This window comes from Chironomus tepperi, unplaced genomic scaffold, assembly GCF_022539635.2.
Source record: "Chironomus tepperi strain 1889 unplaced genomic scaffold, CSIRO-AGI_Ctep_v1 contig_394, whole genome shotgun sequence".
Classification (NCBI taxonomy): Eukaryota; Metazoa; Arthropoda; class Insecta; order Diptera; family Chironomidae; genus Chironomus; species Chironomus tepperi.
Genome location: NW_027226516.1, coordinates 510,308 through 578,111, shown reverse-complemented (window position 1 = coordinate 578,111; position 67,804 = coordinate 510,308). Strand labels below are relative to the sequence as shown.

Genomic DNA, 67,804 nt, shown 5'->3' with positions numbered 1-67,804 from the left:
AATTAATGCTCATGAACTTGAACAATGATTTAAATGATATTTAAGCAGGAACTGCGTTCATGATGTCAAAATAGAAGTACAGACATGTGTGTGTTGGCTGCGCGAGTCTAACAATCATTAGACGAAAAAATCGTGCGTTCATGAAGATAATTTAAGACCTTGAAACTGCAATTTTTTGTACTACTCAGGCTTGTTATTCAATTATTTCATTCGTTTTTATGGCATTTTGTCTACATTGTTTGACTAATCGATGTTAATGATGATCACTTTTGGTTGACTTGGTGATGATAAATCAATGGTGTAATGTGGTTGTAGATGGGAAATTGATTTTGTTGACGGAATTGATTAATAAGCAGAATGATCGTCTATTACAATTCAAAATATGTGTATTTTGGGATCAAACTTGGCATTGAGCAGCAATTAAGGGCATTTTGAAGCAAATTTTATAACTTATTGTAACTGATAAGAAGCATGCTCATGAGTATACTCGATATAGATCATCAATCCTGAATCCACAGGATCTTCAATTTTGAACATCTATTCCGGAAAGCAGAATGCTTAAAAATGACCGATTATTCAGTTTCAGGCCATTCTGAATCATCTATGAAGATGGGTTGCATTTGATTTAGCCTTGAACTACAGTCATACTGGCCTGTGGCTGGATTTACTGCCATTTATACGCTGTGTGTTTTTGGCCTAGGGAAGCTCCATTAATTAAGGTCTTCAAAGCTAACTTTTTTGACGGTAAAAGAGCTCGTGGACGTCTAAAGAACTCTTGGAAGCAGAGCTCGACGTCGAGCCGACTCAGAAAAAAACGAGTCGACTTCGAGTCGACTTGGGTCATCTCAAAAAAAAAAACCGAATCAACTAGAGTAGACTATAAGTCGAGTACATTTGAGTCGAGTCGGGTCGTCTTCAACCATATCGACTTCGAGCTCTGCTTGGAAGGAAGCTGTCGATAGAGATAGTATTGCTCTTGGTATCGGAAATTGACAAGTGGAAGCCAGCGATAGAGCCAGCTTCAGGAGCCGACTGTAGGAGATGATGGATCACAACTGATTTGTACGGCCAGCGAAGTAAGTAAGTAAGTGCTTTCCAGGGGAAGAATTTGCTGACATAAAGTGAACAGAGTAGTGATGAAAATATGTCAGGTAAATTTGTATAAACTAAGTTACAGAGCCAGCAACCACGTCAGATGAGTAGCCTTTCGTTGTATTCTAAGCTCTGCATATGCATGAACATGATTGCAGTAAGTAAGCAAGTAATTAAAATTTTTAATTAAAAAACGTTAAAAATTTGCATTGGAATTTTCCATCAACTCTAGAACCTCTACCAACAGCACAATATCATTCCGATACAGCTTAGACATAACATTCAGAATTTCAATCATCATATCCATCACGAAAAAATAACGAATGCGCCACTATACCCCCCTCAAAAGATCAAGTTTCACTTACAAATTTTTATATATAATATTTATATATTCTCATTCTTTATAAAATCATTAAAATAGATGAAACGCTCAATATCACGCAATTCTTTGCTGATCCACACATGTACGAAATGTATATTGCATATGTATGTACATCCAAAAATGTGTTTTTTGCGTTTTTATGTCAGTATTTGAAACTAATTCACATGTTGTGTATTTTTGTTGCTGCGAGCGAAGCACTATAGTGCGTTTATATTAGTTTTCTAAAGTTTCTTTCAAGCCAGGCAAGAAAAGAACGATTGCGTTTTTTTATGAACACGAATAAAACACATGTAGCCGCAGCTCTCGTGTCTGCTGACTTGTTTTTTTTTCGATTCAGTTTCATACAAACGCACTTTTTTTAATGAAATAAAATATTCGCTTATATAGCTACTCACTATTGAGTCTAATTACTTATTTGTGCGTTTGAGAAAATGCTTATTTAAAAAATTGAGAGAAAAAAATATTGAAATTTATGAGATATGCGTCAATTGAGTTGTACATAAGAATTCTTTTTTAATTGATGTGTGCATGTGAGTTGAATTGACAAGTTTTTTGTGTATTTTATTGAAAATCATGAGTTTTTTTTTGTTTTAAAATACTTTAAAATATTTAAAAATATATTTTTTGAAATTTAAAATTTAAATTTAAAATTTTTAAAAAATTGAATTTTGAACTTATTAAAAACTAAGATTTTCGAAATTTAGTTTAAAAATTAGATTTAAAATTTTTAAAAATTTTTTTTTAAATTAATTTCTAATTTATTTCAAACTTAATTTTAAATTTTTAAAAATCAAGATTTCAAATTTTTTGAAATTTATTTTTAAAAAAATTTTTAAAATTTGATTCTAATTTTTTTAAATTTGTTTTAATTTTTTTTAAATTCTTTAAAATTTGGTTTTCCATTTTCCTTGAATTTTTAAGATTTGTGAATTTTTAAAAAATTTAAAATTTATTTAACAATTCTAAATATCATTCAAATTATTCATCGTCGTATTCCGACTATCCCAAACCTTGACTCATCTACTTAGATCTTCAAAATGTCATTCCGTCTATAAACTTACTCACTTATTGATAGTTTTGTTGATTTTGAAAAGAACCTAAAACAACATACATAAACTTCAATATCAAGTTCTCCAGATTTATGTTATCTATCCAAGACAACTATTTAAAATAAATAAATCAAAATAATATTCAAAAATAGCCTCAAGTGCTTCTAAAAACAATTTGACTAGCGATCCACTTGAACTTTAAAAAAATATATGTATATGCAAAAACTTATCATTCTTAAGCGATCTTGATTTGATCTATTTCAGAATTTCTATTTATGGTCTTATTCTTCAAAAGTCTCTTAATTTATGCACAGATTTTATTTTAATTGCGAGGAAATGATTTGAAAAAATTTTTTTTTTTTTGCATATTTTTGAAGCTCTTTTTGATTAACATAAATTTTCATGCAATGGAAGCAGTTGATTATTGTCAAAATTGGGTTTTTGAACAGCACAATCGCTAGGGCAGTGCCAATATGACTACTTTGAAGACAAAACGTCAATATGAGGTGTCCTGACATCATGATCATGATACCTAATGTGGTCCATTTTATTAGAATGAGTTAGATTAGTCAACTACCAGGAGTTGAGGATTAGCTTGGAGTTACAACGGTCGATATATTTTTGTATTTTCTATCGGTTTTTACCGATTCATTTATGTTTACCGATTTTGTCCGATTTTCTTTCTCTTTTTACTTGACTTCGTCGAGATCGGACGTGTTTTCACGAAGTAGGTTACTTCATTTTTATTTATTCACTTTTTCTTATATTTTATTCAATTTTAGAAAAATTGAATCGTTACGTTATATTTTACACAAATACATGGTTTATGGACGATATCAATTATTTGTGTTTTACTTTCCCGATCAATTTGTACTTTAGCATTTAGTGCTTTTGACACAAAAAGATGAGTCTCCATAATATTGCTGTTGAGTCTAGTCTTGATTCGCATTAAATTTGAACAAGAGCTCAAAATCAGCTTCAATTTTATATGAAACAACCATAAACGATACAAATTGACATTGATCTCTGCTTTAAGCTAACCTAACTTTTGCCGAACACCGATTTATCCCAAAAATCCAAGAAAATTCATACACTCAAACAAGACTGCATAAAAATACACAGAATAGTGTAAGATAACTCATCACTACAACCTCAAATTGTTAGATTCCGTGTCAAACGAATGATTTACTCCGAGAATATGCAAAAAAAAAAAACAGAAAAACCAGATATTAAAATACTACCAATCTAATGATCAATGCCATTCTTGCTGCACACATAATAGAAAATCCTTGAAAATCAAAGAATCAACAATAATCCTTGAATGAGTTTGTAGAACTCTCTTGTTTTTTTCTGTGTTAACCTTGCATAACACACCAAAATAATTTATTCTTTGTATTTGAAAATTAATATGATTTATAATATCAAATGCTTAACTAGTCAAAAACAGCATCAAGAAAATCTATAGCATCAAATTAATATTTAGAACAAAATATTGAGATGTAAATTTTAAACTGATAGCTGTCATAAGAAACAAGGAGAATTTATTGAAGAACATCATCCAATCTGATGGAACTGTCACATTTGTAAGGGGTCGTTTGGTTAGAATGTCTAATTTTTAATGGGACAAGGAATCATTTGTGACTGAAGTGTCACGATCTGAAGTGTCTGATTGTTTTGAAACTCTGCCAGAATTAAGCCCATATTATGTCCAATTTAGCCCAGTTACTAAGAATTTCGTCCAACCTACAGTGTCTTGATGTAGTTTAGGTGACTAATGCTGTCGTACTTCAGGTTTTAAAGCAGATTCTTTCTTAAAATCGACTTTGTGATAACATTTTCTATGAAAATTTGATCGTCTAATTGCATCCGAAGCTGTCATTTGAGAATTATTGAAAGACGAGGGAAGGAGGGAGCATATGGGAGCAGAAGGAAGCAGATGGGAGCAGAGGGGAGCAGAGGGGAGCAGAGGGGCACATGGGGGAGCAGAGGCGAGCAGAAGGGAGCAGAGGGGCAGTGGGAGAAGAAGGGGAGCAGAGGGGAGCAGAGGGAAGCAGAGGCGAGCAGAAGGGAGCAGAGGGGAGCAGAGGAGAACAGAGGCGAGCAGAAGGGAGCAGAAGCGAGGAGATGGAAGCAGATGCAGGGCAGAGGGGAGCAGAGAAGAGCAGAGGGGAGCAGATAGACAGAGGGAGAAGAAGAAGAAGAAGATGAAGAAATAGAAAAGGGGAAAGGAAGACAGAGGATAAATTGGAGGAAGAGGGCAGGGCTATGTTAGACGTCACAACCAAACAGTCCCTTACTGGATCTAATTAAAAACAATTTAATTAAATCAAGTCAATCTCTTCCCAATATTGTCATTCAATTTCTCTCCTACGACTAAGAAAGAAAAAGCAAAAAAAAGAACGCAGAATATGAAATAAGAGAAAGAATTAAACACACATTTTGCATTTTAAATAAATTTTGATTCACAATAAAAATAAAAAATAATAAGAAGAAAAAGAAGTAAAATCGCGTTTCAATCGAAAGACTTAAAAACAAGCTTTGTAAGAGGAGATACATGTATTAAAAATAAATAAGAAGAACTTTGAAACACGCACAATAATGTAATTGTGTGTAGAATCTACTTCAGCCTGTTCTTCTTTTTTGTTGCTGCTTCAAGAAATCTTCATCGAAAAAAATTGCTTATTAAGAACTTTTTTTGAAGTTCATTTCGACTTTTTTTTTTTTTGGAGGGGATTTTCTGCAAGCAAATCGAAATGGGATTTAAAAAGTTTTACGCCAAAATTGGGAAAATTTTTATCATGTTTTTTTGGTGCTGTTTGGAAAGCAATTCAATCGATTTTCAATTTTCTATCAATTGGAATCAGAATGTCCTTGTGGGTAATTTTGGGCAAATTTTTGAGGAAATTTGAGTAAATCTGAGCAAAATTGAGCAAAGTTTTGAGTAAATCTAAGCAAAATTGAGCAAAATTTTGAGTAAATCTGAGCAAATTTGAGCAGAGTTTTGAGCTAATCTGAGCAAATTTGAGCAAAGTTTTGATCAAATCTGAGCAAAATTGAGAAAAGTTTTGAGCTAATCTGAGCAAATTTGAGCAAAGTTTTGAGCTAATCTGAGCAAATTTGAGCAAAGTTTTGAGTAAATCTGAGCAAATTTGAGCAAAATTTCGAGTAAATCTGAGCAAATTTGAGCAAAGTTTTGAGTAAATCTGAGCAAATTTGAGCAAAATTTTGGGCAAATTTTTGAGTAAATCTGAGCAAAATTGAGCAAATTTTTGAGTAAATCTGAGCAAAATTGAGCAAAATTTTGAATAAATCTGAGCAGATTTAAGCAAAATTTTGAGTTAATCTGAGTAAATTTGAGCAAAGTTTTGAGTGAATTTGAGTAAATCTGAGCAAATTTTTGAATAAATTTAAACTGTCACTACCCATCCCTACCCCCAAAATTTCACATCATCACCAAACAATCCCTTAAAAAATTGACAAAAACACTCTTTACACCCAAAAAAATGTCTACCAATTCTCTCACCATGACAGTAATTGCCATATTCAAATTTCCTCATAAAAATTGCATGCGAATTAACTCATTATACTTCACAAAATGGATATACCCACACATTCATACACAACCACACGCATTCAAAATGCGTTTTGTATTCAAATTATGACTAATAACAGCTAAAATTATGCGCAGCCATTTTACAGTAAATAAGAAACGCAAAAAAAAGCATTTGCATACATAAAACACATGACAATGACATTTATGACGTCGTTTTTCATTAAACGTCTTCCGGTGTATGTGTTTAAACTTTGTATGTCGCATTATTTAAGTTTAATACATTTTTTGTTTTTTATTTTTGAGAAAAATAATTGTGGCGAAAAGTTGAATAAAATATGATTAGAACAATCCCGAATAGCTTAAATCGGTTAATTAATTGAAAATCTATTAGTTAATCAGGTCGGTATGACTCTGAGTTAGCGATGGATTCATCATGCTGGAGTCACATCGGTTTGATGCTGGATTTTGGATGAGCTAACCGATTCATTGAAAGACACAAGACATAAAAATGGCTAAAAATCAAAGCTTAGGCTGATATGCATCTGTTCTGAGACTAAATTTCATCGAATCTGGTCTGGGACAAAAGTTATGCTGGCCAGGTGTTGGATGTTCGGTCATTTATACGTCATGTGCCTTTTGAGAAGTCGATTAATCGATCCAAAATACGGTATCAAGCCGGCAAGACTCAAGAATGATGAATCCGGCAACAAGTCAGAGTCACACTGACCTGGGCCTTAATTTTAAGTTATGATGTTTGTAAATTGATGTTAAAAATTCTGATTTGAAGTATTATGTATTGGATACATTGACAAGACGTCTTTACATGTAAGCCGAAACACACATGTCATGGAAAAATCGGTAAATAGTGTCTCATAGTGTACCTCTGGCTTCCAGTTGCATTCTAAAAATGCAGCATCATGCTAGAAATACACTGAATTGAGGATACTATTTTCTGATTTTTCATGTCGTGTTATTATCGCAGAGATGTAGACTGAAAATAAGAAAGAGGGTTTTGGATTTTTTTCTCAAAAAACCTTAGGAAATTAGAGATTTTTTAAAGAGTTAGGGAGGTTTAACCCCTCAAACCCTCCTAAATACGGCCTTGGCCTTAATAATCCAAAATATAATTACTATAATGCTCAATAAAACACCAAAAAAAATTAATTTCTTTAATTTTATTTAAAACAATTTTAAACCCTCAATAATTACAAATTGTTGTTTACTATACATGATGGATATATGTGTCACACAGAAATTATGCAAACATTTTGGTCAATATTTTATTCATTCGAATTGACAATTAATTAGAATAAATTTTTAACTCAACCTAATTAAATTACATTTGCTGAAGGTTAGTGGAAATTTTTTTGCCTTACAAAACAGGCATTTTAATGCGAAAAAGTCAGCAATTGGTTGCCCCTCCACACACGTTTCCGATTTGTGCATTTACATGTGAGCGAATATGCGCTGATTTGCAACTGCACATGCACTTTCGCGTGCATTTATTCATTTTGTGCAATACAAATGCAAATCCGAACTTCATTGCAATTTTTTAATTCGCTAGCTGTTGATCGTGCCCAGTCATTTCATGTACGAACGCAGAACGAACATAAAGAGTAAAGAAAAATTCACCATTTTGCTGAAATGCTTCTCGAATCAGCCCAAAACATACATGGTTTAGCTATTTTATTATACATTCTTTTTCTGCGTTTCGCATATGTGAAGAAGAAGTCCAAATGCTGCACAAAAATGATCTTTTTTTTCGCTTAACACAGCGCAAAGTCAGAATAAATGACGAAACCTGTTTTTTGTATTTTTTGCTTACCTTCTTCTCGGTATTCTTGGCTCTTCTTATGCCTTCAGCCTCGCTATGTGTATCTATTTGAAAGTAATATAATAAAAAATAGCAAAGTAATAAAATAAAATAGGTAAGTGGGGAAGACACCGGAGGGGGTTGACTGGGGCGCATTTTATGGCGTGATTTATATGAAATTTATGAATATTTGGGAAACTTCGTCTATGATCCTGTGGAACGTAAACATGTAATAATTTTTAAATTTTGTACATCGATTTCAGGTGGGCATACATGCTGATTTAGTTAATTGTGTTTTTGAAATAAATATGATTTTTTAATTATTTTTTTAATTTAAAAATTTCCAATTTTATTTATTTAAATTAACAGTCTAAAGGTTTGTTCATAAATGATGTTCTAGTTGCTGATTTTTTTGACTGTAAATTGCGGTAATTGTTTGAGTTGCTAGGCTGAAAAGCACACAGCCTAAGAACAGTCAAAAATCCGACACCAGACCAACATAACTCCGGATCTAGGGTAGATTCGATTATATGCGGCTTCAAGATTCAATCATGTCGGTTTAAAACTGAATATTCGACCATTTCTGCGCCATGAGCTTTTCGGATAAGTGTGATATATTAGCTTAATCGAATTTAGGATATCGAGCCTTATTCATGAGATTCTGTCAGTATGATAGTAAGGTCTCTTTGACCGAGTGAATAAGCAACAGACTGGATATATGAATCACTGTTTTTTTGAGTCCATGAGTTCAATTCCTTTCATAAATCGAATCTCTCAATCGTTATTTAGAGCATTGTTAAAATGACTGGGATTCACAATATTACCTAAAGCAAACCCGAATACCAGAAGTCGACGAATTGATTCAAAATCTAGACTTAAATCGAATACAGCACCAAATTAGATTCAAATCGACCAACAAGAGATCAGATTTTTGATCAATTTGCTGAATTGTGGAATTTGAGCAGTCTGTTGCAAGCTTAGCAAAGACATTTCTTATCCGAAGGTAGAATCATTAGACATGCATAATTCCATTTTCCATAGCTCATGAGAAACTGGTTCAAAATTTGAAACAATTTTTAGATTTTCTGATAAATCAATCCCAGATCAATCAAAGCAATCCCAGAGTGAACAACTTGACATAATGTCTAGTTATTAATTAGATTTGTGATCGAGCAATGGCATTTCCTAAGCAACATTCCATAAAACTGGTCATCAGTCTGATCCCAAGTTCTAGTAACTGATGTCCGTTCCAGCAAATCCTCTTGTTGCACATAACATGATCTTGCATTAAAACTGCTTAATATTGACCATTTTGACCTAAACGAGCCCTTTTAGCAACTCAAAATATTTTTACAGCCTCCACCCAATCTGTCAAAATTCCCTCATTTATATTCCCAATATGGAAACGCACTGACAAAAAAAAATACATTCTAATGCTATGACTAAGAAAAATAGATACATCTACATGCCATAAAAATGATCTTAGAATACACATTCATCAGTGTTCTAAACCCAACTACATATATGGAGGTGGAAATGAATGCTAAATTAACTCAAAAGATGTTGATTTAAATCAATTTATTGCAATAATATTATTCAACTTAATAGACATGCTGAGTTGGATATAAAGACAAATACACATAATATATACGCACATGTGTGTGCGTTAAAAAGTAATACGATCAAAGTCACTTTTTATTCTTGTCATCTTGCTATGCTTGTTTGCTTGTGCCTGACTAAAGCCAACAAAAATTTATTATTCGATCTTTTTTTATTGTTTCATTCCATTAAAGACTGACTGAATAAAAAAAAAATGCCAAAATATCATTTCGAGCGATTGGCAATCAAGAAAAAAAAAGCAAGAGAATTAAATATGGTCTACAGGTGAAAACCAGCCTTAGCCCTTCACGCATAATGCGAATGTAAATGTAAAATAGAATTATATAAAACTATTTACAGGTAGATGCTGGTGATGAATATTAAAAGAAGTAGAAGTTTTATTCAATAGGAAATGAGTTCTTGATTGCTTTATAAAATATATAGCTTTATGTAAATTTGTGACGCATGTTTGGTTATTCCATGTAAATTTATATGCGAATGTAATCTTGTCATGTAACAAAAGATCGTTGAAGAATATCGAATGGAAATCACATCGTTTATGGTAAGAATTTATGAAGTTTTTTGTTGGAAATTTTTTGAATAAGTTAAAAAATGATGTAGTTTTGGGGACATTTTGTGTGATGTAAAAAATTGATATAAAATCCCTTTGTTCTGGAATTTTTGGTGGGAACTACAAAGGGCTGAGGTAAGAATAAATCAGAAATGAATATGTAAAGTTTTGGTTAGTCTCGACCTTCGGTGGTTTTTCAGAAATTAGCTAGTAAAATCCACAGTGCATGATTTTTTCGAATATTTCACTTTTTTTGGAAAGACACATCGTGAAAAAAAACCAAAAACTAGTGTACTCAGAACGCATTGTGACTCTTTAGTAGAATTAAGTGATACCGAGATCCACTCTATGATAGAATCACAATGGGACGGAGATACTTTGCAAGACACTATTTTCCGGGTTTTCAATGGAAAAATTCTAACATAAAATGAACATACTTATCAAATTGAGCATGCTCATAGATATACTCAATCGATATAAATCTATCCAACAGAAGGTATGCACTTGACATTTGGTAAGCTTCGGAGTCAGATTTCAACATCCATATTCTTACAATCGATATAATCGAGCCTATCCAATATTGTAAGCATAGCATGAGCATTCTTCTTGTCTGTCAGAAGTACCTTTCAGTTTTGCAGATAGGGACTGGATCTGCCTCAGATAGAGTTATTAAAATAAGAAAAACTAAGTGAAGATGATCGATTGAGATCCAAGGCCTCCATCCGATGGCGCCTAAAACTAACAAATCAATCGCTTGCTTTTTCATCTGCTAATCACTAATATAAAGTACAATTCTGTCTCTATCAACAGCCTCCTTCCAAGAATTCATTGATCATCCACGTGATCTTTTATCATCTACAAAGTCTGTAGCTTCAAAAGCTGCATGGTACAGAACAGTAATGATAGAATGTTAGCTTAAAATGCAACCAGAGAATTTATACAAACTAGATGACAGTGTCAGCAACAGAATCGGATGGAAAGCATTTAGTTGTAACCTAAATTATGCATAGAAGCATGGTTACAAAGAGGGAATGAAATTCGGATTTAGAGATCGTATTTAAGGAAGCATCTGAATGTCTTTTAATAACATGCCCAGCCAATCGAAGCTTCTTTCCTTTGTCCATTGAATCCAATCCATTTTAAAAACACATGACACTTAATAGTAATCAATTCAAAGTACATTCTAATTCAAACCCAGCAACTTATGCCATGTCTAAGTGCCAACCATCTAATTAAGGCGCTAATTTGAATCCATATAAAGCCAATCAAATACACTTAAATATAACTCGTTAATAGAAAATCAAAATATTTATATTATGCATAGATCTCAACGTGATATTACAACAGTCATAAAATGAGCAATCAAACTCGCAGTCGAGCGTTGTAAAATAAAAATTCAAGAAAAAAAAATCTGTATTTCTGTCTTTCGAAGACCTTTTTCAATGCCAAAATACTTAAAAAATGTTCATGTATGTATTTGAAAACATATGTGTGAACAGCACACAGCATATAAAAGCATGTGTGCGTATGTTCGGTGCGAATCATTATGCAATGCCCTTTTTTTCTATGGCGATCAGCTTCAATACAAGAAAAAAAATATTTTTATCAAGGGTCTGTTCACTAATTAGGTATCGCAATTAAGAAGAGGATGGGGAGGGGGTCAGAGGGGGTGCTGTGGGGGTCATATCTTAAGAAATGCAATTTTTTCACATACTTCATGGAGATTTCGGCCCGCTGAGAGGACAAGAAGGTCAAAAAAGCCCAATTTCCGGGTTACCTAACTGCTTAATGTCCCCCCAAGCAACAAACGAATTTTAAATATTTTTCTTCTCTTCTCATACAAAGTTGCAGATTTATTTTTTTGTGTATATGCTTTATTGAAATTTGTCAAGTAAACAGCATCATCAGCAGCTATGGTTTTTTTCCTTGACAGCTTCCATTAAATGCTGTCATTTGATGAATTAAATTAGCTCAATGATGATGACATTTAGATCGATATTGATTTCATATAAATACGCAGGGGTGGAGTCAGTCAGCCAGGCAGTCAGCCATTACTGCTGAACATTGAATTTATATGATTATGACCTTCAAATACTATTCAATGCAGCACAGATGAAAATGATAAATGATTATTAAAAATGCAGATTATCGATTTGGAATGCATTGAGTCAATTCCTGGTGTTTATGTTAATTTGAGCTTAGCTTCAAGGTTGAATGAATGAAGGGGAATTCTATCCTGTTTCAAATCGTTTTCTTATAAATATCGACACCTGTTTAAAGTTTTGCTAGATTATAAATTGCTTCAAAATTTTGATAACAAAATGACCTTTTCGTAAAAAATGTCCGGATCCTTGGCATATTCGAGACTGCAATTATCAAAAGTTATGAGTGATTTTATTCGCATTTTAAGCTGAAATAGAATTTTTATCTCATGAGAATTGTCACTTTTTATCTTATAAGATCAAATTTCCGACAACATCTTAAAATAGGCCAGAATATTTACTCTTTAAAATTTAAGATTTAATAATAAGTGAATCAGACTTTGATGGTTCTTAAAAGAGTTCGTGGTGGACCGAAGAACTCCTGGAAGAAAGCTGTCGATAGAGGCAGCATTGCATTTGGTATTGGCAATTGGCAAGCAGAAGTCGGCAATAAAAACAGCTTTAGGCGACATCTGAGGAAGGCCATGATTTGTTAGGCCATCGAAGTATGTAAGTAAGATAAAAAAAGGAAGAATTTTGACCTTTCAAAAACACAAATGGGCTAAAATGTGACACTAACTTGGTGTAAGATTCGGGTTCGGCTTAAATCCAGCCGAATGTCAGAGTCACGCCGACTTGAGGTACTGGTTTCTTGGTATACCACTATCAATACATTTAACCTTGCCCTTAACCTTAAGGAAAGCCTAAGATAGAGCATGATGTCGATTCATTTGGAGTCGAATTCGAGTCATTCGAGTTAATTTGATTTTTTTCAATTTATTTCGAAGTCTACTTCGAGCTCTACCCTAGGATATGCACCAAATGTAGGTTTAGGAGCAGATGTAAGTCTTGATGCCAACATTGTGATGGATTTTATGCCTCCATAGCAATTTACGCTATGTAGACCCATTTGAAAGATCCCTCAGACCTAAATATCTCAAAAATTCATCGAAGTCAAGACATCAGGAACTCACAGCAGCTGCGAAACAATTTCAAAATAAGAAGACGAACTATTAAATCCCATATAATGAAAACGTTATTTGTAAATGTCTACAAAATTTAATAGATCAACAAAATAGATCTAGTTGTTACTAACCATCCTTAACATCCTAGAAATCATAGAAAACTTGTCCATTTTAATAATTCTTAAGAAATACAGCATCACGAGTTGGATGACAAATATTTTAATTTAAAAATTTGCATTGATTAGCACATTTAGTATCCAAGACGTAAACTTGTTCTTTTTCTTAAGAAATGCTAGTTTGTTTACTATTTTTAGTTTAAATTAGCTGATGATGCATCGATGATTAGCATTTGACCGTTAATCAGACATATACCAGACCATACTTAATTCCTCCTTTGTTGAGCTTAACTTAACTTGCGCATATTTTAAGTCAAAACGTGATGAGAAAAAATGTCATAAAAAAGATCACTGCTGAATATTTTGAGTTGCTCCAAAAGAACTGCTGATTTTTATTACAAAACTCAATGACATTTCCAAATAAAAAGTTGTTGTTGTTTCTAAATGCTTTCCAGGCATTTCCTGTTCTTTATAAAAATTCATTTTATTTCTTCCTTCATTCAAATGCTCGACTCACAATCAACAATATTTGCTAAATATACGCAATCCACATACAGCCACACACAATTGTACGCACCAAAAAAATTTTCAAATTCTTCTTTTTTTATTTATTTACAACGCATATTCACATGCAAGTTCGTATTTCATGCGTTCGTTGAACGATGAAAAAGAGAGAGAAGAAACTGAACAGAAAAGTAAGAAGAAATGCCAACTGCGAAAATATTTACTCATTAAATACTCTCGATACAGCCCACGCAATTTTTTTATGCCTTTACGCACATTTTTCAAAAACTTTTTATATATTGGAAATACGCACACTTGCTGAGTATTTAATTCCACTTTTTAGTGTACTGTATTATATGATATGCAAGTGAATAATGAGCTGTAAGGTTTATTTACCTGTGCGTATTTCCATTCATGTGAATGAGAGAGAAAGAGTAAAAAAATTAATTTAAAAATTTTACAATTAAAAGTTTTCTTTTTGCTGTTCTACCTACGTGAATGGGAATACACCTTAGTATTTTAGATCGGTTGAGTTTGAGTCATGTGTGTTTACTTTAAATGGTATATCGAGTATCTTAAGGGACTTGATGAGTTCTTTGGATTTGGAGAATTTAATTTTTGTAGGATTCTTAATTGCTATCAACTTACTTACTTCGCTGGTTGCACAAATCAACTGTGAACCATGTCTACTCTTTGATGACGTCTGAAATTGGTTCTATCATTGGCTGACTGATGCAAGTTTTCAAAACCAAACATTACACTGTCTCTGTCAACAGCATCTGTTCAAATGGTCTTTGCGTTCCTTTCCATCCTTTTGCTAGCAAGCTATCCCGAATAGCACAATTCGCTTGTAAAGCACACGGCGTAAAAATGGCTGAAAATTAAATCAAATCAAACAGATTTGATCAAACTTGTCCTTTAATCAGATCATGTGCATTCAGTGTTGGTTATTGAGGTATGATGCAATTCAGATAATATGCACGAGGAGAACAGGCAACGATTAGTCGAGTAATTACTCTAGATTAGCCTAGCAATAAACTTGACATTTTATGGCAAATTAATCAAATGTCAAATTTATAACTGTAAATACAGTCGACAAATCACAGCTTATGATGCACTTGAAAGCATTATATTTGACTGCTAGGACTGGCTGAGTGAGCCGTGAGATCTCAGGAATCAGACGTCTTGATGGGCTCGGATTTGAAGCATCAGCTCCGTTATTAGTAGAAAAGACTCTAGAAAATTCTACCCGTGACTTAATAATTTTTATGACCGTTAAATGTCATCTTCTTTATCTTATCTGATCTTATCTAGAACAATGTCTCACAATCTCAGACACAATTCATATAGACTCAAAATATTCTCAAGATATTCTGATGCCTATGCAACTATGTCTCATAATTTCTTAATAATACGAAGCAAAATTCCGCAACATTGTAAGCTAAAACTCATTTAAAATTCTTGATTTATTTTCAATAATCCTATTAACGCAATGAAACGCAATAAAGCAGCGACATGCAAAGGCATCATCAGCACAAGAGAGAACAGAAAAAAAGCAGGAACAAGCATCATAAAAGGAAGCAAAAGAAGAATAGAAGACGACACTCACAGTGCCTCATAAAAAGGGGGAAAGAAGAGTTTCTTTCACGAAAGAATAAACATTATTTTTTTTTTTTTTTGAAATTTACATAAGAAAAGAACCTTGAGAAGAGAGTTTCAATGGAAATTGCCATAGTTATGGATTGTGTATATTCCATCTCATTTCTAATACATTCGCTGATGCTATTTTTTTGTTGATATTCAAGTAGGAACAAAAAAAATATATAAAATTCACTATTTCAGCAGTTTTTTGTGCGTAAAAGTTCTTTCAATCTCTTCTTATTCTTACCCATCGTCAATTTTTGGTGGATTTTGGTTTTGGTGTCTTTCGCTTATTTTTTCAAATTACTCTATTTTTTGCCTCGCTCCATTGTACACAATTTATAGTTATTATAGCTGAAAATGCAAATGTAGAGCATGAGAAAAACATTTCCTATTTATCGAAAAATCGTCTCATTCTCCTTACGATTATGAGAAATGACGATGATAGAAGTTGAGAAATTTTTTTGGAGAATTGTCAAGGAAATGGTTTGGGTTGTGAGTAGAAGGCGTATTTTTTGATGGAATTTAGACAATCATATTGCAGAATGTTTGTAACTTAATGCTTGGTTGACCTCCCATAAATGTCGTCTTTAGTTTTAATATCCAAGCTAGGCTAGACTCAGCTAGACCATGCTAGGCTCAGCTAGACTAAGCTAAGCTCAGCTAGCTAGACTAGGCTAGGCTCAGCTAGACTAGGCTAGGCTCAGCTAGACTAGGCTAGGCTCAGCTAGACTAGGCTAGGCTCAGCTAGACTAGGCTAGGCTCAGCTAGACTAGGCTAGACTAGGCTAGGCTCAGCTAGACTTGGTTAGGCTCAGCTAGACAGGGTTTAACTCAAGGCTGACTTGACTCTAGCTTGGGATTAGATTAAATGAAATACGTTCCCTTATCAGACTCACGCCGGCTTCGAGAAGGATTTTTCTACTTTTTCATTCTATTGTATTTAAGTTTATATCTGTAAAATCCAAATGCAGCGAACCACAATTGGTACCAGAAGCGCAATTTTGAGTCTAACCATTAATTCGACAACGTGCCACGTTATGGTCCTCAGGAAGCTTGGCCACCCATCAATGACATCCCAAACTATACCCACTTCCCTTCAAAACATCTTTCCAATCCTCCACCAAAAAAACATGCTAACAAAAAACAGAAAGAAATCTTTACGATTATGAAGTTCGATGTATTCAATGTTTCTTTTTATATAGTTCGACTGGTGCCTAGGAAATGAATGGATAAACTTGGCAAGAAAGAAAAAAAAGAAACTTTTCTTCTCACTCTTTCATAATCTTCTTTGTTACACATTTATTACATCATATTTGTTGGTCAAAAATTCTTGTTCATGACTTTGTATTGAGTTGTTATGGAATTAGTTGATGTTCGTAAATTTCATTAAAAGAATGAGGATGAGATGGGAGTTGACAGAACATTATTAGAGATTGCTTTGGTGGAATTGAGATGGGGGGTGGTTTGTAAGTGATGTTTAGATAGGAATTTGGACTAGTGATTGTTAAATAAGGTTCTGTGACACAATCCTATGTCATGACATGATTTCTGGTGTGTTACCTAATTTCTTAATATGTACAGGTGATCCTGGTGATCCGGGGGGTAGGAAAAAGAGGTTCTTGTAGCCAGCCGCCTCTCCTATGTAGACCAAATTCTTTAATTTTCCCAAACATCATTCCGTGTTTCTTGAGACACCGATAAGTCAACATATTAACAAAAAGTGACCTTGACGGCACCGACACAGCTGATTTCGACCCATTTTGACTGCAAAAATCGTATTGTGTTGCTAGGGACTTATTTATCGTATTGTACATGATCAGATCAATAAATTAAGACTCTAATTTAAGGGCCCTGACTGATTTCATTCTACAAACAATTCTGGCTATGTCTATTCGTACTGGAATTCGAAAAATCATTAGTAAATGACCCCATTAGTTGTTGTTTTGCAAAATATTTCAAAATTAATAAGTTTTTGAAGGGCCACAAGAATGTTGAGCTTTGTGAAAGTGCTTTATACTTGGCAAAATTAGGAATGTATAGCCCACAAATCAAAGGCTTGTTCTACAAACTTGAATAATTTTCATCAACAAATTCCATTACATCTCCTCTAATATCATCCAATTCCACCTAAATTACATCCATACAAACATCCGCAACAATTATAGCAAAATATCTCCACAAGACACAACATTAGGGCGGCTATCTGCTGTATTTTTGCCGGGACGCTGCTGTACTTTTCAACCTTGCTGCTGTGTCCCGTCAAAACCTCAAAATGTCCCGATTTTGCAAGAATTCGAAAACTCCAGTGTCCCGATATTTGGCGAAAATCCTCTGGCCACCCTCATCATAGTCAATCCATTAAAATCAGCTAATTTAGACCTCTATCGCATTTATAAACCCATAAAAATTGAATGTCTATTCCGTCTTTCAAACAAATTCTTTAAATATTAGCCCTTATTCAAAAGCACAAAAAATGAACCTTAATTAATCATCTTCAATCGACCGGTGTACTGCTTCATAATCATAATCATCATTTCTGACCTTTACAAATGGTTTAAGGAACAACAACGTTGAATCTCACAATTCACAGTGAATAAGAAACATAATAACAATTTACACCAATTTGTTCGTCTAAATTTGCCGTGTTTATTGTTTGTAACTTTGTTTTTTAGCGCATTTGTCGAAACAAAAAACACAGAAAAATGCTGTACGAAATAAAAAAAAAATCATAAATAAATACATGTACTTAGTGTAATAAAAATAATATGATTCTATATATGCGATTAAAGGGCAAATTTAAGCACTTATGTTACAAAACATCACGTTTAGTACCCGAGTGACATAACATAATGAAGGTTACGCAAATGGGGAATGCAGAAGGTGGCAACATTCTTGGAATGGGCCAAAAGAGCCCATTGACGTAAGGTCCACACCTGTGCAAGAGGTCTTCGGCTGCAACTTATAGATATGACCATCGGCCGCAACCTATAGAAGAGACTATAGGTTGTATCCGACAATTTCCAAAAGGACCCTTCGGCGGAAGACGGGAACCTCCCCAAGAGTTCACCTGCAGAAAGTTTACTGATAAACGACTTAATCCAGATTTTGCCAATTTTGGGCTTCACGGTGAAATTTTTAAGCCTTTTACCTACTAACTTTACTATTCATACAGATCAGTTGTGATCCATGACCTCCCACAGGTGTCACATAAAGCTGGGTCTATCTCTGGCTCTATCGCTGACTTCTACTTGCCAATTTCCAATGCCAAGTGCAACACTATCTCTATCAACAGCCATCTTTCAAAAGTTCTTCGGTTGTCCACGACCATATCTATATTTAGCATCGATATGGACCCTAACAGCCAAAAGACAGCAAAAGACCCCTTACAGCTTAAAGGATCCTTAATTGCCTAAAGTACCCCTAACAGCCCAAAAGAACCCCTAACAGGCTAAGAGAGTGATTTCATGGTTCAGAAAGACCACTACGGTACCTAAAAGCGGTTTCTTTGCCTGAGGACATCACAATGAGTCGGCATCCATTTGAGCTTTATAAGAGCCTCAAAAGCTCCATCGCGGCACCTTTTTCATATGTATCACTCGGAACTTTATTTTCAACAGCGTCATCAGAAGGAAATATCAACTTTTTTTTTTAATGGTAAATGTAGAAAATAATAAAGTTGTTTACTGGAAATTTCAAACTTTTTGAAACGTAACAGAATTGATAACATGGATGGTGATTCTTTTGTATGACTATAGGCCTTTGAGGTAGCTTTTGATGTGAATTGATAAGTTAATAATAAACAAAATTTCGCAGTAAATTTGTGGGTTGTTAAGGGATGTTGGTAAATAGATTTAACCATGAAGAATGGTGGATACTTACATGAAGTATTTAAAAGATTGGTTAGTGCTTAAATTGTTAAACTATTTGGATCAGTCAGATTGGACCCGATTAGATTCCAATTTTGTTATTTATGCATGGCTGAAGTTCCAAAGAAGAAGGAATCTTGGAGGAATCCATACTTACTTACTTACTGCAACCATGTTCCTATGTGGAGCTTAGGTTACAAAAGATGGCTTTCCATCTGACACTGTTTCTGGCTCTGTCACCTAGAAGAATCCATAATATAGAGTCTAAGCTTCGTGGGGTTTCCAAATGGCTGCTAAATGCAACCTTGTGGTCCAGTACAAACATTTGGACTAGAATGATGCTGACCGAAGAAAGGACTTTCATAATTGAAAATACGCTTTCGTCAGTAAATTTTCCAAACAGCACACTGAGGCTATTTTGGTTCCACATCATCAAAATTGGCTTAAACAGCCCTAACGATGCAATCAGAAGTCCTCACGATATTTCAAAAATTTGTCGATCTCTCGACAACGTGCCCTAATGACTATGATGTACTGTTTTAGATCTTAACTTGTGCAAAGCATGTAGCATAGATTAAGATTCCAAATCCTCTATTAATTCCTACTTCCACTCTGAATTGAAACATCCATGATTTATGAACAATCCATGAAATTAAAGGATGTTTCAAAATACACAAAAAGTCATAAAATTTGAATTGAAAATAAATAGTGCGCATAGAAGCTAATAAGCAACAATTTTTATAGTCTTGAATGAAAACCAATGAAACTTGTTTTCAGGAATATAAAGCAGCATATCAACTAAAGTCAAAAGCACATTAAATTCAAAAATTTATAAAAAAAACACATAAAATTCAAATTATAAAAACTTTTTGTGACATTTCTATAGCCTTGCAATTTCAATGATAAAACAGCATTTGCCATTTAATAATAGTCGCACATACAAAAAAAAATTAGATAAAAAAAGCTTTTTTTTGTGTAATTTTTTTATTGCCTCGTGCTTCCGAATTGAATTTACAGTACAGCTCAGGCAAACCAACATACATACAATATTTTCAATGTCAATCGTTTAAAATATACATTGCATAATGATGAGGTCATGGAGTCGCAATTGCGGATGAGCATGTGACTTTGTATTATTATAATGAACTAATGCCAGTTAAGTTTATCAAAAAATTTTGTGTATATGCTGCTGAAAATTAATAGTTAACGCACAAGGCTGTTATTGCATGATAATTGAATGAATCGGAAAAAGAACGTTGACTTGAAAGATTTTTGGCGCCTGTAAAAGCTCTTTCACTTTGAGTTCATTTCCTCTTTTTGAATGGATGTTGGGGAAATTTTGTCAGAATTGATGATTTTGAGTTGGAAATCGAGTTTGAATTTTTGAATTTGGATGAATTTATATTGCTGACTAGACGGGATTTCTTGGAAGGAGACTGTTGAGAGAGACAATATAACTCTTGGTATTGGCAATTGACAAAGGGCAGCAAGCGATAGATTCAGTTTTAGACGTCAACCGAAAGAGGTCATGGATCTTAAATGATAAAATTTATTTCTAGAAAATTTAGCTTTGATTCTTCTAAATGATCGGATTCCTAAAAGACTGACTTGTAAGATCCAGCAACGAGTATGGGAATAGTTCAGACCCGGAGTGCACATGGGCTTCAATTAGTCGGTCGTATGTCCAGTAACAAACTAACGAACGAATGTCACGTTATTAATTAGACTTACGACCGACTAATCGCAGCCTGTTCTACTCTTGGACGTTAGTACAAACCAAAAACTAGTAAGCTGAATTCGGCTTGACTCTCTCAACAGAACTTGACGGAACACAATTTGAACCGATGAGTAAAGATATAAATTATGCCTAAAAACTGCAAAATTGTACAATTTTTCAGATAAGTATCAGAGTATGCTTGCATTTCCTGCATTATAGATGTGAAATCATGCAATTTTCGACTATAACGTATAGTTCCTCTAGTACTGCAGGCTTGCGATTTTTCTCTGCAGTCCTGGAATTTTGGACAAACCCCAAGAATTTTGGATAGTCATTTTTGATAGCCATGTTCTGAATTGTTCACCTTTCTTCCAAATTTTCCCAACAAAAATCCATCAACTCCAAAAAATCCACACAATTTCCTCACAAGAGCTCCTTCTCAAAACAATTTTTAGTTTGTTGAATATTCATCTTAATGGTGGCGGCAGAGTAGTTTCTTGTAACGATGAGAAGACTCCTTTATTGCCACAAAAAAAAGGCTCACACAGGCAATAAACTCGGTAAAAGAAAGTCATAGAAATGAAAATAATTTGAAAAGTTTTCGACTTTTTTTTCATCTTACTAGTAAGAAACTACCCAGAATGATAATCAGCGAGAGAAGAATGATGAAAAATGTGGAAATTTCAAGCACTATAGAGCATCATAGAGAGCACATTCATTGAATTGATTGATTTTCAAAGTTGGATCATTTGCGTTAGTTTTTCTTGTGAGTTTGGATATGTGTTTTTTGTGTGTGGATAGTTGTGGGGTTGTGTGTGAAAGTTTTGGAATGAAGAATGAGTTGGAGTGTTGCAGGAATAGCTACTTAGGATTAAGATGAGTCGTTAATGGCGAGAATTTGAATAATCTGCCACATTCTATTCTTAGATTATGCCTTAATGTAAGGTTATGAGCATTTTTCCAAAGAACTCATTGAAGGAAGCAGTCGATAGAGACAATGTTGCACTTGGAATTGGGAATTGGCATGCGGTAGTCAGCAATAGAGTGGATTTTAGGCGACATCCATGGGATGGCCATGGATCACAATTGATCTGTACTAGGGATTCCAGAATTCCCGTCTTCGTGAAATTTCGGGAATCGGGAATTCCCGAGAAATTTCCCGTTTTTGGAAACTCTTATCTGTACAGTTAGCGAAGTAAATAAGTAGGTAAGATGCCACTTTGTTCAATATCCTGCTTGTAGGAATCGAATCCATCTGCTCACAAGTCAGAGATACAGAAATCCGGTCTGGTTTCTAATCACTCGGCCACAGAGGCCTTACTCATCTGTGCCAATACCTCTGACAGATTCGCCTACATATGACTCTTACTTACTTACTTCGCTGGTCGTGCAGATCAAGTGTGATCCTCAGTCGGCTCCTGAAGCTGGCTCTATCGCTGGCTACCGCTTTCCAATTACTAATTCCAAGTGTGACACTAACTCTATGTATATGACTCGATCCCCCAAATTCCACTCCCCTCGGACAGTCTACACTTAGCTCCCAATTTGCTGCATACTTTTTGACACAATTCATTCAATTCTTCAACTCATTTCCATTCAAACAAGCCATTAAGTTATGCAGCCCAAAAATATTTATACAACGCAGTCGGCAACTACTGTTTCGGTCAACAGTATTGACCCATTATCCTTGAAACGCTTAATTTTATTGTTCTGTATTATAATACAAAGCTTTTTGTGACGATCATCGCTGATTGAAAAAAAAAAGCCACTAAAATCGTTCGCACATTTTTAACACACACATGTGTGTATGCGGAATTGAATCACAGCTGGTTGTTTTTTTTTATTTCAGTACAAAAGCTGTGAACCAGCACATTTGCAACAGTCAATTTGTATTGTTGCTTAATAACTTTTTTAACAGCAATAACTTAACAAAGAATAAAAATAATCATTTGATAAAATTGAATAATGTGTGGACACCCTGGTGGATATTTTTTGTGGAATTGTCGTTAGATTGGGAGTTTTTATGGGTGGGCTAGGAACAGGTGTCTTTGCAGAGGGATTCAGGAGGCGTTCAGGAGGCGTTCAGGGGAAAAAGGTGGTTCGGTGGTCTAATCCCTCTGCCTTTTTTTGGAAAAAATTCAAAATTTGCTGGGGATTTTCATGAAAAAGTTCCAAAACCCATTCCTGCTCAATAAGCTACTGAGTGGCGTCACTGACTTTGAAATTTAATAAAGTGAGACTAGCTCAGTGGGAACTGCTCAGTAATTCTTTGGTCAACATAGCAAATGCCTTTATCGGGGCATACCATAGAAGTACCCTAGGGGTCCTGATAGGGCATATATATGTGAAGGGCATGTGTATTGTGATTTAAACCAATAGTATTGCTTATTGTAATCATGTTCCCATGTAGAGCTTAGGTAGAATGTCCATATTCAAGCGGTATAATGTGGCGGATCATTTCAATTGGTTGAAATCAGCCATCACGGTGCCAGTAAGGAAACTTCATGTTTAACCAATGTTACGGCGACAAGTTGGTGTCCTAGCAATCACGCTAAGCTGCTAGATTCAAATCTTTTCGAAAATTTAGCGGTTTTTTTTATAGTGGAAGGTGTGTTGAAATTCCAAGAAAAGCATCCGATTCGGGAAATTTCTAGGTTTATGAAATTGGCTGTTGCTAATTCTGTCACCTAGTTTATACAAATTATACTAGCTTAGGCTTGAGGTACTCCTTGAATTTGCCCTAAAATGTAAATTCATTCAAACAATTACTAAGCATTTCAGCCAAACAGTCACCCTAAGGAATGCGCCTAGGAATATTTTTACACACAACGCGATATTCATTTTTAAAATCCACCAAAAATATTATTTAATGGACAATGATTGTAAATGAAACAAAAATAATAATTTATATTAAATAATAATTCAAATTTATTTCTTCTTGTTGCTATTGTCAATTATTCAATCACGTACATGAATTAGGTAATGAAATTTTGATTGTTTCTTTTTTGTCTTGTGTGCTGCTTTTCAGCAACAAATGAAATATGAATTTGAATTCGATTATGGGATTTTGATAAGAATTTAATGTAAATGCCAAGTAAATGCAGATTTTAGATTGAAATTTTCGTGGGAAATTATGATGAGAATAAGAGAGTTTATAAAGAACTGAAATGACACGGGTAACAAATAGACGTCGTTCTTTTATTTTATCTATTATTGAACGGGTTGAGGGATCTAATGCAGAATAGGAGTAAGTGAATTTTATATAGAGTGTCTGACCACGTTTTCAATAGAATCATATATAACCTCTTGTTACGCTCCTGATCTAATGTAATTTGATACTTATTGCGCTCACATTTGGATTCACTGTTTTAAAACACGGGAAAGAGAATGTTTTTCAACTGACACTATTTAGTAGCATGCTGCTTATGACTCACTAGCGATCGGTGCGTAACCAAGAATGTGCTGATAGAAGAGCTCAAAGTCGTCTTGAATGTCATATAGAGTGATGCAAAATACGAAGCTGATCTCGAGCTCTGGTTGAAAGAGTATGGGGAGGAGAGTTTAGGCAAATTATGGAAATTTTTCCAAAAATGGGCAATGAACCCAAACACTCTTCCCCGCTGAATTCGTCTGTTACTTCCTTACTTCGCTAACAGTACAGATCAACTTTTATACATTGCTTCGCTATCAATGGGTCTCGCATTCTTGACCAACGCAACCTGTATTAACTAGAGCCTCGTTTGACTTTGTCTCACTATGTGGCTTGGTAGACGGTCTCCACCGCGTGACTGCATATGTTCCACATTCGTACACCTTACGAAGACCCAAACGTCTCTGACTAGGAAATTCATTCATACAAGAACAGTTGTATGCAACTTATTATGTGGCATGGCACATCTTAGTGGTAAGCCACGACAGAAGCTGCACTTGGCATTCAGTTCATGTCATTTGTAGCACAGCTCACAGATTGCCCACAACTGTACAAGAACAATATTCAAAATTACCCTAACAAGCAAAGAGACCCCTTTTAGGATTCGTAATGACACCATAACAGCATAATATTTACCTGTTAGGGTTAGCTGAATTCTTCGAAGACTAGCAACAAACTGCACAACAATCTAGATACAGCAAATATCAAAAATACGTCTTTTTAGCATGATTTACAACATGATAGACAACCGATGCCAATTTCACATTCAAAATAATATTAAAATATGTCTAATATTTCACATTTTTATCCGCATGATTGAGCATAAAATTGTTGTCTATTCCTCATCATTCTCACCATACAACAGCAATACATTCCCACATAAATAACATTTTTGCATGTTCTCCCTCAATTACAATTTTGTGTGCAATTGTTTTGGATATAAAAATTATTTTTTATAGATTCCGTCATTAGTCACCGAGAATTAACTGTGTACATTACAGTTCTTGGGTCAATTTTGTGTACACAAAGGAAAAATTGCATAATCCAATAAGCAATTAAAATTGCTAATTAACTCAAAATTTTATGGAATTGCTTTTTTTCAACTTCTTGGTACGCGCATTATTTCCACAGAATTTTGTGTGTGTATTTATATTTCATGAAATATTTTTTATTTTGATTGTCCTCAACGTGATATTGAACTTGATGTTATTTTTTTTACAGCACCAAAAAATATCTACACAAGCATTTCCGACTCACAAACTAGAATTTGCTTTTTTCTCGCTATTCACCCGAGTGTACAAAGAGCACGCTAAGAGCATGCTCAAATTTTCGCTGAGCACGCTAGTGTGAGCATGCTCTTTCATACAAAACCTGATGTCACTACTTTACGCTTCTGAGCACGCTCAGAGAGCATGCTCTTTTAACGTGCTCAGAGCACATCGTGAGCATGCTCTAGAATGTGGTGTGACATGAGACATTTTTTGAAAAGTATCATGTGACATAAAGTTGAGCATGCTCAGAGCATACTTAGGAGCATGCTCAATGAGCATACTCAAGAGCACACTCATTGAGTATGCTCTAGAGCGTGCTCACTAAGCATGCATAAATATGCAAAATTTAAAAAAAATTAATTAATTTTCACTTATGGAAGAAGAGAGAGAATGTACTTTTTTAATCATATAATATTAGTTCTATTAGAAAATGTGTTTGTAATAAATTCTGTTTAATTAACAATCTGAAAAAATCAAAGTTAGAAAATTTCGCTTTTACCTGGATTCGAACCTGAGACCGCTTCGTTGCTATATGAGACCATCGCCTTAACCATTACGCCACCGCTGTATTTTACCTAATAATTTATATTTGGCAAAAACCATATATAAATGTTATGTATTTTACTGATTAATTTTAAAAGTTTTTTGGTTATTTTTTTCAGTGTTTCACTGTATTTTCAGATGGATAATTTTCATAGATTTTTCAAAGATTTTCCACATTTTCTTGTTGTGCTCAGGATGTGCTCTTGAGCATGCTCAACGATGTGCTCAGGTGAGCATGTTAAAATTTCATAAACTACATTTCCACGCTGTGCTCAGGATGTGCTCTTGAGCATGCTCAACGATGTGCTCAGGTGAGCATGTTAAAATTTCATAAACCACATTTTCACGTTGTGCTCAGGATGTGCTCTAGAGCATGCTCAACGATGTGCTCAGGTGAGCATGTTAAAATTTCATAAACTACATTTCCACGCTGTGCTCAGGATGTGCTCTTGAGCATGCTCAACGATGTGCTCAGGTGAGCATGTTAAAATTTCATAAACCACATTTTCACGTTGTGCTCAGGATGTGCTCTAGAGCATGCTCAACGATGTGCTCAGGTGAGCATGTTAAAATTTCATAAACTACATTTCCACGCTGTGCTCAGGATGTGCTCTTGAGCATGCTCAACGATGTGCTCAGGTGAGCATGTTAAAATTTCATAAACCACATTTTCACGTTGTGCTCAGGATGTGCTCTAGAGCATGCTCAACGATGTGCTCAGGTGAGCATGTTAAAATTTCATAAACTACATTTCCACGCTGTGCTCAGGATGTGCTCTTGAGCATGCTCAACGATGTGCTCAGGTGAGCATGTTAAAATTTCATAAACCACATTTCCACGTTGTGCTCAAGATGTGCTCTTGAGCATGCTCAACGATGTGCTCAGGTGAGCATGCTGAAATTTCATTAACCACATTTTCTCGTTGTGCTCAGGATGTGCTCTTGAGCATGCTCAACGATGTGCTCAGGTGAGCATGATGAAATTTCATTAACCACATTTTCTCGTTGTGCTCAGGATGTGCTCTTGAGCATGCTCAACGATGTGCTCAGGCGAGCATGTTAAAATAAAATGTGTCATAATACACGAGCATGCTCAAGATATGCTCAGGAGCATGCTCAAGAGTATGCTCAGATGAGCATGCTAATATTTAAAATGCCATTTTGCATGAGCATGCTTTAGATGTGCTCAAGAGCATACTCAATAGTGTGCTCAGGTGAGCACATCAAAATTTTGATTTTGAGTATGCTCATGAGCATGCTCAGGTGAACGTGCTCACCTGAGCACGCTCAAAAAAATTTTTTATTTTTCGAGAGCACGTTCAGAGTGTGCTCATGAACGTGCTCAGTTGAGCATGCTATGGTGAGCACGTAAAACGATGAATTTGAGCATGCTCAGAAGCGTGCTCACAAAACTGAGCACGCTCTTTGTATACTCGGGTCATTCACAGAGTTCACCTTTGTTGGATACAAAAACGCAGGTTGTTATTTTGACCAAAATAGCGAAAAAGTGAAGAAAATAAAGATAGAAAAAAAACTTTTTAAAAAAAACGCTTTTACCTTAAAAAACAAAATGATCCAAAAACATAAGTGTTAAAAAATGCTCTAAAAAGGAGAAAATAAAATAAATCTACGCTTTATAAAATTTGGAAATATAAATATTTCTTGAGAAAACCAGAAATGTAACTCAAAAATTTTCCCAAAATATAGCAATGTAGTACAAGAACTCAACGACTAAAAAAGCGTGGGGCGGTCAAATCACAAACTTAAGAACTAAATTAATCTTTCGTTTACGCCCCACGCTTTTTTAGTCGTTGAGTTCTTGTACTACATTGCTATATTTTGGGAAAATTTTTGAGTTACATTTCTGGTTTTCTCAAGAAATATTTATATTTCCAAATTTTATAAAGCGTAGATTTATTTTATTTTCTCCTTTTTAGAGCATTTTTTAACACTTATGTTTTTGGATCATTTTGTTTTTTAAGGTAAAAGCGTTTTTTTTAAAAAGTTTTTTTAAGGTTTATTATTTACTTCTTTTTAGATCGCTTTGTTTTTAGTCTTAAGAATCAAGTATTTTTTCGCAAGTTTTTTTTACATCTGTTTTGGTTTTTTTAAAAAAGCGTTTTTTTTAAAAAGTCTTTTTTAATTTATTTTATTTACTTCTTTTTAGTCAAATCACTAAATAGTTTATTTTAATCGATTTTTGGAATGATTGTTGATATAGATTACAGGTGTTGTCGGACTGTTCATAGATCACAGGGGTTGTCGGATCTCGCTTCGCTCGTCCGACTGTTCATGGATCACAGGGGTATTAGTTGTGGGAAAATTTTCACGCCTTCACTCGCTTCGCTCCGTTCAGGTCGCAAAAATTTGTGAGCTTCGCTCAACCAAGTCCGAACTTCGTTCGAACTAATTAAATTCGAGCTTCGCTCGGATCACAGGCGTCGTCGGATTTCGCTTCGCTCGTCCGACTGTTCATAGATCACAGGGGTTGTCGGATCTCGCTTCGCTCGTCCGACTGTTCATGGATCATAGGGGTATTAGTTGTGGGAAAATTTTCACGCCTTCACTCGCTTCGCTCCGTTCAGGTCGCAAAAATTTGTGAGCTTCGCTCAACCAAGTCCGAACTTCGTTCGAACTAATTAAATTCGAGCTTCGCTCGGATCACAGGCGTCGTCGGATTTCGCTTCGCTCGTCCGACTGTTCATAGATCACAGGGGTTGTCGGATCTCGCTTCGCTCGTCCGACTGTTCATGGATCATAGGGGTATTAGTTGTGGGAAAATTTTCACGCCTTCACTCGCTTCGCTCCGTTCAGGTCGCAAAAATTTGTGAGCTTCGCTCAACCAAGTCCGAACTTCGTTCGAACTAATTAATTTCGAGCTTCGCTCGGATCACAGGCGTCGTCGGATTTCGCTTCGCTCGTCCGACTGTTCATAGATCACAGGGGTTGTCGGATCTCGCTTCGCTCGTCCGACTGTTCATGGATCATAGGGGTATTAGTTGTGGGAAAATTTTCACGCCTTCACTCGCTTCGCTCCGTTCAGGTCGCAAAATTTGTGAGCTTCGCTCAACCAAGTCCGAACTTCGTTCGAACTAATTAAATTCGAGCTTCGCTCGGATCACAGGCGTCGTCGGATTTCGCTTCGCTCGTCCGACTGTTCATAGATCACAGGGGTTGTCGGATCTCGCTTCGCTCGTCCGACTGTTCATGGATCACAGGGGTATTAGTTGTGGGAAAATTTTCACGCCTTCACTCGCTTCGCTCCGTTCAGGTCGCAAAATTTGTGAGCTTCGCTCAACCAAGTCCGAACTTCGTTCGAACTAATTAAATTCGAGCTTCGCTCGGATCACAGGCGTCGTCGGATTTCGCTTCGCTCGTCCGACTGTTCATAGATCACAGGGGTTGTCGGATCTCGCTTCGCTCGTCCGACTGTTCATGGATCACAGGGGTATTAGTTGTGGGAAAATTTTCACGCCTTCACTCGCTTCGCTCCGTTCAGGTCGCAAAAATATATGACCTTCGCTCAACCAAGTCCGAGCTACGTTCGAACTGCTTATGTTTGAGCTATGCTCTCCAATTCGCTTCGCTTCGTTCGCCTGACTTTTATTAGGTCACAGGAGTGTCGGACTCCACTTCGCTTCGCTTCGTTCGCCCGACAATTATTAGGTCACAGGAGTGTCGGACTCCACTTCGCTTCGCTTCGTTCGCCCGACAATTATTAGGTCACAGGAGTGTCGGACTCCACTTCGCTTCGCTTCGTTCGCCCGACTTTTATTAGGTCACAGTAGTGTCGGACTCCACTTCGCTTCGCTTCGTTCACCCGACTGCTATTAGGTCAAAGTAGTGTCGGACTCCACTTCGCTTCGCTTCGTTCGCCCGACTGCTATTAGGTCACATTAGTGTCGGACTCCACTTCGCTTCGCTTCGTTCGCCCGACTGCTATTAGGTCACCGTAGTGTCGGACTCCACTTCGCTTCGCTTCGTTCGCCCGACTGCTATTAGGTCACCGTAGTGTCGGACTCCACTTCGCTCCGCTTCGTTCGCCCGACTGTTATTAGGTCACAGCAGTGTCGGACTCCACTTCGCTTCACTGTTTATAGATCACAGAGGTATTAAATGTGCGAAAATTTTTACGACTACACTCGCTTCGCTCCATTCAGTTCGTAAAAATTTGTGAGCTTCGCTTAATCAAGTCCAGACTACGTTCGAACTATGAATTTTCGAGCTTCGCTCGAACTCGAATTCAGATCATGACGACATATTTTAGTTTATGTGAAGTCTATAGATCAACAAGTAACTTATGAAGATAAAGTTAGTGTAAGACATGAACATCGCTGGAAAGAAAAAGATTTTTGATCTCATAAAATTTTGAAATTTTCTACTAAAACCCCACAACTTACTGTCTTTTAGTCTTGTGAAGTGTAGTCAAATTTGTATTGAAACCTTACAACAGTCTTTTTTTGCAACGCAAGATCATTTACATGCAGTATAACAAGATCCAGTAACATCCAGGATCAAACACATGCAATTTAACAAGATCCAGTAACATCCAGGATCAAATACATGCAGTATAACAAGATCCAGTAACATCCAGGATCATATACATGCAGTATAACAAGTTCCAGTAACATCCAGGATCATAAACATGCAGTATATCAAGATCCAGCAACATCCAGGATCATATACATGCAGTATAACAAGATCCAGTAAGATCCAGAATCATATACATGCAGTATAACAAGATCCAGTAACATCCAGGATTATATACATGCAGTATATCAAGATCCAGTAACATCCAGGATCATATACATGCAATTTAACAAGATCCAGTAACATCCAGGATCATATACATGCAGTATATCAAGATCCAGTAACATCCAGGATTATATACATGCAGTATATCAAGATCCAGTAACATCCAGAATCATATACATGCAGTATAACAAGATCCAGTAACATCCAGGATTATATACATGCAGTATATCAAGATCCAGTAACATCCAGGATCATATACATGCAATATATCAAGATCCAGTAACACCAAGAACCATTTTTATACAATATTTCAAGATCCAATAACGATTGTTTGAGATTCAAACTGTAACGGTTTTTTGAATTTTGAATTTTTAATAGGAATATCCGTGAGAAAATTACTTATGATTTATTTTCTCTTTCAAAAATATCTTAAAAAGAGATGAATTGTACTTTAACTAATGCTTGGTATTATAAATCAATGCGCAATGAACTATAAAAACTGGTTTTCAGCTTTATTATTAGTCTAGTTCATGCAAATTAAAAATATGCATCATTAACTTTGGATTTTTTCCCATATAAAATGTTATTATATTAATTAAAGCATAATTAAGCATTTTTGTGACACAGAAATGCGAAAATATTGTATTGTCATCGGGAATACACACGTAAAAAAAATTTGAGTTCAATTAGAGCAGTAGAAGTGGTCGAAAAATCGATCGCAAGATTTGATCATGACCAACCAACCAACAGAGCAACTCCATAAAAAGCGTTTAAAAATAGTTTTGAAAGGGGTAAGTAAAAGAACTGAAATAGTGTAAATAAAACGCAGTTATTAGGCGACGAGGGTGCATTTTTCCAAAATGCTTTGAAGGGTTGACCGTCAAATGCCTATTTATTGAACACTGCTTTATACCCCTTCACCGTAATGTTTTGCATGAAAGTCTTGAAATAAAATTTGCACTCCGCAAATCCTCTTTTCTAAGCTTTACGTAATTTTCGAACGTTTCATAAAAAATACAGATTAATCCTTAAACTAGGAGATCGTATCAGACGATGAATAGACTATTCCTATCAGGACAAGTAAGTAAATTACTTATGCTGCTTTAAGATGACGTCTAGTGAAGTTCATATCGGCTTTTTACTGACTATAAAATAGATTGTAAGCCAAATCTAAGCACATAACAGAGCAGGAGGTTTAAGCTGAGTTAGGTCATCAAGAACTCGATTATATTTGGCAATGCATTTGCAAAAGTCTTCAATCACTCATTATTGAAGTTAACAAACATTCTATCAAGATCAGTGAGAGAGCAATGAGCTGTAATGATCTAATTGAGACTGTAATGAAAATTTTTAAAGTTCGTCATCTCGAGAACTGTTTTCACAATTATGAAAGATATTAAAGTCCTCCTGTCGAGTCTCAAACCAATGATCACATGGTCGGCGTTGCAATAAAGTAAAACTAATTCGCCATAAATAGTTTGACTTGCTGCCAAATAAAATTCAGTGAAATGCGTTCCATTAAGAGGGTCATGCTGGCTTAAAGACATTGGTTTTTCATGATTTACTCGCGAAGTATCATTCGGTCGTTAAATATCTTGGTATTTTATTTAGACAACATAAACTTCCAGTCTGACAAAATTAACCGACATTCTCAACATTTCTAGTTATAATTTACTCACAAGAAAATACCAAAAGAATGCCGAAAAAGAATAGAGTAGAGACTCTCTAGCCATCAAAAAAAAATCACTATATTTTTGTTTTGTTATTCTTATTGCCATTGCGCTGTGTGTGCTGCCATTGCCGTTCTGCTATTCATTTTAAAACTATGATTTATCAACGAAATGGCATATTCATTGTTAATTCTTTCTCACTCTTTCTTCAATTTCTTGTGTGTTGTGCTGTTGTGCAAAAAATCGCACGATCGTTTCGTTCAATTTTCGGTCTATCCTAGATGCTAGAACCCAGTTGATGATCTCATCGCGCATTCTACATCGCATGGTTTATTATTATTGCTTGTTTTTTTGCTCATTTAGATTTTAAAATTGAATTTTTTTTTTCTCTTTACTTCAAGTCATTTTCTTCTAGGAATTAACAAATCATGTATGCTTATTGCAGTAATTTGTGACTAGCTCAACACACAAATGTAGCACTCCTATTTAAATAATAAGAGATATTTTCTGTTCTTTATTATTTTTTTTGTGTGTGCTTCCTTTGCCTTTTACCACTTGGAAACTTTTTTTAATGGATATGGGTGACGTGATCATCGATGAGCACTGGTTATTCATTGAAGGATGATTTAATGAGATTTTATCTAAACTGATTTTACTTCTTAGATTGATGGGGAATAATTTAGAAGCATCGTTGATTAAAATTGAATGTTCTAAGGTGCTCTTAAGTTGAATTATGCTGGAGGTATCTAAACGAGATGTCAAATTTGAATATAATCTGATAAAATCTCTGAAAACGTATAAAGACTGCTGATTAGTTGGTTTTGAGCTAGTTTTCATTAATTTAGATCGACTATGAATTTGCACAAAACGAGCTTTCTTTCATTAATTCGTTTGATAGAAAATATTGTGGAATATTGTATCATATCATGTTCGCTAGGGCACCACAATGTCGTCGTTTTAACGGGAGGACGCCAATATGTTTGATGGCACCACGACGACTGATTTTAAGCAATTTTAAATGGCATATCCTAATATTCGTCACATTATGCCTCGTTTCTTCGCTCAGGATAGACAAAACTGTCAGTTTTGGAGCAGGACTTCTCTCGGAAAGCACACGGCGTATAAATGGCCAAAAATTCGAACCAAAATTTGTGTGATTCTGATACTAGAAGAGTTATGATGAAATTTTTTCTCAAGCTAGATTCAAGTCAGCCTGGAATAGAATTTTTCATCAATTTCTAATTCATGTGTTTTGCGAGTCTGTGGCTAAATGATAAACTACATTACATAAGCTTCAAAGCAGGGTCGGCACGGCTCTATTGTTAAAGCGGCACCACTGAAGTCTGGTCTGGACCAAAACTTCTCTCCAAAAATACGACATTACCAAAAAATTGTAAAGACCATGTAATTTAAACACCAATTCATTCCTTCCTCCCTCCCATCAACTCTAAAAAACCTCCCCGACCAAAAACCATAACAGCCATAATAAAAATTCCCAAAACGACACAAAATGACAAATTTTTCATCAAATTTTAATTACAATTACGCAATTGACAATTTATCTATCCATTTTCTATACTACACACCGACATTTGTTATGAAGACATAGACACTGTCTAGAATGCAATTTTCACGTATTGTTTGAATAATTTTACATGAAAAATTCATTTCAATGTCTCATCAGAGACACACCATTTCGCTGAGGTATAGATAGACATTCTCATATCAATAAAACTGAATGAGATTTTTTTGTTCACACTTTCTGGCTGTTTTCTGGTGTCAGAGGCAACCAAAAAAAAAAATGAAAAACAGCAATTAAGTTAAATTGGAAAAGATGAAAACTGGTTGATTGTTAATTTAGTTTGTGCTATATAGGAACAAAATATTTCGGTCTATATAGATAGATGTCGGAGATACAGTTTCTAATGGTATCAATGTCAATTGTAAAATGACACAAAATGTCATTAAAAATAAAGAGAATGAGATAGGAAATGAGTGAAGTTGTTATGATAAAAAAAATATTATGATTGTGCGTTTGATAGACATTTTAACATGCTTGGATACTAGTGTCTAAATTGGTTGTATTTAATGTTTGATTGGCGCCTAAGTTAATTATTACTGCACCCGAGCGACTCAAATGAAGAATATTCCGCCATGGATCTTTTGAGGCACTGCTGAACCTCTTATGTTGGCATCAACAGGGAGCCACCTATTTTTGGAAGTCAAAGGCCACTGCTCTACCATTTAGGCTCCTGATTCCATTTCACCGCTCCATATGGTATTAATAAAAGAGGCTTAGAGAAGCCCTAAAAGCTATAAGGACTTAAAATGTCAGTTCTGAACAAGCAGTGGAGTTTCGGAAGAGAAAATTGTATTTTTGGTTAGTTTTTCTAGTCATAGACACTGGAATTGATCCTAATAATTGTTTATTTTAGGGTAATTCTATCCCTTTAGGAAAACTTGGCATAATATCAAGTTCGGTGGTAAGGAACCTTACTTAATTACTTCCTTGGCTGGGACGCACGAGGGCCCATTGCCGCGCGTAGGGAATGTCTGAAGACAGCTCTATCATTCGAAACCTTCTGCCAATTCGGGATATTAAGGACTCGGGGATTAAAAGACTGGTCTAGTTAATACCTAGACTTACGGCCGACAAACGACCTTTTCCTGTAAAACGTTTCGTAAGACATGACATTAATAGGCTGTACGTCTAGATATTAGCTGTGAAGTTGTCTTCTCCGGTATAGACTGACTCAAACCATTTTTTGATTGGCACAATACTTCCGAGTGTACAAAAATTCGTCAGAACTAGTCATCAACTGGACATTAACTTGCAATCAGACCCCAGATTAACCTAACCAGACCCCAGACCTCAATAATCCCCAAAATACATCATACATTTTAAAACATACTCCCAAAAACCATATCAATCACTCTAAAAATTCATAATTTACCGAAACACACATAATTTTGTGGATGAATTACTGCTTCAAATTCATAGAAAACCCAAACCTAGTGATTCACCCAGAAACTCAAGTACTTAAACATCACATTAATATTTCTAAAATTTATTTTTTATGCAAAGAAACAATCCACAGGAACATAAAAAAAAAGCCAGCATTCATCACATCTATTTAATTTTTATTGCGTTTACAAAGTTCAACTATGTAACCATACACATTCATATTCATTTCACGGTAGTGCTTTAATTTTTCAAACATTAAAAATTTTTTAGATCATAAAAAACTAGATGTAGTAGCAAATGGGGAAGTTAGAAATAAAGTTAAGCTGATTAATGCGCATAATTGATGCTTTTGAACACACAATTTGCAAAAACGGCGTAAAGAGATAAGATATTTGGATCTTAGGTTAGTATGTTAGTTTCCACTTGATAGAAGCTATAGGCCAAGCGGTCTAGGCTTACCACCAAAGTCATGTCAGCCCGATACATTTTTCACTTTTTCATTGCAATTTCTCTTCAGGAAAACGTCTCCAACCATCTGGTTTTAATGAAGTAAGTACATTTTTGAATCCAGCCAGCAAGGGTTAAGGTCGTAGTCTTTGGATCTTATTTAAATGCCGAAATCATGGAAATTTTTGGGATTTTTTTCATGAAAAATCATAGAAAATTGAAGAATTTATGGACGAAAATTCTGTCCATAAAAACAAAATTTGATTCCCAAAACTAACTGAATGCGTCCCTAGCTTAGAGTACTACTGTGCCGCCGTGTTCTGGACATGGAGTGAAGGCGCTTTAACAACAAGAAGACAATTTGAGATAATGTGCAGTTGATGACCAGACTAGGGATCTATTTGAAGTCTATTTAATGACTAGACTTCAGGTCTAGTTGACATAATGACTAGTTATCTAGTTAATAACTTGACACAGTTGTCCATTCGGGAACGGAAGCACAATGGCTGGAATTGGCCAATTTTTAAGGTAGAAAATTAATTTTACCTCAACGTTCTGTTTTCAAACTCCCAATATCACCAAGAACCCCCCACTCAATAATTAAACATCTCCAAAAAATCACTTTAACATCCAAAGCAGACAATCTGTTTTTACATGCTCTAAAATCAACAACTTGCTAAAAAATTCCAACCTATCTAATGTTAAAGAAGAAGACAAAATGAAAAAGAAAATGTTAAGTAAATAGATTCAACATTACAAATTCTAATTACACAATTGCATTAATTTCTTTTACTACTCAGCAGCAGCAGCCAAAAAAAAAGTGAATTTTTAAGCAGGTAGATTAGATATCAAAAAAAAGCAACAAAATAGAATTTTTACACAGCATTTTGTAGCTCATAATCTATTTTTAAAGCACTACGCTTGCTTAGTTGTAAACTTGATCATAATAAAAAAATTATTCAATTTTTTTTACTTAATTCTGGCCAAACGAGCAGCACAAAAACAATCCGAAAAGTTTTTCATGCGTTTTGCAATTTAAAACTGAACAACACACACAAAATGTTAATGAAACAAAGGCAAAAAAGAAGAATTAACACTCAAATTTTGTTGTTGTTGCTGTGTGTTGTTTAACGCAGGCTGACGTGGCTAGAAACGCGTTTTGCTTCGCAATATCTGCACAATTCAAGGTCAATTCTAAACGTGTTGAATTTTGTGTGTTTTTGTTAGACATCAAACTTGGTCGATTCTGTTCTATTCAATAGAAAAATAGCAAGCAATAAATTTTGGGTTCTAGAGTCTAAAAATTATCTTTTTGTTGGCTGTTCGCATTTTCGTTGCGCATGAATCATGAGATTTTATTAGAATTGACAGGAATTTAGAGTTGCAAATTCAATTTTAATTCAACTTTAAATTGCAAAATCAGCTTTAAATTTCCCTAAATAATTATAAATCCATTAAGTTCACAGCTTAGCAACTTCATCTTACTCCATTACATCTCAAAACCTTCGCTATTTTCATCACAATATTACATAACATCCGTATATGACCCTTTACCAATTCTAAATTTTAAGATTCTAGATTCTCAAAGATTTTTGTTAAGCAGTCTCTAGATTCCACATGCGATTATATATAAAAAAGAGTCTATTGAGTGCGTCTTATAAGTAGCCTCACGACGAAGGTAACAATTAAAAGAGAACCAAAATTGAATCTCATATAGAATAAGAAAAAAAATAAAAGTTTCAAGTTGGAAGTGATTTCTGGGTAGAAGTAAACGCATGTTTTAGAAGGGCTGATAATATTGAATGAAATGTTTTCGGTAAGATGGATATGTTGTTAAAAGACCTTTTCCCTCGCAGATACTTGAATTTTGAGCAGAGTTGGCAGGACTCAGATGTGGACGCGCTTCCACTGAAGTCAGGACTCCAAAAGAAAAGTGAAGTGCGACTCCACAAATTTCGGAATTTGGAATCCGGAACTTTTGGAGTCTTCAGGACTTTTTGAGTCTTGATTTCATCAAAATCGGTGTCCGAGGATTGTCCTTAACATCAATATCCTTGCTTATTTCCATCAAAAATTTGCATTTTAAAAAAAGTCGACACAATTCCACCATTTTCGTGCATTTAGAAGCAATTTCCTGCCTGTTTCTACAAAAATCGTTATTAAGTACTGCGAGGATGCATATATGCTCAGCTAAACAAACCCAAATAGCATAAGTCGATTAATCGAGCAATAATCCGTCCCAAGGGCAGTTAGGATCTGTCTTGATGCCAGATTTTAGATCGATTAATCGATTTGTTCATTTCGGGTAAGTTTTATAAATCTGACTTTGAAGATGGCAGAAGACGGTCAAAGAATTAATGAAAGAAAGCTGTAGGAAGAGACAATATTGCACTGGGATGTAGAAAGCATAAGAAATTGACATGTGGTAACAAGCGATAGATCTAGTTTAAGGTTCCATATTTCACTATACCTAGAATTAAAACCCTAGCAAATTGAATAGTTTTTTCCCAAAAGGTTGAAGTTTGCCCCTGCCTGGAATCAGATAGATCCTGATAGATGATCTATGTTACATCATCCATGTTAGATCATCAAGCTAAATCAGATTTCTATCTTTCCTAAATCACACACTTCCCCATTAATAGACATCATGCTTACCTTTCCATCCACCACATTACAATAATTCTAAGCTAATTGTTGAATTATTCAGAATGACTAGATGAGATTGTAGAAGGATAGAGAAGTGACCATATAATGATGGTATGAAATATGAAGGCATCTATATCCACCTATGATGATGATGATTTAAAAGAATAACTAGAAAAATAAAATAATAATTATTGAGAGCTAGCTTTGCAGAAAGTTAAACATTAGTTGAACATTTAATGAGCTTCATTCTCGCATACATATTTCTGAATTGCTTATTTTTGGATGAATTATTGCAAACCAAAATGATAGAAAAGAAGAAAATGCTTTTTTTTTGCTATGTCCATTAAAATTCTCAAGTTATGAGTGTTAATTGAGAGCCGTAGAATATTTATGAAAATTTATTGTTGCTTTCTTATTCCTTCTAAACTTTTTTCTTGCATTTTAATTTCATACTGATGACGTCAGCTCTAATTTTTTAGAAAAGCCTGCTGAGAGACACTTTCTAGGAATGAAAATTGAAATTTTACAAGACCACATTTTATTGTGACTATAAGAATCCCATGAACAACAAACCTTTAGCTTATTCTAACAACCGAACAAATTCCTAATTAAATTTACCCATGAAGGTCATCACGAAAGAAAATAAATTCATTAAGGGATTAAAAATTCATAGACAAGTACATAGAGCAGTGGTGGGAAACCTGTTTTGTTTCGTCGCACATTTTTAGCAAAATGTTTTACGGCACACCATTGTCATTTTAGCATGCCGCGTGACATCAATGTGACAAAGGCATGTGATTATTACATGTGACAAGAGACAACAACATTATTGTCGCACGAACAATTTTCTTAAGGTGTGCCGTGACAGAAAATGGTCATGTGACACCAATGTGGCAACTACATGTGACATGTGACATGAAACAACCACAATATTGTGCCGAGAGCAACTTTCTAAAGGTGTACCGTGGTGAAGTGACACCAATGTGATAATGAGTTATGTGATATTAAACAACAGAATTAGTGTGTCGCGAACCACTTTTTAAAGGCGTGCTGAGACACAAAAAAGTTCACATGATACCAATATGACAGTGGCATTTGGCATGTGACAAACACATCTGACATGAGACAGAGATATTGAAGTTTCGGCAAATAATATTCTTGAGGTAAGTGGTGACTCAAATAGGGTCATGTGACACCATTGCGACAGTAGCATGTGGCATATGACAGTGAAATTTGTGTCTGTAGAGCAATTTTCTATGTGTGTGTCGTGACACAAATAAGGTCAAATGATACTAATGTGACAATGACATGTCATATACAGAGATGTGCCACGGCACAAAAAATATTATGTGACACCAATGTGTCTGTGACATTGATGTTCCGCATCACAAAAGTTGCCCACAACTGATTCATAGACTAAGTGAATCTCTATGATTTCATTTAACCTGTATGATGTTGTTCAAGGTCAGAATTGTAATAATACCATGCTTGATCTTTGTGCTAACCATTTACAAGTAGACTGAAGGGATTTATTTGATGTTAGTGAGTGCCGAAGGGCAAAAAAGAAGAAGAATATTCAATGGAATGAAAGAGAACTTGTTAGTTTGAGATGAGAATTTATTGTTTGAAAATTTATTGAAGAACATTCTTGAATTGAATATTTAGATATGAATTCTTAAGCAGCTTGACTGTTCAAAAATCGAAAGTATCAAATGGAAAAACGTGTCATTTTATTGGAAGTTTTTTTTTCTAGATAAGCTGAGTCATTTTACGGACTTGTTAAATGTATTCCTCGAATTCCTGTCTTTACGCAAAATAGCATACATCCCACGCAGACTGTGTAACTTGATACTTGAACAACATTTTCATTTATTTTCAAACCAGTCTTTTTTTTCAGCTGCGATTAAAAACTTTCATCAAGTTTTGCTTATTTTCTATTGAGCCACAGGCATTTTTGTCATTCTGATATGTTGATGTATATATTTAATTAGTATTTGAACAGTCAATCAAATGTATGATAGCTATGGTGATCAGTACCTACCGCTGACAAAACATAAGTAGAAGAAATATTGTAAGAAATTTTAGTCATTTCTAATCTATTTATGCTGTACTGTTGAATATTTGGGTCATTTGTTGATTATTACATTAGATTCTAGTAAAGGAACGATCAGAAATTGCCGTATACGTGTGACGAGAATCAACGAGAAAGCATTCGAGTCCGACTCGACTTTTCTTGAGACCGAGCCAGGGTCAATAGTGTCGATTGGCCGACACTTGTTATGGGATTGAAGATCTAAAAAGCTATACTCAGTGTTAAGTAATTTACGAACATTCTTTAACTATGATGTTCAAATTTAGATCCTGATTATTGAGTAACTTATAGTATAAGTATCCACAGAGTTCGAAGTCGAGTCGAGTCACCTTGAGTTGTCTCAAAAAAACCAATCTACTCGAGTCGACTTGAAGTCGAGTTCATTTGAGTCGATTCGAGTCGACTCAACCATATCGACTTCGAGCTCTGATAATCCATAAGTATCGTTCATACTATCTACATACCCTATTTAGATACATCCATGACTACTCCAAGGAAGGGTTCGTCTAAGAACTGCAGATGTAGGCCTGCAATTCTTGTATATTTTATGTTCATGCTTGCAGTTATGGGTTGTATCTTATATTTCATCCAAGGCTGCAGGCCTGCCAATTTTGATAAAAGGCTTTCAATTTAGGACAAACCCTCTTTTAATAGATAAATTATACCAGAGGATTTTCACAAAAAATTGGGACTTTTTAAGCAGTAAGCGAGAAAAGTGCAGTAGCGTTCTGATAAAAATATAACGACCATCATATCAGTAGATGTATATCGGGGGAGGATAATGGTAATCAAAATCGGATTTTGATCAAGGATTTTGTGAGAAAAAATCGACTATATAAAATCTTGACAAAATCAGAGTCGACTTCAAGCACTGCAAAATCCTTTGAAGATAAAATCTTCATTTTCCATCAGACTAACTTCAATTATATCAAAAAATTTATTGTTCTACATCAATTAAAACCGCGATAAACCTTCATCTCAATCTCATTATTTAATATATCCCATAAACTCCCAAGCCTTAATAATTCACCAAATATGGTCAACATCAATCATCTAGGATACAATCCCTCATAATCAATAAGTATTCTTTCTTTTTAAAATATATTTTTTGTTCAAAAATAGTCAAATCATGCATGCAAAATATGATATGTATCCTGTCAAAAAAAAAAAAAAGTTCTCTCAATAACATGAATGCCTAACTACGGGATTTCCAACAATAATCCTAATGAAATGATCGCGATAATGGAAAATAACCAGCACCAAAACGCAATAATTAGAAAACGTCATTCTAATTTATCTTTACAATTCATTCTTCGTCCCATTCACTGTATAATCCGCATGTATAAAGCTCTTATATAAGAACTAGACGAAGTAAATTCAAAACAGCACTATTCACCTTCTATAAGATATCTTCAATGTTTTATTTTTCTTCCTACTTTTAAAAAAAGTTCTTCTTTTATGCTGTTCATTAGAATATAAGAGATATACACTTCTATTCGAGAATAGAATAGAATAGATGAATATTAAAATGGCAATAGAAGGCATACAAAAAATGTTGATTTTTTGCAAGCTCTTGAATAGATTGAAGAAGAGAGAAACCGCACATATTCATCAAAATTGCCGCATTGTGAGTTGAAATTATTATTATAAACTTTTTATTCTATCCTAAAAGAAGAAATCTATTGAACATTTCAAGTGTTTGTGGATAGTTAGAAATTTTATACTGCAGACAATTTAATTCAATTTTTATTAGAGGAGATTATAAAAGGGAGGTTGAGCATGGTGGCCAAGACACTGTGTGGTTGATATGAAAATTTCACAAGAACCAATATAATTTCAAAACAGAAGTGAGGCTCCGCCGGGATCCCGTCCCCCTTCTATCATATCTTTATTCACTTCTGTTAAACGATATCAGTAACTGAATTAGTAAAGCATACTCGAATAGCACAAATACTTACTTACGTACTGGAATCATGCTCCGACTTGGAGCCTAGGTTGCTACAAAATGCTGTCCATCTGACTCTATTGCAGGCTGTATCACAAAGCTTGTACAAATTCTCTGTTTTGACATCTTAATTCTTCATAACCTTCCTACGCCATGTTGCGCTTGGAACACTTAGACGGGTTTTTCCTTGAGGATTCCAACCAAGGGCAGTATAGCAAACCTGTATCTCCCCCAGCTACAACACTATTCCATTTTCAATAGCACAAATAGCTTAATTTATCAAAAATTGGGCTCTGAGTCAGTATAGTTTTGGCTTGGTGTTGGATACAGTTTAAATCCAGTACCATGGCAGAGTCACAGTCTGATTCCCAATTTTGGACGAATTAGCCGTCTTGGGCTCATGTGTCAGCATAAGCTATGAATTGTAACTGTCTAAGTTTCGATCCTGGGTCAACTTAAGTTAAAGTTCGGAAGAAAATTCCCGTCATAAAGATTATGCCAACAAATTTGATTCCAATATGTTAAAGCCCATCATTTTGAAATACTGGATTCAAAACATACCTGCCAAGTAAACAAGCAAGAAATTCCATAATAAATAAGTCTCAATCTCCAAAGATAATAATCTCGAGTATAACAAGTTGCGTTTACTCCAAGTTTACTCAACCGTATATCTAACTATAAACTTGACTTTTGAAGAAATTACTATAATATGTCAACAGGTATGCCAAGTTGGTGTCAAGTTTAAAATTCGGCATAAAGTCGACAAATCTCAGCCTAAACCATTTGGAAATGATGAGTCCTTTATATTTTGTCATTACTGTACTTAGCACAAGTCGGGTAATCGAGTCAGAGCATCAAGTCAGCGTCACGCCGGCCTAGGGCTAGATTTTTGGTCAATTAACCGATATGTGATATTCATGTATGATTGAATAAATGCTATAAACAGCCAAAAACAGCTGTTCTTCACTAATCAGCATCCAAAATTCATGTCATCACTCAGAAAAAAACGCATCGAATTCTCCCGAAATTTCCCACAAGAGCACTAAATATGTATGTGGATTGCTATTCTAAATTCACATTTTACTGCTTACCAAATAAACAAAAAAAAATGCCAACAAAGAAGAAAATAGCAACAAAATATCGCATATATGACGATCATGATGTGGCATCAGCACAAAATGCGATGATGGAAGTATAGGCGAAGTTAATTCAACACACAGCAGAAAAAAAGTTCTTTTTATATCTACTTCTTATTCCACTTCTTGCTGCTTGCGTTTGAAAAAAAAAATAGCAAATAGAAAAAAATAGAATGTATATTGCATTAAGATTAACGACCGCTTCGCTTCTAAGGTTATTCAAGTCAAACGAATTTTTTTTTTTTCGTGTGTGCTGCGCTAATGTATTAGATATTTTTTTATTATATTTTCTTCTCTCTTGTACACTCTATTGCTGCTGTTGTTGATGCCTTTGCTCGCACTAAAGTCATGAATATTAAGAAATGAGTATATAAAAAAAATACATCCCGGCAACACAAAATAGTTTATTCACTTTTCTACATTCTAGCTTTTTTGTTTAAAAGAGCAACTTGAATGATGTGAGTGCTTTTGCAAGAATTTTAGAACCTGTTTGGAAAGGATGTGTTATAATTAATAGTTTAACGCATTTTTTGGACTCTAAAACACATTTAGACATCATCTGCAAGTCTTTATGCAGTGTTCTTACTTTGTTAACTTCAAATATCAATTAAAAGTCTTAACAGTCAAAGCTTGCATGCTTTTATGTTAAAGAATGACCGTTGGAATACCTTAGAGCGACCCTTTATCTTTGCCTATTTGAGAGGTTTTTAAACCCCGGAATCAAACTATACTGAATCCCATATCATTCCATTCCCAGTATTGAAAACCATAATCAATTGTAATCCAAAGCCTCCCTTTAATTACCTTTTAACTAGAGAATTTCTAATTGACTCTTTTACTTAGTTTGTACAAATTATGCAATTGTTCGCATTTTAAGCTGATATTCTTTCATCACTGTTCTGTGAACAAGTATCTTTCTGAACTCCTGATTTTCATTTCTCTTACGGATTCCAATCAAGTACCTGCGTAACTAACATGTGTTTTTGTCCAAGCAATGAAATGTATTTCTATCTCAGCAACGTTTATCACTGGTTATCATTTTGCAAATTTCAATACAAATCATTGCACTGTCTTTATGCTTTGAACATAGTTGACTAGACTACAGGAGTTGGACTTCACTATACTTTAAATGGATTCCAAAGTCCCCTAACAGGCAAAGAGTATGCATTCGTAGTACACCTGTTAGGTGCCTGTTAGGTGTCTGACTACAACGAACTGTAACGACTCTTTTTTTAGAGTCTGACTCCAGTGGAGTTCTGGCCAATGAAGTCGGACTTCATAATGTTGTTCTCAACTCTGAGTTTAAGCTGATTTAAGTATTGTAATAAAATGATGAAAAACAACGTTTTTGAACAGCATAAATCTTGTAGTCTATCAAAAAATCCGGATCCAAGCCGGAACACGGAGTCGCATCTTCCAGATGTCGTATTTTGGATCAATTGACCCGACTTGTTCTATTCGGCATTTTTGATCTAATCTGTGTGACTGCAAACAAACTACAATAAGAATGTATGTAAATCTCACTTACTACATAAATCAAGAAGTTCATCCTTTACATGCAAATCTAGACAATAAGATTCCATTTCATCTGTAAATTTACATTACTTGTTAATGACCCCCTAATTACATTATCTAACACGACTAAAACATTCATTAAAGGGTATCAGAAGTAGCATTAACAAGAACTAAAGTTCATGTATATGTATATCCAAAGTATATCCAAAACAACCCACCTAAGCCATAAGAATTCAACACAAAAAAAGACCAAATAATTGCATAAATATATTTCTAGCTCTATCCAACAACAGCAACAACAACAACAACGTAAAATGGCAATGAACAAAAAGCAGTGCCTATAGCAAGAGTCAATGTACCTTCAATGTCAATAAATGCGCGTAGAAGAGAAGAAAAAAAATTTTTTGTTTCCTGGTTGAACTATACAGCATAAACTTTGTTGTGTGCAGATACACAAAAAATAAGGAAGCAATAATCATTATGTTGCCTGGCTGCGGTTGCTGTTGCTTATTTTTCTGTGTATTATGCGTGAATGATATTAAAAATTTATTTATAAATTACTGCAAATGACCATAGAATGTGCTTTTAACAGATGATAATTAAGTTTTTTTTTTCTCATTAAATATTTAATTTGGTTTTAATTTATGATAGCAAATTAATTGTCATGTTTTCTTGTTAAGACATCCAATTCAGATCTTTTATGTCTTTCATTTTATTGCTTTTTTTTTTTGAAAATATTTTTTTTTTGCAATATTTAAATTAGAAAATAACTTTTTTATTGCGTTGTATGCGTTTTAATATGGAATGACATCTGATGACTAGCTTTTTTGTCAATATTTTGGAATCAGTAAACAACATGTAGCGTTTGATGCTGTGAATTAAAAAAATAATTTTATATGTATCTTTATAAACTACAAAAATTTGGATAAATTAAAATAAAATTAAGAAATGCAAAATTTTAAAGCCTCTTGTGTCTTAATTGATTATATCCTGTATACAGGTGTGTATTTAGGAAGATGCTTTGAAGATCTAACCAATCGACAGAATTAAAGGCGTATCCACTGAGCCATATCTTCTTTCCAACCCCTTTCTCCTTCCCTCAATTTTCTGGATTTCTTCAATTTGTAAGAGTTTTTTGAAGAAAATTTTAAACGCTCCTAAATTTTTTGCGTTTTATACAAATTTCAAGTATTTCCTCCCTAAAAAAAATCTGGGTATCCCGCTTGCCAAAAATGTAAAAGTCTCCGACCATGCACTGATAATAAGCTTTTAAGGCTCTATCAAAGCTCTTTTGCTAACAATAAATGAAAGCCGTCTATTTACTTACTTATTGACTTACTGGAACCGTGCCCAGACTTGGAGCCTAGGTTGCTACAAAATGCTCTCCATCTGACTCTGTTGCTGACCTCTCTATTTGGTTGCTATTAGGACTTATTAAATAGTAAATAATTAAATAGATTTTGACATCTATAAGTCTATCTTTCAGCTATTTGACAACCTATGCCACCTTGAGACGGCTTCCATTTTATTCTTAATAGAATAGAATATAATGTTGGGTTCGCTTATAGCAACGGCACTGCGATCGATGATCTGTTGTACCATCCCAAATTCTCTACAAAACGCATATGTCCTATGTTGTTAATAAAAGAGCTCAACCTAAGATTAAATCTCATTTGTATCCCTCATCCGTGCCATAAAGTCAACCATAACATTTTTCCATCAAATGAACTGATCTTATTCATTTCCTGACCAACTTTATTCAAAAACCAAACAGATTACAGTAATAATCCATCGCATAACGTCGTTTCTATTAATTAACATCTGATAAAAATGAGTTTATCACGTTTGGTTGATATCAAATGACGTTTTGATCACGTGATAGCGATGGACTTTTAAAAATGCAAATTAAGCTATTTCCTATAATATTTTTTATGACCGAAAAATTTGTAAAAATTGGTCAAAAATTAAATAAATTATTGCTAAGGAGGTTCACTTATTACGTTACACGAAAAAACGAATTTCTTGACCCTCCTCTCCCTCGTTACAAAATGTCCATGTAAAAAAAATGTTGGGTTAAGACTGTTACGAAATTATAAACCACCCCCCCCCCCCTTCCCCTCTAAAAAGTGAACGTAATAAGTGAACTGCCCCTAATCGATTTTTCGAGTAGCACACTGTAGTCACTTGGTATCGCTAGGTGGTTAGATGTGAGAGTACCTTAAAGGACGATGACGGGAGTTTTTGACTTATTTTTAAGGTAAACCGTACTATTAAGCAGATCTCGAAGTTGTCTTGGTCTCCACATAAAATTTGAATCGACATTAAGCTGTGCTTCTTTTAAAGCTTTTTAATCCGAGCGACAAAATGGGTCAAACTCAGTTTTTCGACGTAAAAATTGGTCGAAATCAGGACAACGTAGTGGTGCCCTAGAAAACTCGTTGTCATGTTCGGATATTTATACTTTTCTATGCACATCCATTAAAATTTTTAATGTAAAATATTTAAATGCTCAATAAACCTCAATAATTTCTTAAAATGATAAAAAATTTTATTATGTACAGTAATTAAATTAATTAATGATTTTATTTGATATTTTTCTATAAATTTCTAGTATAAGAAGCCTAGTTCCAATTCCAATTTAAATTTACTCCTCCAAAAAAAAATCATCATAAATATTTGAAGCATAGGAAATGAAATTTATTCTACCCAAATGTGCAAAATAAATTCCAAAATCAGTTCCAATTATGCATATACCAAAACATTTCTATATCATCTCCATTTAGCGTAGGGAACAATGGACATTAAATAAAATAGATTCTATTTGCTTCTTCTTTATTGCCATCTTCTCTGCCATTTGATGTGTGTATGAGCCGCATTAATATTCATATTTGGTCATCATATTGATCAAAAAAAGAGAATTGTGTGTACGAGAAGAAGAAAAAAATCTATGAATCTTCATTATAAACAACCTTGAATCTAGATTCATCTGTGCGAGTTGCTAATTAGTTGCGAACGAATGGAAAAAAGAGGCAAAACTATAAAGAAGTTACTTAATAGTGCGAATGAATAAAAAAAGTTTTTTTTTATTGTGTGTGTCTTTGTCCCAGCTTTTTGGATGTCTTCATTCTTCTTCTTCTTTGGTTCTGCATTTTTTCAACTCACGCAAGAAAATATATAAAGTTTTAAATATTCACACTTTTAGAATCGCATGTTGTTCGGTTCATTAGGCAGGTGGATGAAATTTACACATTGAATAATTTTTTTTTGGTTGATGGATATTTATCTGCTGATGAAAAATTTATTCAGAGGATGTGGATTTATATGAAAACACTTTTTTGAGTTTCTTGAGTGGCATTTGTATTTTGGGCTATAAAAAAACTCCATTTTTACTTACTTACACTGAAGCATCTAAGCAGTGTTAAATCTAGGATACCAATCCATGTCAAGGGCTTATTGGTTCGGTGTCTTCCTCAATGTAACGCATTGAGCAGTGTATTGTCATAACATTTTCCTTTCGAAAATCAACACCACTGTCTGCCAGTAACAATTCATGTATACCTCTGTTTTCCGATTTGAGATAATGTCTGGAATATGCTTTCTCGCTATCGGGATCAGGATATCCCGAAAATTTATCGGGACCGGGATTTCGAAAAAGCATAGTCTGGAATATCCTGTTCGAAACCTGACTGCTTTCAAGGTACTAGAGGTAAAAGTAGACTTCTCCTAAGAGCTGCCAGGAAACAATGCCTCCTTTTTTGTCAAGTATTTATTGCAAATTCTTATCGTTGTATTCTATAATTCTTACCGAACACGGTTCCAAAAATTGTATTTAGTTCACAACAGCATATTAACATGGTTAGTGAGGATCACGAGTTGTGTAAGCTGCGACTAGTTGACCATATGCCTATCAGCATGACAGTTTATGACAAACTACCCAAATTTTAAATTTAAAGCTAAACACACGGTCGACTAATCGCGGTCTTTCCTTGATCTATTGTGATTATATGTTTAGGGACCGTTCACTTTTACGTTCGCTTTTTAGGGGGAGGGTCTACGATTTTGTAACAGTCCAACTAATTTTTTTTTTTCTGTGGACATTTTGTAACAAGGGGGGAGGGGGGGTTCTAGAAATTCGTTTTTTTGCGTAACATAATGTTGCATAAAACTGTTTTTGATGTTGCTAAGGTTAAGTTGTAGCATAAAGCAAACATTGTTCCTAACTGCTATTTGGTAATTTTGCATATGAAGTGTCACTATGTCTGTTTACTGTATCTTCTTTACTTCACCTTTTTACACTTTTAAAAGCTGATTTTCTGCAAAACAAATCGTCTATGAATCAAATTTTCAAAAAAATCCACAAAAACTTACAAATTTGATTCAAAAACCCCAAAATTTCCAGTCAAAATCTCCATAACACAATTCCGTCAGTTGACTATCATGCACATGTTAATTCCACACAATAAAACACACTTCAAAAAAGTGTGGGCAATTAAAATCAAAAGACTTCCATCTACTTCTATTGTCATGACATTAATTCATAAAGCTCACAACTTGATTAATATTTTGAATGATTAATGATTTGCCATTTAACTGTTTAAATGAAACACACAAATGATTGGATTTCATCTTCATATTCAATCGTTTTGTTAAAAGAGCTTTTATAATAAATGAATAAATTATGGATTATAGTGATAGACGATTAGAATGTATAAAGTTTTGAGGCACCAAAGAATTTTTTAAGAGTTTCCTGAGCAGCTCAATGTGGCATTCGCATTTTCAGCTGTAAAATGGATCAAAATCAGTCGTTACGGCAATGTCAGGACAACTTCGCGACTTATGGTTAATACGACAACGTAGCGGTGCACTAGCTAACACATTGTGCTGTTCGGGTTTGTTATGACATCTTTTTGAGATATTTTGGGAAATGGGAAATCGAATTTTCTAAATTTAGCACAAAAGTCATTTTAGCTGTGATAAATTCTTGTGTTTTTGCATGGTATTACGAGGACGACCGAAGAATTTATGGAAGGATGTTGACAGAGATACTATTGCATTCGGTATTGGAAATTGGCAAGGGCAATCAAGCAATAGTGCAAGGATGGCCAGTGAGGAAAGTATATGGTGCAAAGATATGGCTTGATATGCAGCTATTGAAAGAGTATATTGTGTTTTGGAACATATTTTAAGGATGTATGGTGCAACTTAGTAAGTTAAATCATGTGTTTTAGTAAAAATTGGGATGAAAACTAGTTTATATGAGGAAAGGACCATATTGACACTTGAGCAAATATTAGCACTTGATCAAATTGATGAGTTTCTACTAAAAAACGAATACATATTTCCTTCTAATGCTTATTTATTTATTTAACTTCAAGCATGTTGTGATGTTTACGAGTTGATTTCTTCGTTTGTACAGGTTCCTGGACAATTCCACACAAGTATAATGCTTTGCCATGTTACTGTGTCGTGCCTGTACCATACTACATTACCACCACCAAAGAAATTTGCTCCAGAACTCTAAGCTAATGTCCTTTAATCAAAATTCTAATAAAATCTCATCCCATATACATTTAAAGTTTCTCAATTCAATTGAATCTGCAAAAAATTCGTTAGTTCCTTTAATAAACTTTCTATTAAACTTATCCACTTGCCAATTCGATAATGCCTTCACTAAAATAAAGCAGCAGCAGTATAAAAGAATAAGAAGAACCTAAAAGGATAAAAAAAATACACATCAATTGGAACAAATTAACTTCCTTCCGTGTTTCCCACACTCCACAACTTTTAAATTCAATATAGATGAGAGGAAACGAAGGAAGTAGAAAAAATTACAAAAGTCCTCGTATTATTGATCGAGGGACTTAAGCGCATTTTTGTCCCAGCGATCAGTAATTGATTATTAAGTCACTTTCAGACCTAAAAAACGTGATCTAGCATTATCCAGATCACTTCCCGATCCACAAAACAAGATCCAGTAGGATCCAGGTCACTTCCAGACCCACAAAACAAGATCCAGTAAATTCCAAGTCATCATACTAGATTTTTAAGAATTTCATCATTTAACGGATTTTCATAATTTAAACTACATAACGGTCAAAAAAAATTCAAACTATGTTCATTTAACACTGTTAAAACATCGAAAAACATTGAAGTACACTGTAAAACAATGAAAAAACGTGTTGTTGTTTTTGTTGTATGAAAATGAAAAACTGATAATTATACTATTTATGCGTTGATTTGAAACTTTTAAATGGCCGGGGCCGCAATAACTTTATGGAACTGATCTTTTAAAACCATTCCGAGCTCTCTACGATGTCTAGTTAAAAAGTTTTTATCAGCAGCCGAACAGACAAAGTGTCTTATTAAGCTACCTTTTTGAAAAAAATTTCAAAAATGCGCTAAAAAAACACCAGCAGCAGCAGAAAACAGTACATCGATTGAGTAAAAAAAGTAAAGAAACAACAAATTTAACGCAAAAAACAAATAAAAAGTCCTTTTATATCTTGCTGAAGCATGTATTTCTAATATTTTTCTTCTTTCATGCTTCCACCATACTCTCGTTCACATTAAGCAACAAATCGAATTTTATAGTTCTTCTATCCGGCATCTCCCATCCCCATTTTTTGCTATTTTATACATCCTTTCCTTTCCATTCGTTTTTTTGTGTATCGCTCATTGAAAAACTTTCTTTTTTTCTTCTATTCTTCGTCTTGCCTTTTGCTTTACTAATGAAATAGGAATGGAGGACGAGTAAGGAACAAAAAAAAAATGCGTAGAACGGATAAACAAACAACTTTCTTGGAAGAGCTTTTAAAACAAATAAAAAAAAAATATTGAAGGGGAAAAAAGCTTTTCTTTACTTTTCTTTTCAAATCATGTCAAAATGCTGAAATCAAGGCATGGAGATAGGTAAAAGTACTTCATAGTTGAGTGAAAAATAGGAAAAAAAGAGTTTTAAGTTTGGAAGGCATGGTTGGTTCTGGTTAAGGATTTGTTTAATCATTCTATGAATATAATAGAAAGAAACTAGTTCAAGGAAATCAAGCAGGTATGAGCAGGTCAAACTTCATTTTTTTCAGCTGTGGGATTAAGCCGTACACTATTATTTAAGTTCCGGAGAAATCTAGAGTATGTTGATTCTGACTAACATTGCAATTGAAAGGTAATCTCTGTAGCTCTCGTTCATATTTCTCTAGCTTCACTTCAGATTGCTAGCCCATTCCTTAATCTTAAAAAAATAAAATAAAATAAACATTAGCATTGCAGACCTTAAGGTCCATAGCTGCGCGTCTATATGCGTTTCATGGCTATTGGGAGTTTAACGAGGGAGGATTCGCCAGATCTCTCGCTCAAACCTAGACCTACAGTTTATAGTGGAATCCGAACCACTTCTTTGATGACATTACTGCCTGTAGCCTTCAAAGGGAGGCTGTGAGCCGCGTTTCCACTACATATGATTCGAAAAAGGACATGTGAAAAATTTCACATGCCGAGTCTCGAACCCATGATCGCTAGATCGGTGTTGCAATAATTATGTACCGAAGTACTAAACCATTCCGCCACCGAGCCACCTCGACTCACATTCCTTAATCTTGGGTTGCCTAAATACCAAAACATGGCTTGCCCTAACAGTCAAAGAGCATGTTTCGAGAGCTGTTTAACCTCAAATACACTATGTGATCATGCTTATGAGCGTTACATTCAGCTTACTCGGATTTTAAGAGCAAGGCCTTTGTCTGATGGCGTTGATCTAGTGCATTAAGCAGCCGAAGTATCAAAGCTTCTGATATAGGACAAATTTGGATATGGCTGGATTTGAACATACAACTTTCACCATTCTATTGACAATCCGAGCACATTAAGTTTAGGCCACCAAGGTTCTTAATTGCTTAAAATGATATTGAGAACTTATTTCATTTATTGGGGGAGCCTGGGGAGAAAGGTATGAAAACTCTGACAAAATCTCAATCCTATCCAAAATGAATTAATTTTCTATCTATTCTGTCTATTTTCTCAACTAAAAAGTTCACTTTCAAATGAATCGCAAAGGAAAAACTTTTATTTTCTTTTCTTTTCACTTTTTCCTGTTTTCTCCAAAAACTTTTTTCGCTATTGAACGAAAAAAAAATTTATTTACCTTCCTATCTTGTTCTACTTCAAAAAATTTATTTTCTAAGGCAAGCCTTTTGATTGCTTCATTCGGATTCTTTATAAAAAAACGAGAGATTGATAATGAAATGAATTTAATAGAAATTCTTTTCCGTCTCCATCGTTCCTTTCCACATTTTCTATGTGTTGTCTCACTGTATCAGATAGACTTTGTGTTGCTCTTGCTCTTCTTTTTCCTTACGTCATTGTGATATCAAATTTTCATTTTTATTTGTCTTCTTCTTCCTTTCTATCCTACTCTCAATCTCGATTCTATGTTCTACTGTCGATGCTGATACAATTTTTAGTGCATTTTTGGAAGAAATGAGGATTATTGCTTCACTTTGATCGGCTGGCTGGCTTGCTGGCTTGCTGGCTTGCTGGCTTGCTGGCTTGCTGGCTTGCTGGCTTGCTGGCTTGCTGGCTTGCTGGCTTGCTGGCTTGCTGGCTTGCTGGCTTGCTGGCTTGCTGGCTTGCTGGCTTGCTGGCTTGCTGGCTTGATGGCTTTAATGATTAAATGCTTTAATTAATAAATTTTTAATTTTCCATACAAAAAAATACGTGTTTTTAGCCCCTTGAAATTTTTTTGGACCGTTAATTTTCAAATAAAAATTGACCGTTATTTTTATAACAACATCTGATCAAATGGCAAAAATGCGCTTAAGTCCTTCGATCAATAGCACGAGGGCTTCTAACATTTTTTTACAAATAACAAAATCAATGAAAAATTCATCAATCGATTTGAGACTTGATGTTGCTGTATGTGGTAGATGTGGATGGCTAATATATCATATCATATCAATTTTTGGTTTACTTGCTACTTGTTCTAAACGAGAGAGAGAGAATGTAAAAAGAAGGAAATGTATAACATGTAGATTGATAGGGTGGTCCATGCGTTCTATTCGCCATTCTAGTCATTCCTTTATGTATATAGACATAACGGCACATATGTGTACATACAATTTTTTTTTTTTTTTTTTTTAATATTTATTTAGACATCAATTCTACCTTGCAAATTTATTGTGTATGTGATTTTTTTTGAGATGGAATGTTTTTGAAGCGATGATTGAGAGAATTGTGGATGCTGACTTGCTGAGCCTCGGATTTTTGAATTCTGAGTAAAATTCAATTGATACAAAAGTGGAGTGGAAAATATTACTTTGCAACTAGTTAGATGTTAATTGATATCTAGTTTTGGTGGTTTGAGGAAACCAAAGTCTGAATCCAAACCTGATCAAATTTCGAGACTTTCTCGTGGTTTCTACAGGTACCCCGCTAAGTACCCCGCTGGCGACATATGTATCATTTGTATCGGCATCACGTTAAAGGATAGTCTAAGTAACTCCAAAACACCTTGTCTGAAGGGTGACTGCCTTCTACAATCAGCCTAAGGATGCTAATGTCTAAAACCGACCAGTTCCATAATAAACTTGTACAAACAAAGCATCATAAGGTATTAACTAGTTCTAACAGTGTTTTGTCCACTCGGAATTAATTATAAACTAACATCCGTGGATTAACTCGAATAGCACAAGTTGGGTAATCGATCAAAAATCCTCCCTCTAATCAGGGTGACCCGGACGTGGATTTGGCTTAAACTCGGCACTAAGTCAGATTCATGGCATCCTGTTGTTGGATTTTGTATCGTATTTATGGGAAAGCAAAGGCTGAGAAAGATTGAAACCTTGTGGCATATCTCATCAAAAACAGACGTCTTAGTCAACGATCCACAAACTTAAATATGAAGTACAACTAAATCGTCTGAAATCACAAACTGTATCTTCATTCCCACAACTCCCACTCATCCTCCAAAAACCCCACTTCCCAACCTTATCCTCGCCATCTTTCATTATTCCCATTATTATAAAACACATCATAGAACACACGGTCATCAATAGAAAAACGCACACGAGGATGAAAAGGAGGATTTTTTTTTTCAGCCAGTTACCTTCCACAATGTCACAGTAACAAAAGCGAACAGAATTCAATTGAAATCAAAATCGTGTTTTTTGTGAGTTCTAAGCTGCCGTTCGAAGCCATAACAGAATGGGGGATGGGAAGGAACACAATATTATTATATATTGAAACCACCGATAAGGTAGTTGCCAGTGAAAAAAAAAAGATTTACTTTTCTCTTCATTGTTTTCATATTGGCAACGAAATTCACTGACATCGAAACAAAAAAGAATTTTGTGTACTGCAGATAGCTTTTTGTGCTTCTTTTACCTAGAGATGTGTAGAAGTGATATTGAACACATACACGGGGCAATACAGTGTGTATTTGACATGTCTAATTTCCTTTTCCTCTTCTCCATCATCATTCGAGCGCAATGAAAAGCATTCGGTTGTACGGTAAAAAAAAATATTGGAAAGATTTTATAAAGGAATTGTGAGGGGGATAAGGCGCATTTTTTGGATACTTCATATGCATTTTATGTACATAGTCTTACATCTTAACATACATTGAGTATTTTCACTTAAATGAGCATGCACATGAGTATACTCAATCATTATAATAGATCTTGTGAACATACTCAAGTGTCAAGTCATGTCAGGTAAATCTGACAGTGCGAGAGTAAGACTTCTGTGGCTGAGTGGCTAAGCTACTCTTAATCATCAAACAGAGTGCAGCAGAGAGAGTTACGGCATAACAATGAGGATAAGGTTTCTGCGACTGAGTAGATAGAGAAAAAGTCATTGAACAAGTCTGACAGTTTCATTGGAAGGATATGGTATCATATCCGATTAGTTGGTCCTACTAAATCTTTTCCTAAATAGCAATCGACGTGAATATGGTAAATATTCTCCGTCCGACTTGCATGACTCTCACCTGGATCCAAATTCGATGAAATGTAACCTCAGTCTAGTCTCACAACGGCCTAGGGAAAGATTTTTCAAATTTTCATCACCGTATACCTTTCGGGTTTGTTACCTTTGTGCTGCAGCAAGCTGGTGTACCTCGAAAAATCTCAGATTTACCACGAAATTATTTCAAAAAACCCAAAACAGAAACGAATATTTGAAAATTCTCGGATTTCAATAGACCCAAGATTACCCAGATGGGTAATCTGTGGGCAGCGGCACATAATTGTGCCAAAGTGTGCCGCGAAAAACAAAAGATTATCCACAACCAGATTAGACAATTGCAAGACAATTGCAACTGAATATACCAGAATATTGTCATTCAGACAGCACAAGACTAAAAAGTCTCCATCCCCAAAATTTCTACTTAAAAGTACAAAAAAAAAAAATTTGAAAGTAGAATGAGAGATATCAAGCCTTGATGTTTTTATTTTAGACATTTTTTTCTCATTCTCTACAGTCTCCCTTTTTCCGATATATATTTTTTTTTCACAGTTCAATGCTCAAATGCTGTTAGAGTGATTTAAAATGCTGCATAGAGAGTTTGAGGATGGAAAGGCCAGCAAAAAAAAAAAATTTTTTTTTGTTTGATCAGATCACATCATATATGGATGTATGCGGCACACACGAAAATATTTTTATTTTTTTCATCATCCCCTTTAAAAAACTCTTGCTTTAGTAGATGGACTATCTATCTATATGTGTGTATATATATCACATACTGCTGGTCGCCTTCCTTCCTTCCTTTTCCAATCGAAATCATTCCGCCACCAATATTTCACGTTTCTCTAATGTTCAAACAACTTTTTTAAAAGGCTTTATTATTTGATGAATTGAGTACAGTTGTTGGTATTATGACTGAAGTATGGGAGGTTGAAAAATTAGGAAACTAGAACCAAAGATCCTAGTTCTGATTAGGTTCATCCTCAACTGCAGGCCTGCAATCTTAGACAAACTATAAGTGATAGACGAAAACTATAATCCAGTACATCTATAAAATAGGCAATGTATACAAGAGGTTCTTAATGGGCTCTTAGAAATGGATGGTTATTGTTCCTTTGACTTTCTTAGAACGTCTTGACTTTAGTTTGACGAATTTGTCGAGTTCGAGAATTCAAGAAACCAAACTAACAACTTGTTAACTTCCAGGACTAAAATCATCCACATTTAGTGACTTATAGACCAATAGAGCAACTCAACATTATTATATAGATAGTTATGGTGTCCAGAAATTTGGACCACTATCCAGAAAAATCTGAGAAAATTTTAGGCTTCATCCAGAAACAACAGGCTTGCATTTACTGCGTTTTAGGTGAGCAGACCTGCAGTTTTTTGTTCCGAACCTGATTTTGTAAGACCTCAATGTTAAGACTCTTTCACGAGAGTCTTGTTCTCTTTTTTTGGATATCCGGATCAAGTACTGGCTAAGGACTCCAATGAAGGCGCTTTTGTGGACCTTATTAGTCCGGATACCCAATATCCTACCAGCTCTATCTTAAAGTATGTCAAAAACCACAGACCTGTAGAAATAAAAATTTCTGTCCTGTTTTTGACGAGCCCTAGAAAATTCAGACTTTCCAAAGACATTCCAGTAAATGCGTCACCTACTAAAATCAGTTCAACTCCAACTCGTTCATTCTTTTCCTCCTAATTTTTTTTTATTTCGGACGACACAGATCAATAAAACATTCTACTTTTTTTTTTCCTCTTCATCTATATATATTGTGTATACAGCATCAATTCTCCTTTGTTGTTCCACTCCTGCATCATCATGTGTACGGATAGATAACTCTCCAGCATCAATATATATCTATATATGAAAAAAAAAATTTATTTATTGTATAAAAAATGCGTACACAATCATAGGAAAAGAGTACAAGAATGTATCGGAATGGGTGGTAAAAAATTTTGGGGAGGAATGACGATGACTACGATGATGATGATGATGAGTTGAAACTGTAAAGAGGTTTTATCGATATTTTGTTGTAAAGAATATTCTTAAATAAAGTTGTAAAGTAATTTTGATTGAAATTTAGATGTTTTTAAGGATTTGGGACTATGCAGGGGTCTTGCCGTCTAGTGCTGGATTCTTGATCGATTACCCGACTTGTGCTGCTCGGATGTGTTGAATATTATAGAATTTTATGAATTAAACTACAAAATTATCACTTTTAAACACCTGGCAATGCCAAAACACAAAATATCGTCATCCAGCTGAGTTAAATTATCAATTTTTTGCAATTTTCGCATCGATACAAACTTCAAAACAGCCAACAAACAAAGGAACAGCAGCAATATGGAAATATAATAGCAACATATACAATTTTTTGTGCCATGCCGTGCACTTTGCTATTTTTATTATTAATTTAGACACAATGAGACACGCATCGGCATCGAAAAGAGAACTTCATACAAACAGCACAAAAAACATCAAAACCAGCACAAAAAAATATTGATGAGACATTTTCCTTCCGTTTTTTTAAACGTACATGTCGCTTTTTGGATGATTGAAAAATAAAAATTGAGTAAATGCGTGTGTGGATGGGAAAGAAAAGAGAGAGACGATATTGTGATATATTGACAGTTATGATGGAAGGGGATGAATGGGAATTGAGAGTTTTTGGATGATTTAAACTGGGATTTAAAAAAAATTTCATGAAATTGAGCTAAATTCTTGCTTAAAACCTTTGATCTTTTTAAGTACCTACCGTGAAATTTTATTGAGTCTTTGAGTATATTCTACTTTAATCTACTTAAATGCTCAACCCTTGGAGAATTGAGGACTTATATGGATTTGATATGGATATATTTTACTGGAATTATATAAATTTTTGTCAAGTTTTTCTAAGAAATTTTTAAAATATTTTACAATTTTCTCTCAGTTGACGTTTAAAACTTGCTATATTGTTAGCTGCCCTTTGCCAATGGCCAATACTAAGTGCAAAACTGTCTCTTTCAACAGCTTTCTTTCAAGAAGAGGCTCGGAAAGGACACGGCTTAAAATTGACGAAAATCTGATTCCAGACCGATTTAATTCTTGCGTGAGTTCATATAACATTGAATCTAGTCTTTAGTCGGAGTCACGCTGACCTGAAGCAGAAAATCCAGTTTTAGGCCAATTTAATTCTAGTTTAAGGCCGGATTTCATTGAATCTGGTCTTAAGATAGAGTCATATTGGCCTACAGTCGATAATCTGGTAGGAGGACGATTTGATTCTAGACTAATGTCGGATATCATTGAATCTGGTCCGAGGTGAGAGTCACGTTGGTCTGAATTCGGATTTTTGTCTATTTTGACTTCGTGTGCTTTCCGGAATCAAATTCAACAAGATCAGAGCTCGATACCAACTAGGATTTTGGATAGAGTTGCATGTCGGATTGACTCGATTCCATGCTGAATCCGAGTCGACATCGAGATCTGATTTTGATAAAATTGATCCCGAGAAACACATAACGTGCAAATAGACGTTCTATACCAATTCCATACAATATTCGGAGTCGATTTCGTACTCCAATTCAAAACTGCTTCATCAGCCTTCCTACTTCTTCAGAATCCACATATCAACCAAAATAAAAAGAAAAATTCAAAAGTTAATGTGGAGACATACAGATTTGTTAATTGCTTCTCTTCCATGAATCTGTCAAAGAGAAAAAAAGGAATTAAATTTCTTTTGATACAGAAGCTCAACACAGCGAGACGTCTGCCTTTTAGGCGATTATCAGCGATTCTCTTCAGGCTCTCTTTTTTAAGACATCAAAAATGTTTTTGAAGAAATTATGATATCCGCACTTGTCATGAAAGTGAAGAAGTTTGACATAATTTTAATCAATTTTGTATAGAAATTTGTTATTAACAGTATTAAATTATTTGTGTAGCTTAATCATTAAACTGATTATTAGAGAAGAAAAATAACTCGTGGCTAATTTGCAGTGATGATTTGATTGATATTTGAAGTTGTTGCTAGGCATTCACGGTTCCCCTTTCTCATTTGAAGACTTGTCGACTAAGAGAACTGTTTAGACTAGTTTAGATCCTACATTTAATTATCGTGTAGTCAATACAGCAGTTTAAATGAGGACATAGAACATAGAGAGTGCCGATAGTGACCAGAGTGACTCATAACCACTTACTGGAACCATGTTCCGACTTGGAGCGTTAGATTATTACTAAAAGGCTTCTCATCTGACTTTATTGCTGTCAAAATCATGAAAGCTTACAAAAATTGACAGTTTTACCATATAATTGACATTCCCGCATTAATCTTAAATATCATGTTGCTTTTGGAGCACTAGGACGACTTTTCCATTGTGGATTCCAACCAAGGACTGTAAAACAAGGTCGTATTTCAATCCTACTTTCGACACTTTCTCTAGTGTTTCACTTTCGAAGCGTCTGACCTATCCAGCCATACTTTTGCTTGAGTACTTCCAGATTGATTTCTTCCAGACTCATCAAAGTGACTCATTATGTCAATGAAACTTCTCGGGAACTTCAGTAGGACTTTGAATGTTTCACAACGAGAGCTCCTTTGAAGCAATAAGACTGTCTCCAGACAAGAATTGACAGTTGTCCCTTAAATAATCTCAGTGTATAAGGCCCGGATATGTCCATATCATACTCATGACTCAAGTCAGGATCACGCTTCCTCCTCTCTCATCATCTATATAGTTGAACGACCTCAATGCATGCTCCTACTCCAATTCATGCATACATCGTCATCAACACAACCAAAAAAATGACAAAAGTTCCATTCCCCAAAAGTTCAATTGCCTCGCATATGCTTCATAACAATTTCTTACATTTTCAAAGAATTATTGCTGTGCAGATTGCTGCTTCTCATTCAAATTTTAAAACGCAAAAATGGTCTAAATAGAAGAAGAACGAAGACATAAATTTTAATGGATAGTCATAAAGAAGGTAGCAGCAAGCAAGCAAAACTCAATTTAAAAAATAATATATATAGCGTACACAAATACAAATGCACGTGCAATAGAATGAAGTCCATGAAAAAAAAAATAAAATAGAAAAATTAATGATCGTGGAATGACGTGCTATGAAGGAACAAAAGAATAGGCGAAAAAATAATATAATAATAGCAAATAAGAATGAAGTTCTGATTGAAAACAAAATAAAATTGTGGATAGAGAATGAGAAATTCGCGAACTCACGAAAACTGCATCATCAGAAGCACGAGAATAGAAGTTTTTAAGAAGATTTGTCTATTTTGATTATTAATTCGTCGGGAATAGGGAATTTTAAGAAAGAAATATGAGAATTTATGCAAATTCAGACGAAATTCTTCACTAATCGGATTAGATGATTTTTTTGGAGAAATTATCTAGAATGCAGCGATGAATCAAATTAGTAGCAAGGGGTTTTCTAATGTTTAACGAGTTGTAGGTTGAAAAGCTATTGTTTTAAGAATGAATTGGATTAAAAAATTGCAAGAATTCAGATAATGCTTCAAAAAATTTATGAAAGACTATAAAAATTCGCGGATTAATTGAGTTGTTGAAATTTTAAGAGTGTTATTATTGTTAATTACAGTCTAATTACTAGAGAGTTTTTGATATGAGTTAAATTATAAGATGACACAACGAAAGCAGTTGGTAGATGAAGAGCTGAAAAAAAGATGACAAAAATCGTAGATGTGTTTGATGATCGGATAGAATTTCTACTCGATTTAATAATAATAATAAGTTTATTAATTTGAAAAGCTTTAAATTTCATCTAGATAAGTTAAAAACGGAATCTAATCGTAGGTTTCCTCCTAAATTCTCTCTTCGTTGAGAGCTTCTGGCGTTCTTTTCTTCATTGTTGAGTTAATTACTCTTATCATATTTATTTAAGTTGACCGAAACAGTCGGTTTATCGATCCAAAATCCAAGACTAGGCCAATATGACACTGGAATGGTTGCGCGTGTAAATAGAGGCATTAAGTCAGATGCTGGCCCTTGGCAAAATTTTTAATATATTATCCGATTTGTGCTATTCGGAATACCAATTCATTGTAAGGCCAGCTCATATATCAGCCAAAAATTTCCGATGACCATCACAGTACTCTGAGTTGATCAATTGCATAACTTATTTAATTGCATCGCTTCTCTTTGTGCACCAAATCTTCCCTTAGATCATATGAGACATATGAAGCTGAGTTACTGACGTATCAAATAGGATGTTTCAAGTAAAATTGACAATGTTCCCTAGCTTTTCAGAACTCGAAGTCGTCTTGGATTTTGTATGAAGTTGAAATGAATCAAGTCGACTTTTCTATACAAAGCGTGAGACGACTTCGAGCTCTTAAACTGGCTTTATTCCTGACTTCATTCCTGGCTACCACTTAAAATACAGCAGCATAATTGGCATACTAAAGCGACACAATGCGAAAATTGGGTCTAAATGTGCCTACATTATGTCACTAGATGATGAAGTTTGGGATTCCCTTAAATGCTCTTTTTCTATCCAAGATAACTGATTTTCAGTAAATTCCAAACAGTAATCAATGAAAGCTCAATAAACTATCAAGCATCTCCAAACCACCCCACAGCATAGCTCTTATTCATTCATTCAAAAAATAAAACTTTCGATAAAACTACGTTGATATAACCAAAATCCATTAAAACTTTTGATTACCCTCAATAAAATAAAAAAAGCTGACCATCGTAATGGGTTTTTTTACTTTTTTTTCTATTCATCCACTAATGCATAGACCAGAACTATAAAAAGTCATCGCAAAATAAAAAAAAGTGTACGTATATCCAAAACTTCATTCTCTTATTATTCCTATATTCGTCATCTCTCTAATCTCTTCTTTCCATTTCATAACAACAATAAATAGATGTAGTTCTGCATTTGTATTTGTGTAGATTTCGCGATATTTTTGTAGATACATACATATTTTTGCTTATTTCAAGGTTTCAAGAGGTTCTTGCACTTTGTGAATCGATGAACTTTTTGCATTTTTTTTTCCTCATTCTCTCAATTTTTTTTTCTATCGTCGTCTTTTGTTGCTTGCTTGCTAGATTCACGCGGCATGTTATTAATTTTCAAACGAAAAAAAAAAAGAATTCTCATAATTGAGTTTTGAAAGTTATGGACTTCTTCTTGTGCTGCTCAACTCTTTTTTTTTCTGGTGTACATATGAAGTTTTATAATATTTTTTTTTTCTAGTTGGATAGGCGAATGAGCAACGTGCAAAATAACATCATCGTCATCATTTAACGATTCATGTTTTTATTCTAGTCATTATACAAGAAGAGAATGAAGGTGAATAATATTTGATTGCTTTTGCAGTTTGATATATTTTTTTTTTTTTTGAGTTGATCTGAGTTGATGTATCTAGTTTCCTTGGGGGAATTCTTTGCGGATTTTCTTATAAGTTGTTGGATTAAGTTTAGATTCTTGAATTATATAAATTACTGGTAATCGGTTAATCGATTGAAAATTCGACACTAGCTCGATATGAATATGACTTGGTACCGCATCATGCTAGAGTAGCTTAATGTTTGTAACTAGATCAGCTTGATGCCGGTCTCTTAATCGGCTTGGTATCAGTCATTAAGTTTGTTTGGTGCCGTTCACAAGGTTGGCCTTGGTGGCGGTTACTAGGTCTGCATGACTCTGTCATTGTTGCGGATAGATTAAGCAAGTTACAAATGTTATTCGGGATAGAACATACAACAGTAATATTAAGTAGAATTAGTATTACAAGAAAAGAGACAAAGCCAGAGCTCGAAATTGAATTCAACAGCATTAAAATTTAAGTATACTTTGAGCTCTAGTCTAATCTCATCAGAATTCCATATTTATTCATTGCCTCGTTGTTGTTAGTCAAGTCCTTTTTTCATTCTGTTGCATTCTTTGAAGATTGAAGGTTAGAAACCATACCATTCCTATCTTGAGGTTTCCTATGCTATAGGTTTTAAATCAATCATTTAAAGGACATATCAAGACATTGAGCTCGATCGAGAACGGTGTATTTAGAGTAAACAGGGATACCACGAGACAAGTGCGTATTCAGGGGAGAATTTCGGTGTCAAGATCCTCACCTATTTTGATGCTAAGATTCTCGTAGAAAAATTACCAAAAAATTCCAAAATCCCTCATCAAAAAATTTCTGGATACGCTTTTGCTACGAAAAAGAATGCACTTGACATTTGGTCAGTATTTCGGCTTACCCAACCCCTAATATTAAGATATTCAATCGAGATGACCTTTACTTTCCCAGACTATAATCTTGTTTAATGATAAACTCATAAATTACCTGTTTAATCGCTTGATATCGCAAAACATCACAAAATACCTCGAATATTAATGATTTTCGAATTAAAATCCAAACATCATCTTCAATAAATTCCAATTTAATACTAAATAGACTTACTCTTATTCATACTTTTTCTATTATTCCACAACTATCATTTTTGTAATAATAAATCTGTCAAAAAAGCACTTGGAGGTTGTCAAAAGGTTGATCAGCTTTTTTTCTTCTCAAGAGAAAGAGCAATAAAATTCTAAACAGCGGCAGTTCTAATTTTTATTCTCGTCATGTGAATGTATACACGTATGATGGTAAGTTTTGATTGGATTTCTGCTTCTTGATATGCTTTTTGTTAATGATGATTTTGATTGAATGAAATTTTTATGATTTAATGGTGAATGTAAGTGTCCTGGTTGTTGGGATTTTGAAAATTTGTAGTGTTTTTTAGACATTCCCTATAATGTGCTTTCTCAACAAACTCCCTACAATATGGGATCGGGATTGAAATTTTTGGGATTTCCCGGGAAATAAAATTTGCAATTTTCAATCTCGATCCCGACTTTTGAAACTCTCGGGATCCCGGGATTTTTCGTGATACCCTACATTGATTGGCAAAGGTTAAGAGCAGGGTAAGCTGAGAGCACCCTTCGAGCATACTTAAGTAGTATATTTAAGTAGATCAAGCTCTTGAAAGCATGCTCTTTGCCAGTAAGCTAACAGACAATGAGCATAGTCATCTAAATGACCGTGCTCAATTTTGTGAGCATACTCATGTGCATGTCTCTTGTCTGTTCAGGTTTTGGACATTTACATTTCTCTTTATCATGCTTTGGAAGCCACATGTAGTAGAAAATGCTAAAATTTCCACTCAGGTCTACGTGACAATAGTTTGGTACCTGATTTGGTTAAATCCGAATTAGAAATGAGCGTCAGTCGGACATTTCGCACTTTATACACTGTGATTCTTTCAGATTGTCAGGAACAGAATACTATCAAATTGCATAAGTCGCTTAATCGATCCAAGATCCTGCACCAAACAAGCATGACTCAGGGATGACATGATGTAATATAAATGAAAAATTGAATCAAGTTAGAGCAACGTCAGCCTGTAGCCGAATTTTAGAGCTGTTTGGTTCCAGATATTTGTGAATTGATTTTCGAGACTAATTCAAAGTACAGTACATCAAAAGCTCCCACCCACCACAAATCGCGCCTCAAAAATCCAAGTCAGCACAATTCCACAGTTCCTCTTAAACGTTATTGATTCGTGACAACAATAATACAAAAATTAAATGACATTATTAGCTTGTATGTCGATGCGTATAAAATGACTGAATGAACCAGCAGTAGAGCGATTGAAAACAGAAGAACAAGAAGTAAGGATGTGGAGCACATATAAAAAAAAAAAACATTATCAATTGCATGTCTGACATCATGCTATCTATCTTAAGTGCTGCGTCGTGGCCATAAAAATTTGTAATTCAACATTTTTTTTGTTCAGCTATTGTTGCCATGCTTCAATACAAAAGCTATTAAACAAAACACCATAAATTTGCAACATGTTTTCTAATTCCCTTTGCGTCTCGGCATTCAAACATTTATGCCTCATTGGATTGAATGCTTTTTATGTTCATCTTTTCCACCACCAATACGCGAACACACATCACACCATCAGTACACAAATAAGTGAATTTCAAATAAGATATAGACGATTGTAGATCGAGGATAAGAACTTGATGCACAGATTCTAATGCTAAGGAACAAAAAAAGTCTCAAAATTCTTTTTTTTTATTTGCTAAGCTATAAATGTTTATGTCTTCGCACTCTATGGATATGTATTTGTTGTTGCTCATTCTCTATGGGGTGTGAGATATGAGCCGCCACTATAGACATCACATTAATGGTACTGGTTGTACTTAAAAATTATGTAAAAGGGAAACTTTATTTTTGACGATTTTTTTTTTTTTTTGCTCTCGTTGTACAATCAGGAAAATAAATCCCTTAGGGTGTTGGAATGATTTTTTGATGACCAAAATGACTGGCATGGGTTGTGCACTGAGGTATGGTTATTGCTTACAAATTGGCCTAATTTGGGTGGATTTGGTTCATTAACTGGTTGCTGAGCTCGAAATCGACACGGATTTTGTATGGAAAATTCAACTTGAGTCGACTGGACTCCTTATAAAATCCGAGTCAGCTTTCAACTCTAACTAGCTGCTTCATTTTTTAAAACAATCTAACTTTGACAATCTTTGAAACATTGTGTAAATGTCACTTAGCTTCTCGGATCGAATCAGGCTTCAATTAGTTGGTCGTACGTCTAGTTCAGTGGTGAGCAACCTTTTTGTGCAATGAACACCTCATCTCTAGAAAAATTTTAGTGACACACCTGAGAATTGTTGCGACACACAAGTTGCCCACCAATGGTCTAGTAAGATGTCAAGAGAGGAAGTGGGTTTCTTAAGAGCACTTGGAAGGAGCTTCCTTTATTTCTAGCTGTCGAAAAAGATAGTAGTCCCTAACAGGTAGAGAGTATGTTTCAAGAGCTTGTTTTCCTAAAATAAAATAGTTGAGCATGTTCGCGAGCATGCTATTAACTAAATCTGCTCTTGATAGCATGTTTCTTGACTACTAGAGTATTGCAATTGGCATTTAGAATTGGCAAGTGGAATCCAACGATAAAACCTGCTTCAGGCATCATATGAGAAAGGCCAACGATCACAATTGATAAATTAAGGCAGCAAAGTCATGAGTGGATCAAAATACGACACAACTAGTCATCAATCGGACATTATCTTGCCATCAACTCGTTATAACTTATTTTTGTCCGCTCGGGAGTAAGTTATTAATTATGTCTAGTTATCAAATTGACATGAGTAGTTATAAACTTGATATGTATGTGTTATGCCATGATATGAAAAGTTCATCAATGACATATGGCTAAATATAATGCCAACTTGTTCCACTCAGCCTCAGACCAATTTCCTTTAAATACTGAAGACCAGAAATGAACAAGTTCCTTACAAATCAACTTGAAATTCTCATTTTAAG

At 34.7% G+C, this 67,804-nt stretch overlaps 2 long non-coding RNA genes across 3 annotated transcripts; one reads left to right on the top strand and one right to left on the bottom strand.

Moving 5' to 3' along the window:
• Positions 1–7,236: 7,236 nt before the first annotated feature.
• LOC139096533 (uncharacterized) lies at positions 7,237–13,996 on the bottom strand. Of its 2 annotated transcripts, XR_011544987.1 has the most exons (3): positions 13,919–13,996; positions 7,902–7,954; positions 7,237–7,830 (listed from the first exon to the last, which is right to left on the bottom strand). It is a non-coding gene; the product is annotated as an uncharacterized lncRNA (long non-coding RNA). The 2 variants fall into 2 exon arrangements; XR_011544986.1 differs by having other exon boundaries at positions 7,237–7,954.
• A 22,019-nt stretch (positions 13,997–36,015) lies between these two features.
• LOC139096527 (uncharacterized) lies at positions 36,016–46,173 on the top strand. Its single transcript, XR_011544985.1, has 3 exons — positions 36,016–36,107; positions 36,222–36,253; positions 45,763–46,173. It is a non-coding gene; the product is annotated as an uncharacterized lncRNA (long non-coding RNA).
• The last annotated feature ends 21,631 nt before the right edge of the window (positions 46,174–67,804 follow it).